Raw genomic sequence first — 51,961 nt, 5'->3', positions numbered from 1 at the left:
AAGATCAGGAGCTAAATGCGGATGCCAAAAATATCATGTTGCTTTGTTTGAAATCTACCAAAACATCCAAAAAAGATCTCATTGAAATTTTGGGTCTAGTTACATCTTCTTCAACCAAATTTTGGATTACGGGTCAGTCATGACAGCCTAACACGACAACCTGATTTGATCTCTCAGGTCCGTCTAATAATCTCCATATTCACTTGGTCACGAATCAATTAAATTTGTGTTTGGTTTATTAGTGGTTACTCTAAGCAATCACGGGGGATAATGGACTTTGTACGACGACATGATAATTTCAGGAATAAAAAAGCTACAAAATACAACAAGAGCATGCTGCATGCACACACAGCCTTTAATGACAATGATCAAAAAAACAAGCAAGACCAAACAATAATAGGAATCGAAAACATATTATTATTCACACCTACGAAACAGACACTAACAGCCTAAAACACCAACCAACAGACCATCCTTACAGCACTGAGTGTACTCATTATAGAGGATATGATACAGCCATCATACTAGCAATCAATTCTCACGGTGGTGGTTTGAACAAAACGCTCAACAACCCGGCCAAAACAGTGCTCGGCCAAAATTACTAACCGACCAAAAGATGAAAAAATTATGTCACAGTGAGTGTCTGGATTAAAGAGAAAAATGATTCAGTGCACCAGCTGGGCAGTTAGTACAATTTCTTAGGCTGTAAAGAGTGAATAATTGATCCCCAGATAGATTTAAGCTTGAGTAAAAAAAAAAACCAACATGTATGGAATGCAAACACAGTAAACACGTGAACTCAAGACTACTATTTTCTACCACGGGTTAACTTACCATAAACGTCCTCTCTATGTCAATGTGGAATCACAGGCGGCCATGAAAGATCGAAGCTATTCCCTGTTAGTACTCTCTCAATACAAGAGAGGTCACTGTTTACTTTTTTCCATTTTGCGACACATTCTTCCTCTCGATCGAGGTTGCTAGAGAGAGTGTTTGTCGCGTCTTTCCTATGACTACTATTTTATTTTTGGCCCGAGTTCTGTTTATGCAGTTCGATGTGAGTTCAGCATTCAAGATTTACAGTAAAATATATAAATTTTTCAAGAAGTGCCATGGGGACGCCTAAATCATCATTACTTTTTTTCAACCTACGCCCGGATAAAAAAAATGCATAAAATTACTGACAAACAGGTGGTTTGTTTGTTCTCTTTTCTTCAAACGGGCTAGCCCTATATAAACATCTAATTTATCACATCTGTTTTAGGAAGAAAAAAACGATCCGACATCTGATTCGTGCCGAGTCAAACGTCGAGTTAAGTTTAGATTTCGAGTCAGATCCAAACAAACAAAATAAAACGGCATTCATTTTTTGAATTTTGCCGTAAAATTTTCGCACTAATTGCACTTTGAAAGAGTAGTCTCACAACTGGATGCACATATATATTGAATTTTCATTATTTTATGTCATTAGATTTTATCTAAATAAAGTACAAAAATATAGTTAGACTATTTGGGCTAGTCTACTAAATTGTCGAGGTATCATCACATTACAGAAAGAAAAAGATGACTAAATGATGAACTATAAACTGTTAGACGAGATAGATCATGGACCGATATTGTGAGTGCTGGTGACAAGACAGACAACAGCAGTACAAATCTATGAGAGAGAACCATGGTGGTTTACTAGACAAGTCAATCTTTCAGCCCACAATATATATATATATATATACATTTGTATTCGTCACACTGTTTCACTTGCTTAATTTGTCATTATGTTTCCTCTATCCAGCTGCTAATTGAGAGAGTTAAACTGATTAATTGACGTAAGTTGCTTTGGTTATATGCACCTAATCTGTATCAATAGTGACCTTTGCCTGTGATTAAGGTTAAGTATTATGCATTATTTGTAAAGACATAGTTTCTTTTGATTATGTCCATCTAATTTGGATCAATAATGACTTTCACGTGTTGATTAAGATTAAGCATCGTGCATTAATTGCAGCGACCGAACTGTTTAGTTATGTGCATCTAATCTACTAGATTTTGTGCCCGTGCGTGCTACGCCCGGGCATCTTTTTCTTTTAATCATATTTTTGATTTGGTAAAGCTCGGGTTCGGCTTCGGCTTCTCCTTCGCCTCACCTCGCCCCGTCCCGATTTGATTTGGCGTGGCTCGGCTTCGCCTCGCCCCGATTTGAGAAGAACAAATGAATATCATTCATATGCCAGTAATAACTGCCGCCATTCTTTCTTACACATTAAAATCAGAAGGAACTTGGAGTGAATCATCTAAATGATAATGTGGACAACATAACTTATTAGGGTTTACTAAGAACTAAAACCTCATTCCATAGAAAAGAAAAATTATAGGTCAGTGCCCGGGCGTAGTTCTCAAACTTGGTTCACCAATTAAATCTACAACTACAAACTACAAATACAATGCACCATATTTTGCATTTGGTAAAGCTCGGCTTCGCCTCGCCCCAGTCCTCATTTGATTTGGTAAAGCTCGGCTTCGCCTCACCCCAGTCCCGATATGATTTGGTAAAGCTCGCTTCGCCTCTCCCCAGTCCCGATATGATTTGGTAAAGCTCGGCTTCGCCTCGCCCCAGTCCCGATATTCCCGATATGATTTGGTAAAGCTCGGCTTCGCCTCGCCCAAGTCCCGATATGATTTGGTAAAGTTCGGCTTCGCCCCGCCCCAGTCCTGACATGATTTGGTAAAGCTCGGCTTCGCGCAAGTCCCCATTTCTTGTAATCTTATTAAAGTTGCTAGAACTCTGAAATTCACGTTGTGTCTTGATGAGAGTATAATCATTCTTAAGAAATTATGTGTTTTGATTAGTTAGGAGTCAACTATTCTTCATATGCACTTTCCCATTTGAAAAAAAAATGAACATTGGCCTCGCTAAACTACTTCTGAGATGAGTCCAAAGTTCAACATTGGAAGAATTTATTTATTAGTATTGTTGTCTTATTTTGAATACCAACACTAAAAAATCAAGTATTGAATACCAACACTTGATTCGCCTCGCCTCTCCTCGGTGTGCCATTAACAAAATGACCATCTAATTTGGAAGCCAAATGAGAATTAATGGTTCCTTCAACTTTAATTTGGTTTAAAAATAAACAAATAAAGGCAGTTATGAAATGGCACAATGAGGAGGGGCTCAGAGTTGTATATGAAATCAACTGAACAATCATAAAAGAAAAGCTGATGGTTTGTACTCCATGACGAAAGTGACAACAATGGATTGAAGTGTCCCCAAAAAGCATATTAGAGCTGTCAGAGAAAGTTGTGATGTGTGCATCTTCATTGTTACTTCCTAACAGGAATTCCGAAGCATACGCTGAGTAGTAAAATCAAATAAATCGTGCCAATGAGAATACAAATTGATAATCGTTGCATACATGTAGAACTGCCCAAGCTATAACATATGTAACTATCAAGCCAAGCCAATTTCTGTCAGCAGTACATAAATACATGATCTTCAAACATGAACCTGCTTTGGCATAACCATCTCAATGGTACCCTGTAAATTACACATCCACGGTTACATTATAGTTCCCACAATTTTGTCTTGACACCTTACAATCTGATATCCATCTTCTCCATCCTAACTATATATATGTGCACAGAAATAACCATGAAATAAAAGCAAAAAAATCAACCTAAATAAAAAATGTTTGTAGTAACTCTTTACCTATATGGAAATTCATGGTGCATGCTGGTTTACAATCAACTTCGAAATATAACAATGAGACCCGTAATGTAAATCAAATCAACAACCCAAATAATGAATAAGAAACAAAACTTTGAGACAGGAGAGTATAAGAACTAACTCCGGTTAGCATATGATGAAAGACGATCTAATAGGAGGTTCCACTTCACCATCTTTTCCTTTGTCATCGTCTTTCTTGGGTGGAACCTAGTCCGATAGATTGTCATAAAGAGCATAACCAGCTTTGAAATATAAGAATAAGACCTGTAATCAAAATCAAATCAACAACCAAAAAATGAAAAGGAAAAACAACTTTGAGACAGGGAAATATAAGAACTAAATCCGATTAGCATATGATGAAAGACGATCTAATAGGAGGTTCCACTTCATGAGCTAGTAGAAAACCAAGTTGCAGAATTAATGTAAAAGATGATTCTAAGGGACATTTCAAACCAAGAGCGGCAACAATAGCATTAATAAGGCGTTTTTTGAGAGCTAAACCCATCCAGTACATGTGAATAGAGAGTCAAATGACCAGGCTAAAAATCAAAAACACCAGCACACAAAATGACTGGTTCACATCAAGATGAAGTACACAGAGAATTTGCAAGTTGCAACATTAATGTTCAGCTTATTATAAAAGTGGCCTATTATGTTTAAGAGAAACTGTAGGAAAAAATAAACCGCAAGCACATCATAGTCATGCTAAAAAAGGAAATGCATATAGATGCTTGTACCAATACAGTTCGTGCATTTTTTCACTTTTGACTGCGTGAAGCAACAATTTTCAAAATTACTTGCACTTGGGACACGCCAGCTGCCTCTATGGTCAAGAAAATTCCATGCCAAACCCCAGATCTGTAAACTGCAAATGTAGACTTTTAATTTGCAAGTCAGGAGGTACCACGCACAGTTGTATATATTTTAATCCTCAAAGACTTAGCTTCAATACCTTTATAAAGATATTAAGTTTGAGAGACTGCCAACCTCTTGATACCACTATAATGCCGGTCTTGGATCTCAATTTTCTTCAATGGATCTTGCTCAAGAGGTATGCTTAACTTTCCATGCATAACTGATTTTTCTGCATCCATTTGAGTAATGAAATTTGTGAAAAGTTCTGCATACAATGGAAAATATGTAATAACCAAGACAGAGACACGAAAAAAAAAGTGCGTGTGCGCATTCTAAAGAATACGGAGTGGAGATATACACAAACCTGCATCCATATTATTTTGTAAAATTTCCCTAGAAGTCATAGCACTGTTGAGCTGGAAGAACGTATTGTCAATTCTCTGAATCTCTTAACAGGTGCCCTTGTCGTTTCGCCTACATTTTAAAGCCATTTCTCATACCCTTTCATGGCATATATGAACCCCACTTTGGGGCACTCACCTATAATATAGCTCGACAACTTAGCTTTCTACAGAATGCTTAGTATATAGCTGTCATGTATGACAGTCTATCCATGAAATGAAATTAGAGCTATTAGATGGTTTCCTTACAATATGAAGGGCTACACAAAGACTTTCAGGGGGAAAATAAAGCAAAAAACGCCGGAATTTCGAATACCAAATTTGATCAATTGTTGGTGACTAAAGATAATCAATCAAATAATATTAAAATTAATAAATTTGAAGCACGTACCTTTCAAATGTTAACCAAGATTAGTTTTTTCTTTCATCAGATGTTAGCATTCTCAGTGCTTCTACTACCTGGTAAACGATTGCATGAGGCACTTCCTTGCCGACTGTGGCCACCATATTAAGAGATTCGATAAAAATTAAATCGCAACAATGTGCCTCATACAATTCTAGTAAAGTTCCCAATTACCAACAAAGAAGAAACAGAAGCATGACTTACCAACTTTTTGGCCTTTTTTTTGCAAGATTAACAGCAAGCTCAAGATAGTTTATTTGCGAAACTTCAACTCCTCTGGCTTCCTCCTAAACACAACAACCTAACTAATTACAATGAAGATCAATGGGTAAGCGTAATTGTTCCATGAACAGATAAACAGAGGAAAGAACTGAATAAAATCATCAAAAGACCTCAGATTTGATAAACCCAAACAAAAGAAAGCAACGGTAAAAAAAACTCGTGATGCGTTTTGCAGTAAAAACCTTAATCGCATTAAGCCAATATCACCTGCATGCTGCATTATAATCAATAAAAAGAACACCCTAAATTGAAAAATAGAATTCATACCTTCAGTAGTAATGATGGTTGTAACAACTGCTTTCAAGTGAAAATCGTGATCTCGAACAACTCTTTGTGACAACATCAACCCCTTCTGTGAATAAGATGAAATAATCAAAAGAAAATAAATCAGACAGGACCCACAGGGAAACAACTGATTTTAGAGTTAGTACAAAACAGTTAGATTTTCACTTGTATAATCAAAACAGTTAGATAATCAAAACAAACCAAAAAAGGAAAACGATGATGAATTAAACGGAGAGAATTAGAACATGGAGAGGAGAGGAAGAAGGCTACCGAGAGAACATGGAGACGAGAGGAAGCATATCCTAGGGTTTGTTCTTAGGGTTTTTTTTTAATGTTTTGTGAGCGAAACAGAAAACTTGCTCTTAGGTTTTGTTTTTTGGTTTTATGCTTTGTGGGCTAAATTTATGTGGGAATTCCTATTTTTTCTATCCTTTGAGGAAAAGTGAAACGGAGCAATTCTGTGAGAGGGTGACGGTCACCGTTCAACGTGGAGCCTAAGGAGTTTAGGATTTTAAAGGAGTTAGATATGGACAATGACTTTTGCATATTAATTAAGAGGGACAATGACTTTAGGATGTGTATGGTAGGAGTTCATTCCATGGAATTAGTTATCTTTTCATGAAAATAATGTGTTTTTTGTCATTTGGTAAAAAATCTATTTCCATGGAATTACCTAAAAAGGCACGGCATAAAATATGTTTTAAACTCAATGCCGTGAAATTTTATGGAAAATCTTTCCTTGCCTCCTCCATTAAAATGATTCCATGGAAACATTTTTCATGGAATTGTTTCCTTTCTCTGTTGTCAAACATAACCTTAGTGTCAAGAATATTTTGTTTTGCAAGAAGTTATTAATTCTAAGAAGTCAATTTGAGATTTTGTTCCTAAAAACAATTTGCTTCATAGAGAGTTACGAAGCAAATTATGTTCTAAAACTAATTTTTAGCATATTTATTTATTTATTTATTTATTTTTGGTCGAAAATAACTTCTTAACTGGTATTTAAACATGCTATAAGAAGCAATAACTTATAATTTTCACAACCAACTTAAAACCATGTACTGATAGAAGAAAAATTCAGGATTTTTCTGTCGACCTGAAAGGTTCATTTAAGAGAGTGAACAACTTTATTGAGGTTAGGAACCTAGGGTTGACTCCATTTATATTGATTATGGGTAGAATTTCTACGTTTAAATGATTGTATGTAATCTTATTTCCCGTAGTTCTACTAGAACTAAACTACGTTTTTCTACAACTAATAATTGATCAGACTATTGATGAAAGTATGGTAGAATTCAATCCACACCTCTAACCGTCTTAATTTCATAGACAAAAATCGGAAGGAAAATGATGTAATCATCAAAAGATAGATATACCAAACTTGTAGCTATTTGTTTGTAAAAATCTTTACATCTTTCTGGATTAATTATGTCTTTTTCTACAAGGTCAAGTCCAATCATTTGGAAAAAGGTACTGTTGTAGTGGTATATAGACAACCTAAAAAACCATAGGGTCATACAAAATAAATAAATAAAGATGTGATTTCGATATCAATGTAGACATGAGATCATTTTGATTGTTGAAGAAATGAAGTTTGGTGCAATGTATGTTGCGAGTTTGGGGTCTAATCAAGAATGATAATTGAGTTAGGAGAGAATAGCATGTAAAACAGACATTAGTACAAATCATTCAAATACCCAATAGTGTAATTAAACAGGGTGAAAAATAGCTGCCTTCCAAAAAAGAAAAAGGTTCTCGAGTGACTCGTGGGGCTATATATACTTTCGGATTGGCCGAAAGCCAGCAGATTTCGCATCCCAGCTCGATGTACTTTCGAGAATTGTACTGTGGTGAAAATCTCAGCAGTTTCAACTGAGATTAACTGCGTTGGTCAATAATGAAAGAGGACTACATATGTAAAGAAAGAGGTAAGAACTGCAAAAGGTGGGAAAAAAAACCGAGTAATAATTCTGATTCTGCAAAAGGTGGGGGTGGGGAATATTGGAGTCGTCTCACTTGCCTGGATCATTCTGGTTTGGACTCACCATCGTTACTGTGTGATTAGATGTTTGTGTAGAACCATTTTAACAGTCAATTATGTGCTATTGCAGAGGGCTCTGCACAAAAGTGGGAACACTACTGAGCCAAAAAGTCCGAATTCAAGATAGATCCGCTGGGATGGGCCTATTTCTATTAGAGCAAGTCTTATGGTGGAATCCAACCTATTCCAAGTGTGAAAAATCCATGGAATGTCAAGTCTAATGGCTTTCAAGTTGGGATCTTCCACAAAAAATCCAAGCAGGATTCCATGATTTGGTGGAATGGTCCGTGGAACCATGAAAGCGCTAATAAAAATAGCGTAAAACGCTAATAAAAATACCGTAAAACGCTATTAAGAATAACGCGCTAAAAGACAAAAAACACTAATAAGATGCAGCTTAGCTCCATTAAGAATAGCGTTTTTTTTTACCCGTAGATTTAAATTGAGTTGTTGAGAATCTAACGGCTAAGAAAAAAGCTCCATTCTTAATGGGGCTAAGCGCTAATAAGAGTGTAGCTTAGCTCCATTAAGAATAGCGCTTCTACTATTCCACCATTACATTTACGCTTCCATCCACAGTTCCAAGTGCTGAGGTGGCGTGGAAGATGAATGGATTCCACCATAAGACTTGCTCTTAAACGGCAAGTGTTCAGGGCCATTAATTTATGCTCATATGGAAACCCAAGCAACGTGGATATACCATATAGTTGGTAAGGTAGAAAACGTCTTTGTAAGAATGGTAAAATCGTTGAATGTTGATTGATATCTTTACAAGTGCATTATCTCTGTGGCGAAACTTTGAAAGGATAGGCGAAAGACGAGAACACTTCTCAGGTTACCAACAAGGGGGTGCAAAATAATGAAATGAACACCAAAAAAGAATAGGCAATCAATTAGGAAAGCAATTTATAAAAGATAATTAAGGTAAAGTAAATAACTAGTTAAAAACCTACACTAATCCTAACTTTCACTTCCTAATCCTATAATAAAATGTATCCAAATAATAATAGTTAATAAGCTTACCAGCTGATCTGATCAATGTCCAGGCGTTGTTCTACACTCTTATGTTAGTTTCCTAACAGGTGATAGCGTTCCGAAGAAAGTAGTTATACCACGACAACACTTCTGACGAGTAGTACCATCTATTATACTGTCGAGCTGTTTTTTGGCACATTTCTTCGTTGTTCGATCATAATAGCAGAGAAACTCCAACTCCGAGCCTGAGGATTTCGGCAAGGATACTATGATTATTCCCGTACCATTAATTGCTTTGAAGGAAAAACAGTGCATGATAGAGATCTTGTGAGGCAACGGGATATCCTCTTTTATCCATTTACCACCACTGACATTATAACTAGTACTAGTACCAGTAGAATTGATGCGTGCGGGCTGTTGCTCCTGATCATCGTCATTCTCATATATCCAAAACCTGATATTATCATAATATCCTCTATATCTGGAAAAGGTACAAGCGATTAGAGATATGCCACCACCTGCGACAGTCAAATATGTTCAAAAGTTAAATGGATTGATAGCATCATTGGGAAGATTTATTGCAAGATCTTCGGACAAATGCAAACACGTTTTCAACATACTAAAGAAGGGAACCAAATTTGATTGGGCAATGGAGTGCGACAAAGCATTACAGAGCATAAAAGATTATATGGTAAACTTATCCATTATGCAAAAGGCGAAGCAGGGAGAAGAATTGTTATTGTATCTAGCATCAACATCTCATGCATTAAGTGCAGTACTATTACGATCAGAGGAAGGTATAGAAACGCCGATATATTACATAAGCAAAACATATAACTCCGCAGACAAAAATTATTTAAAATCGAAAAAATAATTCTCGCACTGGTATATGCATCATTCAAGCTTCGCATTTATTTTCAAACTCACAAAATTAAAGTATTAACAAGAGTACCAATTGAAAACGCAATGAAGAATTCGAAGAGGTCAGGAAGAATAGAGGGGTGGAATGCACAATTAGGAAATTATGAGATTGGTTACGAAATTTTATCTTCACCAAAATCTCAAGTTATCGTAGAGTTTTTTGTAAAATTTCCAATAGAAGAAGATGAATATGTTGAAGAAATAATGGAGGTGGATGAAGAACATGGAAATCCTAATGATTTATTAATTGAGCGAAATCCAAACAGATGGGAGATTTTGGTGGATGGATCCTCCATAGGAGAAGGAAATGGGATTGGTATTGTATTCATTTCACCAACGGGAGCGAGAATGGCTTACTCATTCAGATTGGACTTCGCATCGACAAATAATGAAACTGAATATGAAGTAGCCGTTCACGCACTAAAAATAGCAATTGAAATGAAGATTGAGGATGCGCGAATAACTAGTGATTCCCAGCTGGTAATTCATCAGATATAAGGCACATATAGTACTAATGAACCATTTTTGCAAAAATATAGAAGATTGGTTATGGATTTAGCAATGAAAATTCCAAAAATAAGTTGTAGACATATAGGGAGAAAAGATAATAGACTTGCAGATGCATTGGCATTCATACCATCAATGTTAGTAGATCCGCTCGCAAGGAATATAAAAATACAAACGATATTATTACCATCTATAGAAAAGGGTGAAGAATTCCAAACAGATGTGATGATCATAGACGATACACAAGCAGAAAATGTGAGCGAAGAGAAGGATTGAAGAACTTAGATACACTTTTATCTAGAGAAGGGAAATTGCCGAAGAAAAGATTAGAAGCATAGAAATTAAAGATTCGTGCGAAAAATTATGAATTAAGGGAAGGTATCCTTTATAGAAGGTCATTCCTTGGACCTTCGCTTAAATGTCTTACGCGAACGGAAGGAATCGAAATTCTAAAAGCATTACATTACGGCGATGCTGGAAACCATAGTGGAGGAAAATCACTCGGATACGGGAAAAAATACAGGGCTATTACTGGCCATATATGCATGAAGATGCAAAACAAGTTTCGAGGAAATACGAATAACGTCAACGTCATGGCAAGAAGATACATGCACCTGGGGCTTTGCTTAATACATCAACAAATGTGTGGCCTTTTGGAAAATGGGGAATAGATATTGTTGGACCATTTATACCAGGAACATGACAAAAAAGGTTCCTAATTGTCGCAATAGACTGTTTCACTAAATGGGCAGAAGTAAAAGCAGTTCAACACATCCGCGATAAAGACATCTTCGCATTCATTTTTGAAAATATTATATGCAGATTTGGCATTCCTGCACAATTGAAGTCTGATAATGGGAAGCAGTTTGAAGGCGGGAACATAACAATGATGCTCAATGCGTTCAAAATTTAAAGTGGCAAATCCACTCCTTTGTATCCTCAGAGTAATGGACAAGTAGAAGATACAAACAAAACAATCGCAGACAACCTGAAGAAAAAGTTAGAAGGACACAACAAAGGATGGTGCGAACAAGTACATAATGTAGTATGGGCTTATAGAACTACAAGAAGAAGCAACCGGAATGTCACCCTTATGCCTGACATATGGAGTAGAGGTAGTGCTACCAACAGAAGTGATCATCCCTACTACAAAGAGAGAAGCCTGGGAAAAAAATTTAAGCGTGGACTTGATCTAAAAAAAGTTGGATGATTTGGAGGAAGTAAGAGAAGTCGCTTTGCAGCACATGGAAAATTATCAAAAAAGATTAGCTCGAGAATACAACAAGCGGATTAAAATAAGAGAATTCCAATCAGGCGAATTAGTGCTACGCGAAATTCCAGTGTATCAAAAAGGAAAAGATGGAAAATTAGAGAAAAGATGGGATGGACCTTGTATAATAAAAAGAATAGTTGGAGAAGGAGCATATGAATTAATGGATCCTGAAGGACGAAATACAGGTCAAAAATTAGATCGCCCTTGGAATAGGCAATTCTTGAAAAAGTATTATCCATAGCCACTTGCGAATCAATTCATATGGATAAAAAGTTAATAGTCTGAAAGTTCATATTTTTGAACAAGTTTGTAATGCGAATGATTCGCTTGAAAGTTAAGATATTCTATAAAGGAAAATTAAGACCTTGACAAAGGCTATAGAAAATGATATTAATTATCAGATTGGCTAGGAATCCGAATGTGGCGTGCACCCTAGTTCGCTTATATGCAAGAGGCAATATAGTAAGACCTATCGCAAGCCACAATCGGAAAGACCTAGAAGGCATGACTCAAGGGAAGGCTACACCGACCAAGGAACTTGAGTTGTGGAGATTTGGGGTGAGAATTAAACGATAATGCCCATCCGGGAGAGATACCTTAAATTTTCAGTCTAAGATAGTAATCTTATATTGAGATCCTAAGGTGAGAAAGGCTCTCCCAAGGAGCGCAGAAAATCGATCAGGGCGCCTAGGTACACGGTTGAGTCAAGAGTTCCCGGGACGTCTGGAGCGTACCTTACCACTCTTGACAAGTCCTGACTATGATGCACTCGGTCCGAATATACCCCACTTAGGATGCGGTCTTGCTTCCAATGAACGTTATCGGTAGTGCATGCGAGACTGCGAAATCAACTGGTTGTTGCATAACCGGATGGGAAGATCCATAATCTTAACCCGATAGAGGTAAGCTTCCTTGAAGGGGCAACCTGAGGGGAAGATAAGGACGACACCCTCCATTAGGGAGCCGAATTGTGTCAAAAGACGTAAATATCATAAGACTTTTACTCATGGGAGTATTAAGACTTGTTATATTTATGCAACAAACCTGAAGAGGAAATAATACAAGTGAAAACGATAAGACGAGATCAATGGGTCGATGTACTAACATGTAAAGACCTCCTGCGATCTTGTGTCGCACAAAAATGAGGCAAGATAAGACCTTTACATAGGAAGGGAAAATAAGACCTCCCAAGTGAATTAAACAAATTACTGATAAATTCGCACAATTGTTTCTTACAAGAAAAATAATAAGAGGCAAGTATGGGAATTAAAACAACAATGTATTATCTTCTTGCAACAAACAAATAAACGAAGGCTCAAAATACGTCAAAATAAAGAAAGGAAATCAAGAACGCTTAACAACAACATCTTATTCAAAATACTTTTCATACTTTAGCACTGGATCCAGGATTTTCAATCTCAGCACCGGCCTCATTCACAGACTTCTCTTCTTCTTGCTGACCTTCTTCATCATCTTGATCTTTTTCATCATCGCTTAAAAAGTCAAAATCACTATCTGGCTCAGGATATTCTTCATCCGTACTCACGTTGCATACGAGGAGTTTTACTGCTGGAATATAATTGCTTCAGAGAATTCCGTCAATAACGAATTGGGCACTAGAATGGCCTTTGTGAATAGTTGCTCTTTCGAGATTTCTAGCATTTATCTCAAGAAAATTCTTCTGAAATGCAAACCTTCTTCGTGCTATGCTTCGAGACGCATAAAGAGAGAGCTCAAGATTACCACGAGATATTTCCAGATTTGCATATTCTTTGCGAACCTTGGATAATTCAGAATTCAACTGAGTAACAACAGACTAGTGCGATTTTTCAGAATCTACAAAGAATAGTAAATAGCCATAAATAAAAATGAAGAATAAAAACTGTGTGGGAAAATACTAAGAAATCATAATAAGGCAGTCAACTCTAGATGACTACCTTGGAAGAATTTAGAAAAATCAAGGGTATTGTCCTTCATACTTTCCATAGCCTTATCAAATACATCACCAACTGAACCACTGAGGCGAGATCGAATTTTCTTTTCTTCAGAAGAAAGAGATTTGTACTTTTTCTTAAGAATATTGTAGGAATTCTTCAATTGACTATATTGTTCTTGAAACTGATTTTTCTTCGCAGAAAGACTTATATTATTCTGAATTAGTTTCTCATTTCGGGAGCTTAAATCTTTAAGCGAAGTCTCGTACTGCTCCTTCAGTACACGAAGAGTTTTCATTTATTTCATGAAGAATTGAATAATGATGTAAAAACATTGCTTCTTTCTTCGAGAAAGACAGTTTCTCCTTAGAAAGAGTGTGGTTTTCTTCTGATAAAGTTAGATGAAGTAAGTCAGCATCGCCTGAAAATTTAGAAAAATAAGATACTTGATCACTAAAAAATTCATTTTTTGAGTGAGATGGTTATTTTCACGGGAAGATTGTCAATCAAATCAAGTGAATATGAATATTGATTATTTAATTGATTTAGTTGAGACTGCAATTTCGCGTTATTCGCTTGAGTATCTTCAACAAGGAATTGAAAGTCATATCTCTCATTCATTCGCTTCCAATTTAAATCTTAACAAATGCACGAAAAAATTTACAAAAATGAACGTATGCGAAGGAATACAAAGTACGATAAGTAACTCAAATATAACAATAAATACCTCTAAGTTTTTGATTTTCGCTGCGAAGAGTTTCAGCCTCAAAATTTGAAATTTGGAGTTCTCCTCTCAGCTTTTATATTTCCTTTTCCAAAGAAACATTTTTCTGTAAAAGCTCCAACTGAGAGAACAGCTAGATTCAAAATGCCTTTCTTCAAGCATCACGCGATGATGAGAATCCTAAAAAGAAAAAGATGTAGTCAGTATAACTTAGAAGTATCATCAAAGATGATAAAACTAAGGTGCGAAAGGTAATTACCAGAACATCTAAAGCAACATGAAAACTCGGGTCAATCTGAGAAAGGACCTCATCCCTTGAAACTTTATCAACGGGAAATTCACATAGAAGCTTGCTTAAGGCAGAACAGGAGCGAAGCTTGGAAGGATCATCAGTTAAATATTGGGCAGATTTGATGACATCGGATAGAGTTTGAGCAGCAAGTTTTACACTATCCAAAGCTTTCTTATTCAAAGGAAAAGAACTTAGAAAGGAAAGAGAAGAAGGAGTAGTAAAATCTGTAGGGATGGGGGATTTCTTTTGAGGAAGGTTTGGTTGAGAACTAGAGCTAATGGGTGAAGGAAAAAGTTGACTTGCATACGATGGAATCGCAGGGGCAGTAGGAGGAGTGCTTTTGATTCCTTGATTAAGAGAAAACTCTTTATTCACAGGAGACTCCTTAAAAAGTTCATTATAAGTAACATAGGCATTCTCATCTGTAAGAGGAATTGTTGGTGAAGGGATGGCAGGAACGTTCTTCTCAGAAGCTTGAGGAGATATAAGAGTAACAGGAAAATCTTTCTCAAGAGTTTGACTTATTGTAGGAGTGATAGGAGGGCTAGTACGCGAAGGTTGAATTGTGGTTATATGAACAATATTTGTAGCACTAAAATCTAGAATAGAAAGATTTGAAGAGAGTGGTATGGGTTTGCGAAACTTTTTAACTTTCTGCTTCTTTCCATCAACCATCTCAGCATCGGAAGCCTGCGAAAATAAAGTAGATAAGAAATAGAGGCAACAATATTGTTTTAAGATAATTGAGTATTTCTTACTTCTTTATTGTGCGAAGCCTTCCTATTGTGATATTCCTTATTTTGAGATTCATTATCAATGCTTGGTTTCTTCTACTGCGATTCCTTATTTTCACTCGAATAAGACTTGGGTTTTTGCATGACTCGAAGAGCGCTAATGGAAGAACTTTTCCTGGGAAAGTATGGGAATTAGGTCAGTAAAAAAAAGTTATTATTTGAACGGTTAAAATCAATAGTCATCATGAGGAAAAGAAACAAACTTCGATCCAGAGTCCATGGTGGAAGAACAATAGCAGAAGAAATCAGTAACAACAACAGAAATGGGTAATAACAGACGAAGATGAATAACAACAAGAGAGAGAAGATAAGTGAAGAATAAGGGAAAGATTATTGTTGAAAAACCCTTAAATAGGTGAAAAGAAGTAACCGGTTGAAGAAGGTTCAAGCCGGTGAAAAGGAAGAAAATCGACACGTGTAGAGAGGAACTTGAAACCCTGGAAACTGTCGACAAAGTAAAATGAAAAAAGACAAGCATGTGCGATTTGCAAGAGGAAAATTTCTCATATCGCTCACTCTGAAGAATAAGCAACATGAGAAGAGGCAAATGTAGGAGTTAAATATCGCACACGTTAATAACTACGCGAAGTAAAGAATACAACCTAAGCGAAGGGAGTCGCACACGACAAAGTTGAGATGACGCACCAGATGATGTCAGCAAAGTCACGAGTAGAGTATGAAGAATCATGCGAAGAAGTATGCTATGCGAAGATGAGCGATTGTATATGAGCGAATATGTCGCATAGTGATCCCGAAAATAATGGGATTCTTACCTGTCATCCACTATGTAAAATCATATATAAAGGAGAAAGGTCATTGTTTGTAAGGAGATTTTAGGGCAAGTCTTGGTAAAGAAATAGGAAGAGAGAGAAAGTGAGTTTAGGTTTCAAGTAGAATTGTTGTAATACTTGAATCTATTTTGTAAACATTCCCAATCTTCAATTAATAAAATAAGAGTTCATAATGATCACCTAGAAATTGGATCAGTTTTAGTGGAGTGTAGTTGTAAGATTTCTTACAACTACAAATCTAGTAAAGCTAAATACAGTAATGATTAACAATATGGTGTTGGCATCACAACATCCAACCCTCCTGAAAAACAGACTTGCCCTCAAGTCTTATACTCTGGAAACCTCTCAATGAAAACGTCAGCGTCTCCCCAAGTTGCGTCATCTTCAGTGTGGTTCTTCCATTGCACAAGCCATTGAGTACCAGCAAAATTACCTTTCTTGTACATTCGTCTCTGTAAAATTGCAGACGGTTCCCATTTATCATAATCTATTATATCTGGTGATGAGTGCCAAATATTGTATATATTTATCCCTTTTTGTTGGCATTTAACTCATCTTTTGTGCATTAGTTCTACATTTTATCCCATATTCTGTATTTTCATTGTTTTCAAGAATAAATATTTTTATTAATTAATTTTGCATTTTTAGGTAATAAATAAAGTTCGGATGAGTCGCGGAGCGAAAAGAGCAGAAAAGTAGTGAAAAGCCGGGAGAAATCACGCAAGGAAGCCGCGAAGAATGGTGCGCACAACCTCATTTTCCACACACAAAAACGCCTCCGTTCTCAGCCATCAGATCAGTTCTCAAAAGCATCCGACGGTCGCTCCTTCATAGAGCATCAAAATCCGAAGTCTCTGCCAAGCACCACAGCGCTGAAATTCCAAGCCTTCAGATTAGATGGTAGTTGAATCCAACGGTTGCTCCCTTGCTGTTCATCAAAGTTTGATATCCCCGCCTTACACTACAGCACCTAACCTAATCCAGCACCGTTCGTTTCGTTGTATCCCTTCATCCGACGGTCGCTCCCCGCTTGCCTCCGCATCACCGTCCGATCTACCTACCAGCTCCACATCCCACGGCTCATCCTCGCTGTTCATCCAATTTGATGAAGCCGCCTAACACCCTAGCAACCAAACCCTATACCAGCTACCCAAACGCACCCTTCTCCCAAACCATCGACTTCACCTCCCCCATTCCTCTCTGCAACTTCACCACCTTCTTCAACAGAACCGTACCACCACCACACCTCCACCATCATCACCCCTATCTTTCTCCTTCATTACCCCTTTTGTTCTAGCCTCCTATTATATGGTTTTCTCCCCTAATTTCTCTCTAAAAACCTAGGGAAGAAATCAATAAAATAGGACGAGTTGGAAAGATGCAATTGAGGCATGGGACGGAGCAGGTGAACAAGGAAAATAATGGGTCGACGATTGAAGTGTCAAATCACATGTTGGTGAGTAAAATTCGAAACCCTAATTGTACTGTCATTGGAGAAATTTGGGGATTTTGATTGTAAACCCTAATTGGGTATTGGGTATAAATATGGGTGTGGGATTGGTGTAGAAACTTATGCTTGGATTAGCCGGCATCCAGGACTTTCATGTCCTGTTAATGTTAATGTTTTTCTCTTAATGTGTTCTGTTCAATTTCACTGCATATGTTAAATGTGTATGTTTTAATTTCTTGTTTTCATATCCTGTTGATGTTTGTTCTGTTAATATCCATTGTTAACTGTTACTTTGTTCTGTTAATGTTGTTTTTCTCTTCAATTTTGTGCTGTTTCATGCACTGCTCATGTTCTGTTAATGTGTTTATTTCATATCCTGTTGATGATCCTGTTAATGTGCTTGTTTTGATGCATTGTGTTGATAAGTTCCTTTGTTAATGTTCCTGTTATGTTTAATTTGCTGTTAGTTTGATGGAATGCTAAGCTAGTTACCTTTGAAGCATTGAACTGATTGTGCAATGGAAGAAATCAGTGCTCATAGCAAGCTGATTATCTTGCCATTCTTTGTGTATGCTTAGGTTGCACTGAGTTGATTGAGTAGTGGGGAGAAACTAGTGCTCACTAGTGACAATGAGCAAGCTAGTTCTCTTCCCACTCTAGAAGAGTGCCTTAGTTTGCTCCATTTCAGTTTCACCATCATCCCTGCCCTGGCCTTAGGCCTTGGTTTGTTTTATCATTTTTCTTTGATGTCTAGTATTTGCTTTGTTTAGTTCTTGCATTGTTCTCTGCTTGTTTTTTTCTTTACTGTCTTCACTGTTTTGTTCACTGCCATCTTTTCTTTCTCACTTGCCTTGCACTGCTGCATTGTTTTCTTCATTTGTTTTTGCTTCACTGCCAGCTCTGCTTTCTTTTCTTGGCCTTGTGCTGCTGTGCACTGCTTGTGCAGCTGCTGCTGCAACCCATCTGCCCTGCAACCTGCTGTTGCTGCTTTCTTTTGCTGTTGCTGCAGCTGCCTTTTCTTTCCCCTGCTGCTGCTTCCATCTTTGCCTTGCTGCTGCTGCAACCCTGTTGCTGCTGCTGCTCCCCTTCCCCTGCAGCTGCTACTACTCTTGCATCTGCTCTGCTGTGCACTCAAGCCCATAGCCCAGTTCAATAACCAAGCCCAGTACATTTCATTCCAGAAGCCCAAAGCCCAATTACTGTGAAAGACCACTTCACTGTTAGGATGAAATTGAGCCCAAAGCTCAATCAAAGCCCAAAGCTCAAAGGTACAAAACCCACTAAGCCCATAAGTCCATTGGTACCCAAAGCCCAATAACAATTTAGAGCCCAAATAGCTAAACACTACAAAACACACCCGATCTCTGTGGATCGACCCGTACTTGCACGAGCTACAACTGACGACCGTGCACTTGCGGTATTACTGTAGGCCCGCGTTTCATTTCACTCAATTTTATACGCTTTCCCGGGCCCACCAAGTTTTTGGCGCCGCTGCCGGGGATTGGTGCTGTGTTTTTCTTGTTGTTTTATTAGCTATTTTTGCATTTCACTGCATAGCATTTGCATCTGCATCTGTTTCACTTCATTTGCTGTTGGACCTGCTGTTCTGAACCTGTTTTTCCTCTGCTGGGACGCCACCAAGGAAAAGAACCAAAGCCCAACTGGGTTTTTGCAACAATATCAGAGCAGCTGGGCTGTGCTTAAAAGGTAACCCATTTAAGAGAACCCGAATTGTGGGCTTCCAATTTTTTAATTGTGGGCTGTAATATTAAAGCCAATTTTTGGGCTTCTCTTATTTTCTGTTGGGTTTGTAATAATTTATTTGTGGGCTTGTTTTTTTTTTAATTGTGGGCTTGTTTAAATTCTTTCATTGGACTTGTATTTTGGACTCTGGGTTTAAACCCAGCTGAGCTTGTAACCGATTGTGGGCTTGTTTCCACTCAAGAGTGGACCTCGAAACCAAAGTTTTAAAACAAACGTCGGGCCTTAACCAACTGGGCCAAATTAAACTTTCAAAATTAAAACTTAGTGTTTCGTGGGCTGCAGCCTTCCTTCCATTCCATTAGAGGACAACAGTGGGCGTGCTCCCATTTCAAAAACCAAATTTTATTTTCTTCTTTTTATTAAAAAAAAAAAAAAAAAAAACCAAAATTTTCTTTTGCTCCCATTTTAAAACCAAATTTTCTTTTCAAAAATATCCCATCAAAAACCAAATTTTTTAAAAAACCCATTAAAACCAAATAGTGGGCTTTGTGTCTTTCCAAAATGGGCCAACCTCATGCTCTCCATGAATACATGTATCCATCAATACATATTCCATTATCATGTATTGTATTACCTCAAACCAATAACCCTTTTAAAATAAATGCAAGCATGATACAAATACTTCCTATATTTCGAGGGTTCGATTCTGAGAACCCCTATACTCATGTAAAAGAGTTTGAACAAATTTGTCGGACTATGCAACCTGATCATATGTCCGAAGACTCTCTGAAATTGCGTTTGTTTACATTTTCTTTAAAAGAAAGGGCCAAAACATGGTTTTACGGTTTGAGACCACAATCAATCACCACTTGGGAACAACTCACTAATCAATTTTTCCAAAGATTTTTTCCACATCATAGGACCATCGCTATTCGTCAAAGTATCAATTGTTTTGTCCAATTGGATGAGGAAACTGTTTTTCACTATTTTGAACGTTTTAATGATTTGTTGAGTGAATGTCCGCACCATGGAATTGAGAAGTGGAGACTTGTCGTCATCCTCTATGAGGGACTAGACTTTAAATCTCGAACCATGGTTGAGTCTATGTGTAATGGTGAGTTTATTGATAAATCTGTGGATGATGCATGGAATTTTTTAGCCGAGATTGCAGAGAAAACCCATCAATGGGAATCCGTTAGGGAAACAGGAACAACACCACATGATATGAGTCACCCCCATGAATTAGAGTTTTATTCTTGTAATAGCTCCGACCTTAGGATTGAAAATTATCCTAGATTGCAAAATTCCTATCATCATGATGATGATGATTATGATGTTATGTTAGAAGAACATGTCTATACTGAAAATGTTATGGAACCTTTGGGTTCAAATACATTAGGCTTCTCTGCCCCGACCTTAATGCATGATATTTCTTCTAGTATTCCATGTGATGTTTCCCCTGATGTGCCGATACACGAGAATAAATCTGTTGATGATGTTGATAATTCTGATTGTAATCTTGCCAATTTGATTGATGATTGTGAGCATGATGTGACATGTGTAGATGAGTTAGAAGATTTTGATTTGATTGATAATGATATGCCTATTCTTCTACCTAAGTCACAATCTGATGGTCTTCCACCCAACCTAGATTTGGTTTGTAACAAAAATTTTAAACCAACTTTTCTGAAAATTCCTAATCTAGGATTGGAACTGTGTGCCTCCTAAGTCCTCTTGGACTATTTTGCTTCAAAATATAACACTTTTAAAGAGCCACAGTTGGAAATTGCATATTTGCCCATCCCGAAAACAGTCCATTATGAGTTAGACCTTTTGAATCCTGAACCCCTAAAATTGTTAGATTTTGTGCTTAAAAGTAAACCTGTTGAAAAATTTTGGTTTAGGGATGATTCATTCGGTTTTTCGCTCTCACTCTCATTTCAGTCCAATTTTAGTGTTTTGAAACTATCTATGTTTCAACACTTTGTCTTTTGGGTTGATCCTCAACTCTTTAGATTGTTAGTGTATGGTGAATTTTTTGTATATAATCCAGTAGATAAAAATTTTAAAAATCCTTTTGTTCCTTCTGTATATATTTTGCTAATCCAATATGATCTCGGCTGACATATGTTGGATTCTTGCCTTGAATAACGGAGTTCTAATATTGCTTTCGCCGAAATCGGGTATTCTCTTTCCCTTTTCTCTACTCAACATGATCCTCTTCATATGTTGTATTATAATTTTGTCCATATTTTGAAACATTGAGGACAATGTTTAGTTTAGGTTTGGGGGTATAGAGTAGATACTTTGATAATATGCCATAATTGAAAACAAGAACTCCTTCTTTTGAAAAAATTGAAAAATTCCAAAAAAATTAGAAAAATGATAAAAACATAAAAATGGAGCTCATTTACCTTGAAATGTTGACTCTTGTGCAAATATGTAATTATTAGGAGTCTTAGTCTAGATATTTAGGCACCCTGATTCTAGCACAATTCACATAGTGATAAGAAATTTGCACGCGCACGATCTACCAATACATGTATGGCCTCGATCTTCAAGGTGTTGGATAGGAAGTTACGATTGCCAATCACTTTAGAATACTGAACGAAACTTGACTAGCTTGTTCTTTGGTTGGTTGGGATAGAAGGTGGAGGTCACATTAAGAAAGACAACCATCGAATTTAACTGGGTGCATCAAAAAGGGCTACCTCTTGCAAAGTGTCATGTAATCTTTTGTTTCCTTTTGTATATGTATCAAAAGTGTTTCCTTGTTCAAAAAAAAAAAAAAAAAAAAAAAACACGATGTATATATTCAGAAAAAAAAAAGAGAAAAATATCAGAAAAATACAAAAAAAAAATAAAATAAAATAAAAAAAAAATCAAGTATTTATCAATTCCATCATCTCTTGTTCCAAAAATAAAAAGAGAATTGTCAATGTAAATAAGAGTCATGTAAATAGTCATCTTTTGTGTTTTTGTGTTGTAAGCAAGGAGGGTGTATGCCATTGATGTACAACGCGAGTAATTGTGAAATACCTCCAACTCATTCACAATTCTCGTAAAGTCCGGACAGCTAGCTAGATTTCGACCTCAGTTCTTAGCCTGAGAAACTATCTCTTGGTTATTAGTAGTCATGACTTCAGATCTTTCTTTACACATGTGTAGATACACTTTACACTCTTATCACATGTCTTTTTTTGTTATCAGTGCTAGGATTGTGCCTTCGATAGCTAGATTGACATCTCCATTTTGCTGTGAGCTTAAACTGTTTTGCACATGTCACATTTGATGGAATCTGAGATCATATTTTGTCCTTAGGTTTTGTAGGCACACCTCTGGTAAACCTTCACGAGACTTCACTCGTCCACTAGGGACACTTAGTGGTTTAAAAGGCTTAGTGCATACGCTAAATGCATTCGAGAGACCAGCGACAGTGGTATAGTTAGGATTTCCTTAGTTTTGTTTTACTTGAGGACAAGTAAAATTCAGGTTTGGGGGTATTTGATGAGTGCCAAATATTGTATATATTTATCCCTTTTGTTGGCATTTAACTCATCTTTTGTGCATTAGTTCTACATTTTATCCCATATTCTGTATTTTCATTGTTTTCAAGAATAAATATTTTTTTAATTAATTTTGCATTTTTAGGTAATAAATAAAGTTCGGATGAGTCGCGGAGCGAAAAGAGCAGAAAAGTTGTGAAAAGCCGGGAGAAATCACGCAAGGAAGCCGCGAAGAATGGTGCGCACAACCTCATTTTCCACACACAAAAACGCCTCCGTTCTCAGCCATCAGATCAGTTCTCAAAAGCATCCGACGGTCGCTCCTTCATAGAGCATCAAAATCCGAAGTCTCTGCCAAGCACCACAGCGCTGAAATTCCAAGCCTTCAGATTAGATGGTAGTTGAATCCAACGGTTGCTCCCTTGCTGTTCATCAAAGTTTGATATCCCCGCCTTACACTACAGCACCTAACCTAATCCAGCACCGTTCGTTTCGTTGTATCCCTTCATCCGACGGTCGCTCCCCCTTGCCTCCGCATCACCGTCCGATCTACCTACCAGCTCCACATCCCACGGCTCTCCTCGCTGTTCATCCAATTTGATGAAGCCGCCTAACACCCTAGTAACCAAACCCTATACCAGCTACCCAAACGCACCCTTCTCCCAAACCATCGACTTCACCTCCCCCTTCCTCTCTGCAACTTCACCACCTTCTTCAACAGAACCGTACCACCACCACACCTCCACCATCATCACCCCTATCTTTCTCCTTCATTACCCCCTTGTTCTAGCCTCCTATTATATGGTTTTCTCCCCCAATTTCTCTCTAAAAACCTAGGGAAGAAATCAATAAAATAGGACGAGTTGGAAAGATGCAATTGAGGCATGGGACGGAGCAGGTGAACAAGGAAAATAATGGGTCGACGATTGAAGTGTCAAATCACATGTTTGGTGAGTAAAATTCGAAACCCTAATTGTACTGTCATTGGAGAAATTTGGGGATTTTGATTGTAAACCCTAATTGGGTATTGGGTATAAATATGGGTGTGGGATTGGTGTAGAAACTTTATGCTTGGATTAGCCGGCATCCAGGACTTTCATGTCCTGTTAATGTTAATGTTTTTCTCTTTAATGTGTTCTGTTCAATTTCACTGCATATGTTAAATGTGTATGTTTTAATTTCTTGTTTTCATATCCTGTTGATGTTTGTTCTGTTAATATCCATTGTTAACTGTTACTTTGTTCTGTTAATGTTGTTTTTCTCTTCAATTTTGTGCTGTTTCATGCACTGCTCATGTTCTGTTAATGTGTTTATTTTCATATCCTGTTGATGATCCTGTTAATGTGCTTGTTTTGATGCATTGTGTTGATAAGTTCCTTTGTTAATGTTCCTGTTATGTTTAATTTGCTGTTAGTTTGATGGAATGCTAAGCTAGTTACCTTTGAAGCATTGAACTGATTGTGCAATGGAAGAAATCAGTGCTCATAGCAAGCTGATTATCTTGCCATTCTTTGTGTATGCTTAGGTTGCACTGAGTTGATTGAGTAGTGGGGAGAAACTAGTGCTCACTAGTGACAATGAGCAAGCTAGTTCTCTTCCCACTCTAGAAGAGTGCCTTAGTTTTGCTCCATTTCAGTTTCACCATCATCCCTGCCCTTGGCCTTAGGCCTTGGTTTGTTTTATCATTTTTCTTTGATGTCTAGTATTTGCTTTGCTTAGTTCTTGCATTGTTCTCTGCTTGTTTTTTTTCTTTACTGTCTTCACTGTTTTGTTCACTGCCATCTTTTCTTTCTCACTTGCCTTGCACTGCTGCATTGTTTTTCTTCATTTGTTTTTGCTTCACTGCCAGCTCTGCTTTCTTTTCTTGGCCTTGTGCTGCTGTGCACTGCTTGTGCAGCTGCTGCTGCAACCCATCTGCCCTGCAACCCTGCTGTTGCTGCTTTCTTTTGCTGTTGCTGCAGCTGCCTTTTCTTTCCCCTGCTGCTGCTTCCATCTTTGCCTTGTGCTGCTGCTGCAACCCTGTTGCTGCTGCTGCTCCCCTTCCCCTGCAGCTGCTACTGCTTGCATCTGCTCTGCTGTGCACTCAAGCCCATAGCCCAGTTCAATAACCAAGCCCAGTACATTTCATTCCAGAAGCCCAAAGCCCAATTACTGTGAAAGACCACTTCACTGTTAGGATGAAATTGAGCCCAAAGCTCAATCAAAGCCCAAAGCTCAAAGGTACAAAACCCACTAAGCCCATAAGTCCATTGGTACCCAAAGCCCAATAACAATTTAGAGCCCAAATAGCTAAACACTACAAAACACACCCGATCTCTGTGGATCGACCCGTACTTGCACGAGCTACAACTGACGACCGTGCACTTGCGGTATTACTGTAGGCCCGCGTTTCATTTCACTCAATTTTATACGCTTTCCCGGGCCCACCATCTGGTAAAACAACAACAACACTGGCAGCTGCGCCATCATCAGGTGTAATTAAAGATGCTCCCCGTCATTTACTCATTTTCTCGTGGACATTAAAATTATGCTTGACTATAATTTGCTCCATCATCGTTGTGTTTAAACACCCCCAAATTATGATTGTACGATTGTGGACGCTCTTATAGTGGCAATGCCAACCTTAATTACTAATTTCTTAGTGTCCGGTGCAGGACCTACTCGTGTGCATATTTAATCCTCAAATGCCAATCGTGGCCTCAAAAAGAAGTACGTATTTTCATTGGTGTTGAACGTGCCGACAGTGACAGTCCGCAATCAACGTAGTCTCACTAAACCCTCATTTGAAAACCTCATGTGCATATTCAGATTCAAGTCAATCAAATCAAGAAAAATGTAAATTTTAATTGATATTCTAAATTAGTATTTATAGACAATAAAGTTTTGCATTTTCAAATACAAACTAACATCATGTTTTTTAATAATTTTTTGCATTTACATATTCCCCAGTACAAACTAACATCATGCTTTTCAATAATTTGGATGACAAAATCCTAAAATAAATTATGGGCTCTGTCTATATAGTTATGGGTTTTTGAAACGAAAAGATAAATAAACGGGCTTAGAGTTGGCAAACGGGAGGGACGGGGCTGGCCTGTGACCAACCCGCAGGTTACGGGTTAATACAAGCCTAAGCTTGCGGGTTGAAATTCTTCACGGGTGATCATTTATCCAACCCGTGCCCGTCCCGGATAAAGCTCGCGGGTTCACGGGTGCTCACGGGTTACCTGGTTTTTGTTGAGTCAACTCGCCAGAAATCGATTTCTGGGCTATTTCCTTCCACATTCAGGCCATCTAAAGTTCCTTTCCTACAAGCTACAACCTAAGTATCTAACATTCATCCAATTCATTTGGTATATCAATTCAAAAACTCAAAATTGCAAAACTAAACTAATTTTGCATTTAAGGAAACACAGACACAGATACTATCATACTAGTCATTAGTAGTTTACTTTAGTACTTAAGAGCAACCACAGTCATGACCAAATTTGGGGACTATACCCAAATTTGGTCCCAAATTCAGCCGCAGTGGTACTGACTAAAACCATATTTAGTCCATTTAATTAGGGTTTGCGACCAAATGTGGTCGCCAACCCAGACTAAAATGATTAATAGTGGGACGGAAGTATAGTGGGCGTATGATTTCAGACGGAAGTATAGTGGACGCTCCACATCGGGCGTACGTATAAATAACGTATGATAATGGGGCGGATGTATATAGAGCGTTTGAGTTAGGCGTTATTATAAACACCGCCGGGCCATACGTAGATAAAACCTACGCCCCATAGCAGACGCAGTTATTAAAAACGCCTGGTTTGGACGCAGTTACTAAAAGCGCCTGGTCCGGGCACATGTATTATGACCGTATGCGGGAGACGGACGTATTATTAACGTCTGTGTGAGACGCATGTTTTATGGGCGTATGAGTGAGACGCATGTTTTATGGGCGTATGAGTGAGGCGCATATATTACGACCGTATGGAGTGGGCGCATGTTTTAGAAGCATCTGGGATGGGCGCATATATTAGGACCGTCTGGAGTGGGCGCATGTTTTACGAGCGTCTGGGACGGACGCTCGTATTATGAGCGTTTGTTCGGAGCGCATGTATTACGAGCGTCTGTTACCAGGCGCATGTATTACGTGCGCCAACGGTTATATTTTGGAATTCTGATTTTGGTTTTCTGATTTTCCGACCGTTTGATAGATTGCAACGGCTCTTTCGTATATCTATATATAGCATTTGACAAACTTATTTCTGCATAATCTTATCATTTAAAATTTGGTGTTCTATTTCAAGAAATATAGAAATATGGCACCACGAGGTCCCAATTTTACAACAGAGGAAGATACAATGATATGTAGAATCCATTTAGCCATATCTCAAGATTCTGCTACCGGAACCGATCAACCAGAAAGAGTATTATGGAGTCGGATCAAAGATAAGTTGGAAGAAGCCCTGCCTTGTAAACCAAAACGTACTTGGACTTCTATCCAGAGTCGATTTCAGGGAATAAGTAGACAGGTTTCACTTTATTCTGCAAAAGTGTTGGAAGTTGATGGTGAATATCATAGCGGATGGAATGAAGTCTTGAGGGTAAGTAATCGTCAATTTTTGCACCCTTAATAATTATATACATGTAATTGGAACTGATGAGTATTGAAAATAATAACAGGTTGAAGAGATAAGAAAGCGATTCAAAGAAAGTAATGGTAACAAAAAATTTAAGCACGAAGAGTGCTACGAAATTCTAAAAGATAGTATCAAATATTCAGGACGGTCGACGTTTGTGTTTGATTCAGGCCAAGAAATGGAAGATTCTCAGAGTGGTGAGGAAAACGCTGATATTGAGGAAACAATTCCAGGCGAGTCCAGTGATGATCTAGATATTGGAGATATAGAGAACACACGTAAGCGTCAGTTGGGGAAGAAAGCATCGAAACAACTAAAGAAAACAGGGAGAGCAAAATCCAATGCCCAGGAGGAAATGCTCGAGGATATAATTAAGGAGCAGCAAAGTTTCAATGAACATTACAAAGCACAATCACTAATGAAGATGGGACAGAGACAAGCTGAGTTTGAAGCAATACAAGCTAAGTCTGCGGCAAAGTTTGCGGCGAAACAAGCTAGGCAAGAAAAACTCGATTTAAAGAAAGAAGCGGACGATGACTTGGCCATAATGTTGAAGGATGTCTCTACATTGGACCCTGTAACAAGAGAGTACTTCGAACTTCGAAAGATGGAAATACTACAACGCAAAAGAAACCAATCTTAAAGCATGACCGAATTAGTTGAACCTTAATATTTATCATTAATAAAAAAATTAGTGAGTTTTAGACAATTTTAGTGAATTTTAATTTTTATATGATAAATAGTACATTAGTAAGCAACGTTACAACATATTTTCCGATGAAGAAATACGATACAACATATTTCCATCCCAACTTAATAATTATCTCCAAAATTTGACCATATGTGTTCGATTAAATCTTGACGCAAGCGAAAATGTGTTTCTTTATTGTGTATAGCATGACGCCGATGTGCAGCTCTCATTCTGGAAAGTTCCTCAGTACCTACCCTCGATATATTCACCGGTGCCGACCTGCTACGTGAGTCATATTCATGTGGCCAATCACCGGGAAGACGCTCATCCTCCACTATCATATTATGTAAAATAATAACCGTTTTCATTATATAGGCAAGCACATCCGGGTTCCACATTCGTGCAGGTTGTTTGACAATGGAAAATTGTTGTTGCAGTACACCAAATCCACGCTCTACATCTTTCCGTGCTCCCTCTTGCATCGATGAAAATTTATATTTTTTCGGTGTATCTGGTTGTTTAATGGCCATCACAATAGTAGCAATCTGTGGATAAATGCCATCACCGAGATAATATCCCATATCATATGCATGCCCGTTTACTTCAAAGTTCACCGGTGGTGTTTTCCCGTTGATAAGTTTTCGAAAAATATAAGAACGATTCATTACATTAATATCATTGCAGGAGCCGGGCATACCAAAAAACGCATGCCAAAACCAGAGATCATGTGACACCACTGCCTCTAGCACAATACTTTCACTCCCTTTATACGCGGTGTATACTCCTGATTCTGCTGACGGACATCTATCCCATTTCCAATGCATACAATCCACGCTCCCCAGCATCCCAGGAAATCCCCTGTCTTTGTTTTCTTTTAGCAACAGTTCAACATCACCCGCAGTTGGTGAGCGTAAATATTCTTTCCCATATAATACCACAATCGTCTTGCAAAACCGACGGGTTGCTTCTAAAACGGTGGTTTCTCCAATGCGTAAATACTCATCTATTGCATCTGCTGCACATCCATAAGCTAACATTCGGATTGCTGCAGTTACTTTCTGATGAGGGGATAATCCAAGAATGCCACAAGCATCTTTTTTGAGCAAAATAAGGATTTCTAGACACCACATCTGCCAATATTCGGTTGAACAATTCTCGCCGCATTCTGAATCTCCTACGAAATATGTTAGCTGGGTAGGTGGGGTTGTCAGAAAAGTAGTCATTCCAGAGAAGTATATCTCCGGCTTCACGATTTCTTGGTATTTTATACGAGTATGAGACCATGTCATACTTGTAATGGCAGTTCCCAAACTAACTGCTAGATTATTTCGGCTCAATGCAACCGCATCTTCATCTGATGAGTAAAAGCTGTTATCAGAGATCGCAGAAGAAGAAGTAGAAGAAAATTCGGAGTCCGAAGAAGAAGAAGATTCAGCGTTATTGTCACAGTATTCCATTGGAATGTATAGTTTGAGAAGTGATTGGGAGAGTTCGAAGAAGAAGAATATTTGCAGTGTTGGTTTGTATTCACCGAGATATGTAGTATTGGTTTTATAGACACATGATAGACACTTATGGCATTGCAGATTGAAAATGCGAGTGAAAAGAATTGACACTGCAAAGACTAAGACTAAAGCTAAAAAGAAGCGACACTGACCGATTGAAAATGAAGGCTTAAAAAGAAATAACACTAATTAAACTACAAGTACCGAAACGGAGGCTGAAAAGAAATCAACATGTCAGAATGAAAATGGAGTCTGAAAATGGAGGCTAAAAAGTAACCCTATATAGAGATAAGATAGGATATTGTAGACTTACTGAAAACGGAGGTTATAAAGTACGTATCCAAAGTGGAGGCTAAAAAGTTACTTATTCATCAGTAGGAGTATGCGATGGTTTTTTCCGTGGTGGGATAAACGTCATTCTCGGAGGGGGGTTAACAGACGACATTGTTGATGCTTGACTCACTGGAGCCCACACCGCTGGTGGGATAGTTTCAGAAAAACTGCCGAATCCAATAGGGGGACGCGGCGTTTGTTGCATACGGAATTGCATCTGATCCTCCAGGTAATTGTTACGAGCTGCAAGGCCTCGTATTACTTCATCTTTTGCCTTTAAACGTATCATCCTGTCTTCCGTTTCATATAATACAAACTCGCGAAACGCACGATTAAAATCGGCATGTTCTTGAACCAGATTATAAGCTTCAGGCTGTCGTTTAAAAAAAAATAATTAAGAAATGAGATTACCATATATTTTAATATAATGACGGGATGTACTTACGTATGATAATTGTTGTGGTGGTGGAATAGGTACATGCTGAGCAGGTCGTTGAATAAGGTGTTTAACACGGTCACCATCAACCCCGTGTAATTCAACTACCCAATCGACTTTGGTCACGAATTGATGGAAGTTAGTTACATGTCGCCAATATCGCAGATACATATTATATGAAACAGCTTTCACAAACATATTTGCATCTACCCATCCAGCTTCTTTCACAAGTTTTGCTTTCCCATGACTGACCTCGCCAATTTTAAATGGTGGATTTTTAGGAATTCCAAAAGTAGGATGATTTTGCCTCCAAGATCGTTCTCCTAGGTACCACATATTCTGTCAAATTACCAGTAATCAGAGAAAATAAGTTCTTCAACTTAGGATAAAATGATAACTTTGAAGTAATAATGTTCATATAAAAACAAAGTACTAACTGAAAGCTCCACAGCCCTGCGACCAACATCAGAGTCAAGAACACCAATGGCGGATTCCCACGGTCTCCATGTCACGATGTCTGCAGTCAACTGATTAAGCGCATTCCTACAGTGAACAATATCAATAGTCTTTTTCTTCGCTTTCCACCGGGAAGTTCTTGGCCATTTTTCTTCACTAGTTGGGTCGCACGGTCTACATATGCCCAGATATTCATATCCCCAAAACTACTCCATCATAACCAACCAAATAAATCAACTGCCAAAAAATATACATTTAAATGAAATAAAAATAAATAATAATTTACCTCTAATATTTGGAACGGCCCAGTTAATGACTTCTGTCCCCTACCAGATGCGTTGAGTGCCACATACAATTTTGCAAAAGCAGGACCACCCCAGTCATACATATCAACTGCATTTAGATCCTCAAAAGCAGCTAACCAAGCCGCATCAATGTAGTTCTTTGCATTGGAAAAGAAAAAATTTCCCAAAACATACATAAAAAAGGCCCTCGCCACTTTTTCTGCAAGTTTGTCATCCAAATTAGCTGCAACCAAGATATCTTCTTTGAAATACGTAGTCAAAAATTTAATTGTGATTGCATCTGAAATCCACTGTGCCGGGGGGCGTTTTTTTCCATAGATTGGGGGATCTTCATAATCTAAGGGTTCTTCTATTTCTGGAAAAACATGCTCACGGACATAATCAAATTTTTACTTGACTGGGTTATACGGAACATCATCCCCAATTCCAATACTCAATCCTGTCAACACTACCCAATCAAGCGGCGTGAATCCCATTTCACCAAAAGGGAAGTGAAAAGTATGCGTTGTATCCCACCAACGTTCAACAAGATAATCAATCACTGGGTGTGATGCTTCTCCTATTTCCATGGCTAATAAACGTCCCCATCCTGCCTTGTCGATAATGTATTTAATTTTTGGACTATGTTTTGTTATCTCCTTATAATAAACAATGACCGAAAAGAGTGAACCACGATGTTGGTACCTGAATTTTGGATCGCTTGAATATGTAATATCTGTAGAAGCGTGTTTGTCACTATCTTCCAGGCAATTGTAGTTATCTAGGGATACCACGGACGGTGTTGTTTCATCTTCGCTATCTTCATCGAACCCGGTATCTGGAACTTCCAAATCTCCAACATTAGGGTCTATTTCAGGCTCCATTGGACCTTTACCTTTGCGTTTCTTATTATTCATCTTTTTTCCTTGTGCAAATCTCGACGTTATTCTGCTCAACATCTGAGCACGATATAAATACAAGTTAGTAATTGTTTTTTCTTAGTTTACAGCATCCATAAGAAGTTCTATTCTATATTATAGAAGATCAAAATTTACAGTATAGAAGATCAAAAAAATTTACAGTAAAGATTATTTTTTATTTACTTACAGTATAGAAGATCAAAATTTTTTAAAGTAAATAAATACGAAAATTACATTAAACGAGTTTGAATCTCACTACATACACCGTCTATATCACAGAACTGTTTAAAATTTTGTATCTCCCCTTGTGTGAGCAACAACAATACATGTTTAATGGATTTGAGTGAACTACTACAGGTGATAAATTAGAATTATTGTATTCTATCAATCATGTTACAGTGTGTTATTTCGCTATTAGATGATGATGCGGAAGTATATAACTAATCAAACAAACAAACTAATCAAACAAACAGTAATCAAACAAACAGTAATCAAATAAACAGTACATAATCAAACAAACAGTAACCTCACGGTATGCTTAATGAAATCAACATGCAATCCACCGATTCCACCCAAACACAGCCTAATTAATCGTAACTTTAATCTTTAATCAAATTATCCAACCAAAAACAGATTACCCCAAAACAAACCATACCTTTAATCTTCAATCAAATTTGCCCGCACCCGATTAACGAATAAGATTAGTCGTTTCTTTCACAAGAACTCGTTTCTCCGCACCCAATCAAATGGTCGTCACATGAGATTTAGGTATTGCCCTAGATTTTTGCTTAGGTTTCGTCGTTTTTTTTTCTTCTGTAAAAACGTAGGTTATGTAAAAAGAGGAGGAGAAGAGGATAAAAGAAGTATATATTCAGACGCTCTTTCTAAAAGCGCCCCACACAAACGCTATTTCTGTGCACGCCCCATCGAAACGCACTTATTAACAACGTCCCAACTAGACGCACTTATTAACAACGTCCCAACCAGACGCCTCTTTCATGCACGCCCCACACAGACGCTTCTTCAATGCACGCCCCATTCAGACGCTCCTTCTATAAACGCCCCAATCAAACGCATCTTGTATAAACGTCTCACCCAGACGCATAAGCCATTAACGCCCGAAACATACGCACTTTATATCTCCGTATGAATGGGACGCACTTTTAATCCCCGTCCCTGTAGACGCACTTTCCATCCCCGTCCCATATCCGGCGTTAATTATACCTACGCCTCAATCAAACGCGCATTATACCTACGTTTCACTCAAACGCATAATATAAAGCCGCCTAATCAACAAACGTGAATATAATTTCCGTCTGACATCGGGCGTGTGTATAAGTTACGCTTCACCAAATTTGGTGTTCTACCACTGCGCTTGAACACCCAGAATACCAAATTTTTTTGGTTTTTAGTCTTACTTTTGGTATTTGGTCCGTCTCATGGCTGTGGTTGCTCTAAGTACTTTAGTTACAGTTACACAGTACTTCATCAGTTCATGATGATAATTGATAAATAATTAAAATAAACTTCCGAGACTGAGACTGTAGATACCATTGTTTCTAATTTGTATCACCAAGTGCGACAATATTAATAACCACTTCCTGCACAAAATATATATTGTGTGGTTAATCAAAAAAAGTGTTAACTATCAAAAAAAAACATCTCCAAACTCCAATCTCTTTTCTATGCAATATTTGGAGATACTGGTAAGTGATAAATAACTGTCTGTCCAAAAAACATTCTCATATTCCATGTTTATCTTTGAGTTGCTCCAACTATTCAATATGAATCTGTAATTTCAAGAAAAAATAAACCAAACAAAAAAAAGATTCAAGTCAAAAACATGGAATTTGCATAGTTACCCCGCTTTATATTGAAGAAGTACGCATACTAACTAGACGCATAAGAACTTACTTCCTCCACATCCTCCACTGCCCCATCCTCCATTGCGTCAGGTTCAAATCCTAATATATCTTCTTCAACGATCACATTGTCCTCATCCATATCTTGTTTTCCTATATGGATCATAAAAACAACCAATGTTATAGATAAGATTTAGACACTCAACTAAATAAAATATTATTGATTTACTTACCAATTCCATATTCCCAATCACGAGTTGTTATTAACGCCTCAGCATTTTCAGGTAATAAGGAACTGCGAAATCGATCAATCACCCTTCCTCCAATGCTAAATGCAGACTCCGATGCGACGGTTTAAATAGGAATTGACAAAATATCCCCTGCCATTCTTGAAAGTACTGGATATTGTTGTTCATGGTTCTTCCAATAGTTTAGGATGTCGAGTGAATTTAGACAACCTATGTACGTCTCGCCAAGATATTCATCTAACTCTGACAAGTCAGTTAATACATTACCACCACGTTCCTGTGTTGCAACATATTCCTGTTGACAATACCCTTAAAGTCAGTAACTTTAAAAAGAAAAACTCCACCACCTAGTTCTAACCGAAGCCCGGTAAAGGAATTCATACACTCATACACACTAGATATCAAGACACAGAATCCCAATTGTGAATTATCAAGAGATACTAACAAAGTTATCATCTTTCTATCGTAGGAATTACAAAGTTATCATCTTGTATTAAAAAAAAGAACATGTTTTGCAGACTTATACCAATCATGAAGAACTCAAATGAATCAAACTGAACATAAAAGTTGAAATTACCTGAAAAAAATCACTCCCTTCTTGGGCAGCAAAATTCCCACCATTTTGAAGACTCAAATTTTGAGCTGCACAACTATTGGAAGATCTTGAACTTGACAAGGTGTAATACTCATTAAAAAGTTCTTTTATATTACTATGCACTTTATTAACTTGACATTCTAATTCTCTCTCATCAGGATACAACTTAGAGTAAGTAAATTTCACAAAATTCATTTTCGATCTAGGATCTAACACAACTGCCATAGCCAATATAGGACTCAACTCCTTCCAGTAACTATCAAATTTTGCTTGCATCTCTTTTACCATGTTCCTAATGAATTCAATATTACTTCTGCTCTCTTTCTTTAGTAACATCTGAACTTGGCAAATTCTTTCAAAATACAGATTGGAAGTAGGATACTTACTACCAGAAAAAACCTTTGTGAGTTCATGAAACACCTTGAGAAACTTTGTGACTACTTCAATTTGTTCCCATTCTTCATTAGTTGGACTGTCTTCGTAGTCTGAATCCACCAACTTCAAATGAGAGAAAACTGGCTTATACAAGATACAACTGTCTAACATAAGATAAGTTGAATTCCACCTGCATAAAACAAACATTCAGTGAGTATCTAAAAAAACATTAATACAATTATCCAACTTTATAATTTATAACAGAATAGAAGTGGAATCCCACCTTGTCTTTACGTCTTGCCGAATACCCTTTTTCAGTCCAGATATTCCTAAAGTATCGACAATGTCCAAGAACTTTTGTTTTCTTACTTGGGACTTTTTAAGGGACTTCACTGACGCTCGAATCTTAAGCACGTCTGGATCAATCTTCGTAAGTCCTTCTTTTACAATAGGAGCTAAGATATGAGCACAACAACGCACATGAAAGTATTTTCCATCGTTCAACAAGATCTTCTTTGCAACAAGTCTACTCTTCATAATTCCAGCACAAGCTCCGTTATTTGCAGCATTATCCAAGGTGATGGTGGATACCTTGTCTTCAATTCCCCAATCTTCTATCATTGCAAATAAATTAGAAGAAAGGTGTTCACCTGTTTGAGGTAGTAGAAAGGGGAATAAGTTAACATGAAATTATATTTAAGATACTAAAGAAATAAAATTAAGTGCTTTACCTGTATGAGGTGGTGGAAGGGGAGAGAAATTTAGAAGCTTCTTTTGCAATACCCAATCTTGATCAAGATAGTGCGCAGTTAAGCTTATATATCCAGTAGTTGTTACAGAAGTCCACATGTCTGATGTTAGACATATCCTACCTGTAAGGGCAAGTCATACACATTAGAACATCATATTAATCAATTACTCATACATAAAAGTATAAACAAATCATATGGGTCATTAGGATTTGAAATTTTGAATCATACCTGGAGCAAGTTTCAATCTGTTGCGAATAACTTCTTTTTGTGCTTTATGTTTCTTTACCACATCGGCTTTCCCAGTATTCCTTGATATTGGTTTAAAGTCATCATTTAAATAAGCACATATATCCCCAAACTCTTTCCACTCCACCAAAGCAAATGGAACATTTCTTGCATTGAGTAAAGCTGAAAACAAATCCTGTAATTTCATTTGATCAACCTTGCGTACACGGGTAGACAGCTGGCTATTTTGTGAAGCTAATATCATCTGCCCTACGTCCATAGACTGACGTTTAATTCACTTATGCCTTTTCATGGCTTAGGTTCCACCTCTTTGGCTTTCATATTTATATCCTACATTACAAGCCTTGCACACCCCCTTCGTTGTACCATCCTTATACTTAACGAGTTTAAAAAATTCCCAAACTTCGGATCTACGTCTATTTTTCTTTCCACGTGCAACTGGTGCAGGTGCACAACCAACAGTTGGATCCTCATTCACAGAATCTAGCATCTCAACATCATCATCTTCATCATCAGCACTCATAACATCGTTGTAATGGTCTGGTTCTGGTAACTCTTGTTCTTGTACACTTGACTTCCTGAAATGGATGGAGCCACAAAGAACAAGTCAAAGAGTCATTCAGAAACATGAAAATTACATAAACAGAAATTGAAAAAATACATATACATCCAACAAAACTATTATAGTACATGCATTTTCAAGTCACCCAAAACAATAGCATCTAACAAAACAAACAAATCAAACAAATCCCCTAAATCTCTGTAAAGAACAAAAAATCTCAAGACCCACAACAGTAAGAAATTTAATTCAGTTAAATCTGTCATTCCATGTTTCAACAAGAATTCATGTGATAAAAAAAATATGGAGACACCAATAAGCAGTAAGAGTGTAAGACTAAGAGTCTAAGACCCTGACTTAAATCAAGAATTGCATTATATGAAACATAAGATGGTAATTGATCCCAATACATGATTAAATGTAACATAAGATGGTAAAAACTAATTAATCAACTAAAAACTTAACCAATAAACCAAACCACATGCATGTTAATATTCTTAAGGATTTCAACTAAAAACTTAACTATCCACAAATTAGACGGAATTTTGAATACCATTTATTGGCTCACATAAATCAAATCACCAAATCAACTAAAGCCTTTAAACCAATCAAAACTAATGAGTAATAAAAAATTAAAGATTAATAAAAAACCCTTTTTTTTGTGGTAAGAACTGAAACATCATGAAATTAAGAAAATTAAAGATTACCGATCTTTAAAAAATTAGGATTCATATGTAAAACCCTAGATTCCTATGAAATTAAGAAAATTAAACATCACAGTAATTAACAAATTAGGATTCCTATGTAAAACCCTAGATTCCTAGAAGAAGAAAATAAAGAAGAAAACAAAAATTAAAATCTGATTACCTGCTAGCCTTGAATCTTTAGATCAAAGTAACTGCCTTTGATAATAGTTCTTCAATTTGTTGTTCTGTCCGTCAGGAGACTCAGGACTCAGGAGACTCTCTCTGAGTCAGGGAAGAAGAAAAAAAGAGGAAGAACCGAAGAAGAAAGAAAGGAAAGCTTAGGGTTTTTCCTTTTTATACGATGGAAATTTGGATGACACGTAACAAGCTATGTGTTTCAGTTTCAGCAGGGTATGAAATTACGGGTTACGGGCCTGACCGCGGGTTTCACAATACGGACCGGGTTAACCCGTTTCTTCACAAGCCACTAATTGTACAACCCGCGCCCGTCTTGTTCAGTTACCATCCGGGACGGGTACGGGTTTTCACGGGACGGAACGGGCCAACCCGCGGGTTTTGGCTTGGTTTGCCAACTCTAAACGGGCTGCACATATTTTCCACTTGCGTAATTATTCAACACGATTATAGTTGTTAAGTGACGATTTTTCTTTTATTTGCAACAATTCGCATTTTGGTACACAATAAGAAAAGAGAAAAAAAACTCAAGCTAGTATATAACAATTCTGGTATGGCCGATGCGTAAGGGCAGGCAAAAGAATGAAATGAACCCTAGTTGTATAAATAGGCAATCAAGTAGAAAAGTATAGATGCAATTTATAAAGGTACTCGAGATACATAACTTCCACTGCATATATAATGAAATATATCCCAAATAAATAGTTTAATAATCTTACCAAGCTGATCGATCAATGTCCAGGCATTGTTCTACACTTTTATCTTAGTCTTAACAGGCAATAGCGTTCGAAGGAAAGTTGTTATCTCATGGCAACAGTTAGGATGATTAGCACCGTCCATTATACGGTCGAGCTGTTTTTTGACCCAGTACTTCTTTCTTCGATCATAATAGTAGAGGTACTCCGGCTCTGAGGTTGAGGATTTTGGCAAAGATACTAAGATTATTCCCACAGCGGTAATCGCTTTAAAGGAAAAACAGTGCAAGTTGGAGATCTTGTGAGGCAACGGGAGATCCTCTTTTATCCATTTACCAGTAATAGCAGTATCGTTGATGTTCGCGGTCATCTCATGCTGCTGCTGCCCCTGCTTATCGACATTATCATAAATCCAAAAGCTGATCCTTTCATAATAGCCTTCTGGCACATCGTTATCACGGTCTTCGTGACATATAGCTATCGCTAAGTTCCCATCAACTTCTCCAAGTAGCACTATACCCCCGAGGTCGTCACGTACGTAATCAGGGATTGAGATCTCTCTAAATGTCTCATTACCGACTTCGAATACCATAATTACTGTGTGTGCAGGTGACTTGTACTCGTCACACACCCAGTATATAAAACCATTTATATAGACAGATTTTCTAGTTTCACTGAGCGCTATGCTCTTCGGTAATTTATCCGCATCAATTTCTCTCCATGTATTCTCGCCTACTGTCATGACCTCGCAAATATATCCGCCTGAACCCGTATAATTGCCATCTTCTTGAAGGAGAACACGACACACGCACAAAACTTTATGTTGCTTATTAGATGGGTCGTATCCAAATGCAAACATTGAGTCAACAATGTACTCACTTTCAAGTGCACCCGATTTATCTTCAAGTTCTGGTCTTTGTTCTTGCTCGCCAGACATGTACTCATTTTCAAGTTAGTCATATGTTCTTGTAACGATCCAAGGTGTCGATTCCCCGGTGCTTGGATTGGAGATGGAAACAGCACCACCACTAACATAACAGGCTAAACCATATACGGGTTCCAACACTGTTGATCTAACAGGGACATTTAAAAAATTCTGACATGATAACATGGGAACGCCTGCAGCAACCACTTCTGGTGATTTAGAGTCACGAAAGGATTCCTCCACGCAGAACCATTTTGATTCATCAGTTTCTTTAGATTCATCAATATTAGGATGATAATAATATTGAAACGGAGAGATAAGGAGGGTGGTGTCCGGGTCACCACATCGACGCTTTTCTGACCGTGTATAGTGTAAATTAAACAGTTGCGAGTCGTTTTCGCTAAATAATCTCCAAGGTTTGGATACAGACTTGAATCTCATTAGTGATTTAACAGGAAGCCTACTTAGTATTTCGCACAGAATTAGACTTTCACCATGGAACCCATCCTTACTGCTAGACTCTTGTCTGGTTTCTTCTTCTGGTTTCTGATTCCACGTTTCCTCTTTTATCTCTGGCTCACAATCTCCTCGAATCTCTGTTAAACCTAGACCCTTTTTTTTCTTCTTATTTATTGCTAGGAAACCTTATATATATATATATCCGAGACGGACAAGGAAAAGAAAGGTCGTGCACATCGTTGATGCAATAAAACCAATCCTATTATTTATGGATGAATTGTGTGTGTTGGTAAGCATTTATTTCTTCGGAGCTGCAATATCTCTGTGGTGGAACTTGAAAGGGTAGGCAAAATACGAGAATAACTGTACATTGTCAATAGATTTTTATTTTTATTATTCTTTTTCGACGAAAGAAAGAGATTTTATTGAGAACCAGAAAAGAGATACAAGAGGAAAGAAAAAGAGTAATTGGGCTTTATAATAATGGCCAATTTGGGATTTGAGGTATATCCGGATTAGTTGGGGTAACTGATTTTTGTTTCCAATCATAATAGTGGACTAAGGGGTGTCTAATATGCAAGAAGTTACTAGTTACCCTTTACCTAATAATAACTAAAATTACTTTTTCGGATTTAAATCCAAAACTTATTCTTTCCCAACTCCTTCATCATCATTTGCTTCAAAAAAAAAAAAACACCAGTACCTTTCTCCTTCTCTATATTTCATCGGTTTCAGATGAAAAAAAATCGTCGATTAGGAATTTGTATTATTGGTCTAATGCTTTGTTTTTTTGTTTGAATGGCATATAAGGTCGAAAAAAATGAAATTGTTGAATTGGAATTTCACAGTCGTCATGGTATCTCTTCATCGAGCATGACAATTTTTCATATTTCTTTTTAGTCGTCAAGGTTATAGAATGAATAGCGTGGCGACTTTTCAAGAAATTTTATTTCTGAAAGTAATATTTACAGGGTCCTCGATTAGTGACAATAGCTTGTGAAGTCGTCGAAAACAGTTATAAAGATAAAAGAAGGAAAACATAATTTTTTTAGGTTCCCTCCACTTAAAACAACGTGGCCTATCACAATCTTGGATGATGGAATTTACTTACCAAAGAATAGTTTCTTGGCAATTGACAAGAATGTTTTAGGTTTTGAAATCCTCAAAAACATTGAGAATGAGAAGTTGGGGGATTACCCGATTAGGCAAGACTATGCAAAAGATCCTTTATTTCATCACGGGTTTGACTATTTTGAAATAACAGATCTCATGGATTTTGACGACTTGGTTTTGAGCTACAAGCAAGCTCAACATAAATTCAAGATAACCCTGGAATTCGCAGACGAGGAAATTCTGAAACCTTACTAATAGCAATGTGTTTGTCTAACACTTGCTTCTCTCTCTTTCTGTTATTAGCAGAATACTACAGTTGTCTCTCATTGGTCCTTACTCCAAATCACAGGATTGGTCAAGAATTTTATGTGTTGTCTGTATAACAATAAATACTGAGTGTTATTCTCTGAGTTCTGTAATAACAATTACACAGATTTTTCTATAATTTTCATTTCTTCTGTAATTCATCATCTTCTTTAATAGAATGTTCTTGATTATTCAAGAACCATATTCTAATATGGTATCATTTGTATGGTAAGATCCTTATTCTGCTGCTATTCTCCGATCTTAGATCCAATTTCAGCTTCTTCATTTTCCTTTGATTTCTTGATATCTAATGGCGTACAATCATTATGATTCTCAAATCTCCCAAATTCCTCTTAACCACATCTCTCATATCATTCACTTCAAACTTTCAGAAGATAATTTTTTCATTTGGAAGAGTGTTTTACTTCCTTTATCGAAGAAATACAAAGTTTTAGGGTTTATTGATGGCACTACACCATGTCCATGAAAATATCTGCAAGAATAGATTGATGGTGATGATCGAGAAGTTATTAATCCTTCTTACAACAACTGGCTTGAGGATGATAACACTCTCATTCTATGGATCCAATCCACCATTTCCGACTCAGTTCTTCCCTGTGTTGTTGGAGCTTCTTCTGCAATAGAATTATCGGATAATATTGAGTTACGATTTGCAAGAAGTTCTACAACTAACTCAATTCAACTACGCACCAAACTCCAATCTTTGAAACTTGGATCTGGCTCAATGTCTTCACTTAGGGGAGATCAAGAAAATCACCGATCAGTTGGTTGCATCTGGTTCTCCTGTTTCAGATGATGAACTTGTGGTGCAAATTCTAAATAGAAGTGGTCAAGATTATCAAGCTTTTAGTACCTCAATTAGGATTCGAATCCACCAGTGAACTCTAGAGAACTTCATAATCTTCTTCTCTCTGAAGAAATTTCAGTTCAGTAGAGATCGTCAACTCTCCGTTATGAAGCCAATTCAAAGGCCTTTGCTGCTTATCAAGCATCTATGCACAATTTTCATGCTTCTGGATCTCGTGGTCGTGGTAGAGGTACTTATTCAGACTCCTCTTTTCAACCATCTTATAAGATTCCTTTTCCATATTATTCAAGACCTCCCATGCTCCTTCTCATTACACATATGCATCTGTGCACCACCACCACCATCACCCTTGCCACCACACCCAACTAATTCCTCATTTTTACCCATATATGTTGTTGTTTGTCAAATTTGCATCAAACCTGGTCATGATGCCTTATCTTGTCCCAATCGAATGAATTTTTCTTATCAAAACAACAGAACTCCTCAGCATCTTACTGCTATGTTGGCCTCTGCAAACATCTTTGGAGAAAACCCTTGGTATGCAGACACAAGAGATAATAATCACATTACAGCTGATGAATCTGAATTGACTACTTTTAATCCTTTTTTTGGTTCTGAGGAAATACATATTGCCAATGGAGAAGGTATGAAAATTTCTCATATAGGTTCTGCATTAAAGTACACTCCTACGCAATTGATTTTCTTTGAACAATGTTCTTCATGTTCCTCAAACTTCTGCAAATTTATTGTCAGTACATAGATTTACCTCAGGTAACAAATATTCAATCACATTTGATCCTGTTGGTTTTACTATGAAGGATCTCTTCTCAGGGAAGACTACTTTACAAGGCACTCACAATAATGGATTATACCCTCTACATTTAACCAATTCCAGTACACCACCAGCTTATGGACCTTCGGGCAATCATGCATATTCCATTACATCATCCATCTCTGCATCTATCTGGCATAAAAGGCTTGGTCATCCTTCCTTTACAACAATGCAACATGTTTCAAGAGCTATCTCTTTACCATCAATAATAAAAACACCACTTTTTTTCATGAATGTCAACTTGGTAGAAGTCATAGACTTCCCTTTTCATCTTCTTCTCATTGTAGTACTAAACCATTACAATTACTTCATCTAGATCTTTGGGGTCCCAGTCCTGAAACTTCAATAAATGGTTTTAGATACTATGTCAATATTATTGATGATTACCCCAAGAATTGTTGGATTTTTCCACTTTACGATAAATCAGATTTCAAGAATGTCTTCTTTCAATATAAATCCCAAGTTGAAAATCTTTTTGGTGTTCCAATTTGTATTATTAGAACAGATGGAGGTGGTGAATTTCTATATAATGAATTACAGTCCTTTCTATCCTTATGTGGTATCAATCATGAATTCTCTTGTCCACATACCTCGCAGCAAAATGGAGTTACAGAGGTTAAACACAAGCATATAGTTGAGGTTGGTAGAAATTTTCTTATTCAATCTGGATTATCTGACTCCTATTAGGTTGATGCTTTCAATACTGCCAATTATACAATCAACACATTAGCAACTAAGTCCATTGGTTTTAAATCTCCTTATGAAAAGCGTTTTAGTAGATCTCCAGATTATCACTTCCTAAAATCATTTGGATGCTTGTGCTATCCTTGGCTGAAACCTTACACTACACATAAATTAGAACCAAGAAGCTTGTAATGCATTTTTATTGGTTATAACTTACAACACAAGGGATACCAATGTCTTCATCCATCATTCGACAAGGTTTATATCTCCAGACGTGTTGTATTTGATGAACAATCCTATCCTTTGAGATCCACACCATTATATCCTATTTCAGAAGCTTCACATTCTACTTTATGTTATGCTCCAACTAATTTGTCAGATGGTACTTTTGTTGTTCAACCAATTCTACTACTAATGCAACTACTTCTGCACCTACTTTTGTGTCCAACCACTCTCTGTTACTACTACCACTACTGCTGCACCTACTGATGCTGTTATTTCTTTTTCAGACCTTGCTGCAACTACTTTCGGTACCATTACTTAATCAAGTTTGTCTTCTACATTACCAGGTCATTCATGCACTGCTCCATCAGTTGTAATCAATCAACATAATATGGTTACTAGGGGTAAACTGGGAATTAAGAAATCCAAAGGCATATTGTTCTGAGTATGCCTTATCTGCATCTATAGTTTCTTCTACTCCACCTACTTTTCCAACTTGCATTTCTCAGTCTAAGAAGAATCCAAAGTGGGGTGTTGCTTTAGTTAATGAGTATACTGCATTACAAAATGCAGGCACTTGGTCTTTAGTTGATCTTGATCCATCACAAAACTTGGTTGGATGCAAATGGTTCTTTAGAATCAAACAAAATCCTGATGGCACCATTGACAAGTATAAAGCTCACTTAGTGGCAAAGGGATTTCATCAACAAGCTGGTCTGGACTATGATGAAACCTTTAGTCATGTGGCAAAGGTAACTACTATTAGAGTTCTTCTTTCTCTATCTGTTCAGTTTAACTGGAAAATTAGCTAATTGGATGTTAGCAACGCTTTTCTTCATGGAGATTTGCAAGAGGAGGTTTATACGACACAGCCACCAGGTTTTGTTGACCCTGATAATCCTCACAAGGTGTGAAAGCTTCACAAATCCTCATATGGTATTAACAGGCACCCAGGACCTGGTATAAGAAGCTCATGAATGTTCTTCTATCATATAACTTTTTTGCTTCCATTGCAGACTCTTCTTTGTTTGTTAAGAAGACTGGCTCTAGAATTACAATGATTCTTGTTTATGTTGATGATATCCTTGTTACTGGAAATTCTTCATCTTATTGCTCTGACCTTATTAAGAAACTTCAGTCTCACTTTCCACTCAAAGATTTGGGTGATCGACATTATTTTTTGGGTCTTGAGGTTAAAAGAAATGATTCAAGTATCTCCTTATCTCAGACAAAATATTCTTTGGACCTTTTAAACAAGTATGATATGCTAGGTGTCAAACCATGTGCCTCTTCAGTTTGTATTGGTACTAAACTTTCTGCTAGTGATGGGGATATTTTGGATGATCCAACCACTTACAGGTCTCTTGTAGGGGCTCTGCAATATCTCACTTGGACCAGACCTGAGATAAGTTATGCAATTAACCAGGTATATCAGTTCATGCAGTCTCCTACTACTGCTCATTTAGTTGCTGCTAAAGAATACTCAGATACATCAAATCAACTGTGGATTATTGCATTCTTTTCAAAAAGGGATTATTAGCTATACATGGTTTTAGTGATGCTGATTGGGCTGGTTCCCCTGACACAAAAAGAAGTACATGTGGGTATTGTATTTTCTTTGAAGATAATCCCATATCTTGGTCAAGCAAAAGACAAGCCACAGTAGCCAGATCCAGTACTGAGGCTGAATATAGGTCCTTGGGAAACTCAGCTGCTGAAATTGTGTGGGTCTGTCAGCTTCTCAAGGATCTCCATATTGTTCTGCACTTAATCCTTCTCTTCGTTGTGACAACATAGTGCTATTTCCTTATCTTCCAATCATGTGTTTCAGAGTCGTATGAAGCACTTAGATGTTGATTTTCACTTTGTCGGAGAATTAATTCACTCCAAGAACTTGCAGGTTCATTATATCTCTACTCTTGATCAAGTTGCAGATGTCTTTACAAAGGGTCTCTCAGGACCAAGATTTCAGTTTCTTAGGGACAAGTTGAAGGTTCACAGCCGGCACCTCAACTTGAGGGGGGCTAATAGCAATGTGTTTGTCTAAAACTTTCTTCTCTCTCTTTCTGTTATTAACAGAATACTACAGTTGTCTCTCACCACGTGTTGTGCTCTCATTGGTCCTTACACTCAATCACAGGACTGGTCAGCACTTTTATCTGCTGTCTGTATAACAATAAATACTGAGTGTTATTCTCTAAATTCTGTAAAACTTGTTTCTTCTCTGATCATTTCAGCTAAGACTTGATAATAATGGAACAAGAACCATATTCTAATACTTACGAGTCTGGTTGTTGGTAAAACAAGAATGTTCTGGGATGACAAGAAAGGTACAGAAGTTCAATTGAAGCCAAATACATGTTATTTTTTACTCGTCCATTTGAACCGTGATTTAAAAATGTTTGGACAAATGATCCATTTTCCGTATAATAATTCTCCAAATAATTAAAAAAGGGTATAGTTATGACAATTGAAGCCGAATACATGTTGGCATTGTATACTTAGCTCCATGCTCTATAATAAATCAAACAATGATGCTATCGTCTTATTCCTGGATTCGCCTTTGTCGATTATTCTATTAGGTCACAAAGTAGGAATTTTCTTCATGTCATTCTCCAGAAAGATTTTTTTTCTTCTGAGCATGGATATTAATTACTATTGTCAAGGTTATTATGGCTATATACTACTTATACAACGGCATTTCTAGGCACGAGAAGTAGTACTAGTGATGCCCCCGTGTTAACAGATACCACTGAAGCCCAATTGAAACATGGCGATCTCAAGTTTTGCAGTAAGAATTAAAAAGATGAACAATACAAATTCCTAACCGATGATTTTTTTTTCATCTGAAACCGATGAAGGAGAAAGGTACTGGTGTTTTTTTTTTTTTTTTTTTGAAGCATAGAAAAGAATTGGTCAGAGATATCATCTAGTGACTTTCTGTTAGACCACAGTCAGGTCGTTAGCAGCGCCTATATCAATAGCTGCTTAGGCAAAAATCAGCATAAAACACCAGACTGCGCAAAGCTCTGTCTAAAATGAAGACAGACTACACGCAGCCTGTCACAAATAAGGATATTCAAGAGATACCACTGAAGATATTCAAGAGATACCACTGAAGCCCAATTGAAACATGGCGATCTCATTAAGTTTTGCAGTAAGAATTAAAATGATGAATCTCAACAATCAACACAGATTTTATTGGAAGTACCATACAACCAAAAAATGAAAAGCCTAAAGGTATAAAAACTTGGAAATATGTTGTCTAAGAGTATTACCTTCGAAACCCGTGTATAGTTCTCTTGATCCGGATGAATCACGGCATTCAGACAACACGGTCAGAGACTAAGGCATCTAGTCGCCGCCAGAAGTTGTAGTCAAAAGCAATGGAATTTAGTCTTTAACTTCGCTAAGAAGACTGATAAGCATTGTACCTGGTGAAAATACTACAAGTAGGAAAAATAAGGCACTGTTGTTAGAATTCAGGCTACGTTCCGAATTTCTGGTAACCACTTCCAAGTGATGGCTGAATTAGATGAAAACTCAGGATATCATCTAGTGACTTTCCGTTACACCGATAGACTGCTTATGCAAAAATCAACACTGCCTAAAAAGAAGACAGACTACACACCGCAGCCTGTCACAAATAAGGATATCCAAAGAGATACCACTGAAGCCCAATTGAAACATGGCGATCTCATTAAGTTTTGCAGTAAGAATTAAAAAGATGAATCTCAACAATCAACGCGGATTTTATTGGAAGTACCATACAACCATATATATGAACCGCCTAAAGGTATAAAAACTTGAAAAGATAACATAATACATTATGAACGTTTTCTACAAGAAATTCAACTGATTGATTTGCCGTTTCCTGAAAATGAAAGAGTGATAACTGATAAGTCCACAAAGTTGGGCACTCACATGGCATGTGGAATATGTAGAGAAACTTTGCACAAGCTTCAAGTAACTTTTGTGTTGTAAAGAGACTAAACATGAAAGAGGCTTTCTGTAAAAGTGGTAACCAGAGTCCTCCGGGAGCAACGGGTAAACGAGGAGACTCCATCCATCTCAATCCTCTTACAAGTCTTCTTCTTGCGGTCATAAGAATACAAACAAGTGAAGCTCACTGAGTTGTTGCATCCCCGGCATTCAAAGATTATCTTGTCTGTACTTCCAGCAATTCCAAAACCACCAACTCGGTTATCACAGTAAAATGGTAGCTCAATTATCTCCGTGCTCCAATTACTTTTGTTTCCTCGACAATTTTCCAGTTTTTTACCAGCTCCATCATCTAACATCCATAACTTAACAACATAAGGTTCCATACGGTATAATAGAGCCACATGTCCACCCAATACTAAGATGTCAATTGGCAGCCTATACTCTTCATCACGAGGCTCTTCGAGGATGAAACTAGGAATTGGGATAAGTCTATATTTTTCAGTTCCAACATCAAATGCAACTATGACATCGGGATCATCACGATTAGTGGTCCCCCATTGATCCCAATAGTACTCTTTGTTGCTCCAGTATATAGTACCATCCACATACACCTGCCGACAATTACTATAAGCCGGAGGGAGCACCTCTGCAATATTTATTTGGTTGTTCTCGTTAGGAACAGCATTGATCCTACGCCATTTGGTGTCACTGCCCACTGTCAATGCCTCCCAACTTTCATATTCAGATCGTTCCAAGGAATGATGACGATGCTGTTCACGCCTGGTAAGTAGTCTCCAAAAGCAGAATACTTTATGTTCTTTCTTCTCTGGGTCGAAACCAAATCGATAAATTGGAGTAGAGTGACTTTTTATCTTCATCGTGCTTTTATCTGCCATAAGCTTGTGATTTTCTTCAGCGAGTAACGTTGATATGACCCACGGTGTTGCTTCTCGTGTACTTGCATTGTATACCCTAATAGCATGTGTCTTTTGATCTACAAAACAAACCAAACCATTCACCGGTTCCAAGACTTCACTATAAGGGAACCATTTATCCTCGGTTATCCTAACCTTACTAACAAAGGCTTCCACTTCTTCATCCTCACCACCAGTACTCGCTTCAACTATCTCCGCACATGAAATACTTTGCTGAAACGTTTTGCTTTCTACAAAGCTAGCAATTAGGCTAGTGTGGAGGATGCCCTATTCTGGCAATGGGTTAATGTAGAGGAGATTTGGACGTGATTTTGAACGGATGCAATGTAAATTAATCAACTTTGTATCTTGTTTAATCAGACACAACCAATGCTTGCATACTGACATAAACCCCATGAGTGATTTCACCGGAAGTCTGCTTAGAATATCCATCACTATATCATCGGGAAAACTGGTAACCTGATTGGCAATGACATCAAGAGAATTAGAAATACCATGGTAGGTGGTGTTAACAACTACCTCCGTGCTTTTTATTACCTCCATTGGCAGACTCGATCAAATAATTATAAGGCTGCTGCTGCTTGGTTTTGAAACAAAACTAGAATAATCTCTCAAGATGAACAAACCCTAAAACAGAAGAGCACAAACCGAAATTGAATAACGCTGAGTCCATTCTATTCTATTTATACAAGTTTTTTTTTTTTTACATTAACCGGTATGTTATTAGGAAACCGAAGACGGAGTTTCTATCCTAAACTAGATTTTGTGCCCGTGCTACGCCCGGGTATCTTTTTCTTTTAACCATATTTTTGATTTGGTAAAGTTTGGCTTCGCCTCGTCTAGCCCCGTCCCGATCTGTTAGGTGTGGCTCGGCTTCGTCTCGCCCCGTCGCTTAGGATTTTTGATTCGATGTGGATCGGATTCGCCTCGCCTCGTCCTGATGCATGCTTAGGATCTTTGATTTAATGTGGCTCGGCTTCCTCTCGCCATGTCCAAATACATGTTTAGGATTTTTTATTTGGTGTAGCTCGGCTTCGCCTCGCCCTGTCGCGATGCAATTTTGATTTGGTGTAAAACTAAGTTAGATTAAGAAAACTAATTATATTAGGGATCTTAGTCACGGCAAACCCTATGATTAGCCGTGTTTAGATTAGCTTTATTCTGGGCCACGACATAGTCCCAATAGTCAATGAGGGTACTTAAGATGCTGAAACTGGCTAGGATTACATTTAATTAGGAAAAACCTATTTAATAAGGAGCATTAACATACTGCACCGGCGTCATAGATCAATAACAATAATATTCAATCGGAAACAAACATATACACAATGAACGGACAAATATAGACCTCACAAACAAACGAACCCGTATCATGGGCCGTCTTTGTCCCGAGACAGACATCCCCTTCTTTGGTTATTAAGAAGTAAACCATAGGTTTTTGAGTTCAAGCTCGAATTCGTTCTGCAAAATCTTCTTGCGTGGTTGAGAGAGTTTTCGATTTCAAAATGAAAACTCTATCCATAATCACTTTATTAGTAGGTGATCCACAAATATTCTTAACATATTACATCGATGAAAATATTCATTACTACTAACACTACTTTATCCATGATATAAAGAATTAAAGGTAAAGAGTGAGTCATTACTACTAACACTACTTTATCCATGATATAAAGAATTAAAGGTAAAGAGTGAGTAAAGAAAATATTAATTCTCCTTTATGAAATGTGAAACCCAAAGGTGTATTATCATTTTTTTTTTGTAATGATAAACTAATATCTTAGCCTTACCCATGCATAGGCCAGAAGGATCACTGTAATGTTTGGCCTTTGAAAGCAGGTGTGCTACAAAACATACTGAGCACGGGAAGATTTCCTAAAAAAGTAGAGACTCGGAGTGACTTCATACTCTGCACTTTCCAAGCCACCCCAATATCCCATCATTTGCATCATCAGTTTCCAGACTCATCTTTCATTTTTATTATTTCCACTTTCATGAGTGATAGTATTAATCTTAGCAGCAATGATCTCGATGCAGCAGTCATGAGAAGTCATTATCCTCTTCATAATGATCCTCTTCTCTGAGTAAACATTCATGAGGCTCCAACCCCATTTCTGCCACTTCTTCACAGTGTGTCATCGTCGACTGTTGCATACATTTTGAATTCTAGTTATATACGCGAGATAGACATAAATAATGCAATTACAAAAACATTGAATTGTACTACCTTCACTATTGCAAGGTCTTCCTGAACGTGATGCTTTCTTCACCTTTGGTCACAGTTGTACTGTTTCAAACTAAAACTTTGAATTCACCATCGTGTTGTTTCATCCCAAAAAAAAATTAAGAATTTGAGAAATAAGAATATGAACACCATTCTCCATAATTCGCGCAAACGGTATCAAAGAAACCAATAAACTTGTTACTGCCGTGGGAGTGCTCGATTTCTGAAACCGTGTTGATATTACATTCCAAAAAACTAAATAAGTGAGCTTACTGTCAGTTATATATTATTCTAGCCTCTCAAACAAAATTGTCGGAGGTTATACCTGTAGCAATTCACCCATGCGCATCGCAGACATCGTCTTTTGTTCAATTTGTGAGCTCCCGTTGCATCCATTAATTCCTTCAACTCATGTTGGAAAGAGTCCCACTCTCATCTGTCTAGTCACCCAACACTTTCTTGCCTAGACGAAATCCCTCGTCCAAATCATCAGCCTCCGGTCTTTTTTTTTTTTTTGAGACGACAACCTCAAACCTCTCTAAGGTTTATTGGAACCTGGATCTACTAAAGACTAAAAGTTGTATTCCCTATCGAGTCCTTCCACAACTACAATCTTCCCATCGTTAATACCTATTGCATCCAGCTGAAACCACATACCAATTTAGATTTTACAAATTATATTCAATGAATATGAATATAAGAATCTTACTGTGCAAATGCATATATAAGCTAAAAAGTTCATTAGACGAAAACCGATCCAAAGAAAATATTAACAACACATACCCTTTCTAGGAAGAAACCCATATCTTCGCTTTCAACAACGCATTTTAATTTCTTAACAACAATGCATTATCCCATGATGTATTATTCACAAAAGAATATGAACAAATAAAGTAATTATTTTTCTGTAAAGATAATGACCTAAGAACTGTTCCAGTAGAATTAATAGAAGTACAAAGAAGTGTTACATCCCAAATCAGATGAAATAAGTATAACATATTTTCTCACCTGCAATATCAAAACAAAGACTACTCATTAAACAAAATAAGTACATGGGTATCTATTATGATACAAATCAAACTAAACAGAAAACAAATGAAAATATTAGACAAAGTTCATTAGACATGGGTATATATAAGCTAAAAAGTTCATTAGACAA

General features: G+C 37.4%; 5 protein-coding genes and 1 long non-coding RNA gene across 6 annotated transcripts; 1 reads left to right on the top strand and 5 right to left on the bottom strand.

The window, feature by feature from the left end:
• The first annotated feature begins 27,169 nt into the window (after nucleotides 1–27,169).
• Nucleotides 27,170–28,133, top strand: LOC113358088. Its single transcript, XM_026601599.1, has 2 exons — nucleotides 27,170–27,454; nucleotides 27,534–28,133. Exons 1-2 carry the CDS (start codon nucleotides 27,170–27,172, stop codon nucleotides 28,131–28,133), a joined length of 885 nt encoding a protein of 294 aa, XP_026457384.1.
• A 170-nt stretch (nucleotides 28,134–28,303) lies between these two features.
• LOC113358077 lies at nucleotides 28,304–29,470 on the bottom strand. Its single transcript, XM_026601590.1, has 2 exons — nucleotides 29,077–29,470; nucleotides 28,304–28,971 (listed from the first exon to the last, which is right to left on the bottom strand). Exons 1-2 carry the CDS (start codon nucleotides 29,468–29,470, stop codon nucleotides 28,304–28,306), a joined length of 1,062 nt encoding a protein of 353 aa, XP_026457375.1.
• A 580-nt stretch (nucleotides 29,471–30,050) lies between these two features.
• On the bottom strand, nucleotides 30,051–30,791 carry LOC113358070. The gene is made up of 2 exons (XM_026601583.1): nucleotides 30,465–30,791; nucleotides 30,051–30,392 (listed from the first exon to the last, which is right to left on the bottom strand). The coding sequence occupies exons 1-2, from the start codon at nucleotides 30,789–30,791 to the stop codon at nucleotides 30,051–30,053; spliced, it is 669 nt and encodes a 222-aa protein (XP_026457368.1).
• Nucleotides 30,792–30,892: 101 nt separating this feature from the next.
• Nucleotides 30,893–31,230, bottom strand: LOC113335305. The gene is made up of 2 exons (XR_003353253.1): nucleotides 31,198–31,230; nucleotides 30,893–31,117 (listed from the first exon to the last, which is right to left on the bottom strand). It is a non-coding gene; the product is annotated as an uncharacterized LOC113335305 (long non-coding RNA).
• Nucleotides 31,231–31,605: 375 nt separating this feature from the next.
• LOC113358060 (protein MAINTENANCE OF MERISTEMS-like) lies at nucleotides 31,606–32,836 on the bottom strand. The gene is made up of 2 exons (XM_026601572.1): nucleotides 32,771–32,836; nucleotides 31,606–32,154 (listed from the first exon to the last, which is right to left on the bottom strand). The coding sequence occupies exon 2, from the start codon at nucleotides 32,152–32,154 to the stop codon at nucleotides 31,606–31,608; it is 549 nt and encodes a 182-aa protein (XP_026457357.1). The 5' UTR covers nucleotides 32,771–32,836.
• A 14,851-nt stretch (nucleotides 32,837–47,687) lies between these two features.
• LOC113358052 lies at nucleotides 47,688–49,121 on the bottom strand. Its single transcript, XM_026601561.1, has 2 exons — nucleotides 48,960–49,121; nucleotides 47,688–48,791 (listed from the first exon to the last, which is right to left on the bottom strand). Exons 1-2 carry the CDS (start codon nucleotides 49,119–49,121, stop codon nucleotides 47,688–47,690), a joined length of 1,266 nt encoding a protein of 421 aa, XP_026457346.1.
• Between the last annotated feature and the right edge of the window lie 2,840 nt (nucleotides 49,122–51,961).

The sequence above is a fragment of the Papaver somniferum genome, chromosome 1, assembly GCF_003573695.1.
Source record: "Papaver somniferum cultivar HN1 chromosome 1, ASM357369v1, whole genome shotgun sequence".
NCBI lineage: Eukaryota > Viridiplantae > Streptophyta > Magnoliopsida > Ranunculales > Papaveraceae > Papaver > Papaver somniferum.
This window is presented reverse-complemented; position numbering and strand designations above follow the sequence as displayed.

Bases quoted from the DNA above. Each gene is read 5' to 3' on its own strand.
- LOC113358088 (XM_026601599.1), top strand. From the start codon at position 27,170: ATGGCACCACGAGGTCCCAATTTTACAACAGAGGAAGATACAATGATA. The intron at 27,455-27,533 runs GTAAGTAATCGT...AAATAATAACAG, and splicing joins GATGGAATGAAGTCTTGAGG to GTTGAAGAGATAAGAAAGCG.
- LOC113358077 (XM_026601590.1), bottom strand. From the start codon at position 29,470: ATGACATGGTCTCATACTCGTATAAAATACCAAGAAATCGTGAAGCCG. The intron at 28,972-29,076 runs GTGATGTTGAAC...GTCCGTCAGCAG, and splicing joins TTTACGCTCACCAACTGCGG to AATCAGGAGTATACACCGCG.
- LOC113358070 (XM_026601583.1), bottom strand. From the start codon at position 30,791: ATGTGGTACCTAGGAGAACGATCTTGGAGGCAAAATCATCCTACTTTT. The intron at 30,393-30,464 runs GTAAGTACATCC...TTTAAACGACAG, and splicing joins CACCACAACAATTATCATAC to CCTGAAGCTTATAATCTGGT.
- LOC113358060 (XM_026601572.1), bottom strand. From the start codon at position 32,154: ATGTTGAGCAGAATAACGTCGAGATTTGCACAAGGAAAAAAGATGAAT.
- LOC113358052 (XM_026601561.1), bottom strand. From the start codon at position 49,121: ATGGAGGTAATAAAAAGCACGGAGGTAGTTGTTAACACCACCTACCAT. The intron at 48,792-48,959 runs GTATGCAAGCAT...AAAACGTTTCAG, and splicing joins CACTCATGGGGTTTATGTCA to CAAAGTATTTCATGTGCGGA.